The sequence below is a fragment of the Vigna unguiculata genome, chromosome 10, assembly GCF_004118075.2.
Source record: "Vigna unguiculata cultivar IT97K-499-35 chromosome 10, ASM411807v1, whole genome shotgun sequence".
NCBI lineage: Eukaryota > Viridiplantae > Streptophyta > Magnoliopsida > Fabales > Fabaceae > Vigna > Vigna unguiculata.
In genome coordinates this window covers 36,949,949-37,022,037 of record NC_040288.1, presented here as the reverse complement: position 1 = coordinate 37,022,037, position 72,089 = coordinate 36,949,949, and the positions used below count along the sequence as shown (strand labels likewise).

Genomic DNA, 72,089 nt, shown 5'->3' with positions numbered 1-72,089 from the left:
ATGGAAAATAGTAATAAGTTCAAAATGTCATAATCAACATGGTGCTAAGCATCTCAGGCCCTCTATTATACGTACACGGATAAGGATACAGAATTTTCTTTTTCCACCCCTATAATTTCTTTTCCCACCCTATATGGTTATAAGAAATTTATTTGTTTATTATTTGAATAAAAAATATTACTTCCTGTAAAGTATGTGAAATATCTTCTAAATTATATGTTCTGAAATATTTTATCGAAGAATACTTCCATTTTCTGTTTATGGAAATTTATAATTGTTCTTTTAAGAATGATTGACGAATTATTTAAAATAGACAGTTTTTTTAACTGTATTTTTTATACAGTTTGAAATGTATTTCGTTATGTATTCTATAATTGCATTTTAAATTCTAAATTATATAATCTGGTATTGTATTTCCATACCTTATCTGACCTTAGCCCAACCCCAAAACTTCTGTGACCAAAAATAAAGTCCAAAACTGGTTGTTGTTTAACTTTTTTATAAACAAAAAGGTTGACAAAAACTAATTTTATGGAACCCTAATCCTTTTCCAAGTTCATTCAATTAATCGTACTTTTTATATTTTGATATGAATTATCAATATATTATTATAATAAATAGTAAAAAAATGTATTCTGTGTTGTTATATGGTCTCAAAGTATAATTTTTGTTGATAATAATATCAAGTCTTACGCTTTGTCCAATGAACTTGGCCGATGAAACAAAGTTTTTCTCTATAATTTTTCTGTAAATATTTTCTTTTTTCTAAAAATGGAACTAATTAACAAGCATAAGTTATTTTATTTTTTTACATTAAATTTCTAATTTACGTATAAGTTAGCTTTGATTAGTCAAAAAAATTAGTTCAAAATTTTTATTTTCTTCTAATTGCATCCATAAAAAACAGTTATGCAGATATGTTGGTATAATATTTGTAAAAGTTAAGATCAATTTATTCAGATATTCCGTTATGTACTTGTGGTTGTATTCAATTCTTTGAACCGGTTTTTTTTTAAAAAAAAAAGAAAAAAAAATAGTTGTTCAAAACATAAGTCTCTCTTTAGATGACAATTTATTTTTATATAAAATTTAAAATATTTATAACCAAATATTCTCACTGGCCACCGTCTTTCGTTTCTTTTCATTCTCTTCCTTTTTTTCTTCTTTTTTTTCTCATTAAAAATATGTCTCTCTTTTTTCTAACTATCATATTTTTATTCATCTCTCTAAGTTTCTTACTTTTATTTCTTTTTAAATTCACATCCTATCTTATAATAGTAATATGTAAGAAATCAAAATTTTCTGAACAAATTAGATCTAAGAATTGATGAGTTGAATCTGAACTTGGATGATTAAATTTATGGATGTTTGAAATTATAAAGTTGATGACCCTTTTTTTTTTAGTTATGACTTTGGAATGTTAGCCATGATTAGTTTGGCGGAAACTTGGTACAGGTTGGAATGAGAAGTCAATTTATTTTTAATTCAGTTTTGAAATTTGGTTGATTAATTAGATTGTAGTTTTATTGAATTTAGATTGTAATAACTTGATAAATCAATGAAATAGAAAATTATCTTTGAATGATCATTTTGAATTGAAATTATTGAAAAATGACGCATGAGAAATAAACGGTTGTATTTGAACATTTTGAACTACATGAATTTTATGTTTAAGCAATACCTTTATGATATTTTTTATAAAGAATAGTATTATAATTTTGTTTATGTAAGACTTTTTTTCTCAAAGGAATATGAGATCAAGAGTTTCCAAATGAAGTTAAGTTAGACATTATTATGAACTTTGACATTTCAGTTATGCTGACACCTCAAAAAATACATCAATCATTTGTTATCACATGAAAATTTATTAAATAAGATAATAAAAAAAATTCAAACTAGAATCTTACTATAAATACCAATGAAAATATAAGAATGAATGATGCTGATTAAAAATCAAACTATAAGTATGACTTTGGCTATCCATATGTTTGTTGAGAATGGACAAACAAACTATCTCTTGTGAATATATTTCTAAACTTGCATTTTTGTTCATAAGTTGGTTTGGAATGGACAAACAGATTCATATGTAGCTCTTTTAAAATTTGGTTCAAACTAAAAAAGTTACTTTGAATATCCGAAATATTTGACAACAAACTAAAAGTTATCAAACATAGGTTTATTGAATGCCAACCTTGTGTTTTTTTTATCATCCTTTTTTCATTCCATTGTTGATGTTATTCTTCCTTGATAAACAAATTTTCCTTAAACAACAAATCAATACAAGGTCAATAATATTTTCTTTCAATAACAATTCATAATGCTTTATGTTTTTCATTTTTGGCATGCATTTGGCTCTAAAGAAAAAATGTGACTCGCGCAAAACTATTTTATATTATAAATCTTTACTTTGGTTAATGATTTATTATTATACTTATTGATGAAGTTTATATGAATAGAAATTACTTGAAGCTCTAAAATGAGATAAAATATGAATACTTGGTATGCAAAAAGAGATCGATGTTTTTTTTATGTTAATATATCGATGGTTTGATTTATGAGTAAAATGGAAAGATTATTATGCAAGTTCTCAATAGCTTAACATGTATTTGTTATCCATGTGAAACCTTATATGATTGTACTTGTTATATGAATAAATGTTTAGTGTTTCCACTCAAAAATTTGACTTGAAAGAATGAAAGAATAGAAGTGCTACTTTATTTTTTAATCGATGAATGTATATATTAATATATATTTTTAAATATTTTTAACTTTGTTAACCTTTTGTTCAATATTAGTATGAAATATTGTATATGTAAGAGTTTTATAAGTGTGGTGTAATATTATGAGATTTTACAAAATTTATCATAAAATTTGTAGAAAAATATTTGTTTTTTGCGAATTTATATAAAAATTGTAAAAGTATTTTAAAATAAATCATAGTAACACAAATAATGCAGTATAATAGTTGTATCACATATGTCTAAGAAAAAAAAAATCTTTAAAACTTAAAAAACAATAAGTTAAAATTCCTAACCCATAAATATGCAAAATTCATATATAGTGTCCACCGACAAAGTCATTATGGATGTGTCATGAAAATATAATTACTTGAAATATTATTTGTGGAGGAGAGTGTGTTGGATTCAATTATGAGTAAGTGGTCTAAGTGCTATAATCATTTCCTGACCTTAGTACCATGTATTCTTAGAAAATTATTGTCACATTTAGCGTGATGAAAGGTAATTTATTATATAATAAAATAATTTCAAAATTGAAATTATTTTCTTGCATGTTATTCCAGATAAATTCATACTTTCATTGACTTTAATTATTTTATTTTTTGTATTTCAATAAAAGATCCTAATTAGCTTATAAATAACACTTGTATTATTTAGGATTTTAATAAAGTCATATTTCCCTGTTTTATTTTATTAAAAATAATATATTAGCTAAAGTTTAATAAAAAAGTTAAATATACACATTAGGAAATTGTTTATATACAGAGTGAATTATTATATATTAATAATATATGAAATTATACTTTTACTCAATTATACACGATCTTATAAAAATATAAAATATATTTTTAAGAAGATACTGTTTTAATATGAAATAAATAAATAAAGAAGGGTTACTTTGTTAATAACATAAAGAAACAAATATTTATTTTAAAATTAAAAAATGTGAATGTCATCAATAAGAACTTTGGGGAAATAAATATATATTTTTTATAATTAAATCATTATTTTAATTTTATTTAATTTATTTTTTAAGTTTTACTCAGTATGTATTTTTCAAATATATAACACAGGTGCATGTTGTTTAATATATATATATATATATATATATATATATATATATATATATATATATAAATTTATTAAAATATTTAATTATAAGAAATTATTTTTTTTATTTAATCAGGGGTGAACATGTTATCTTACTAAAAAAGGAGAGTTATTGTAAAACCAATAGATGTATGAATATGTTTTGAGAGATTTCTTTTGAAAAATGAAAAAAATGTTAAAAACAATAAAAAATTGTGAGTGTATAAACATAATTAATGTATTTTATGACCCTTGAGTTCAAAGGCAACACTTATTATAATTTCACTTTTCTTATTTTCATTCTCAAGTTTAGGATAGGCGTATTAATGCTGCTAGGTTCCAAGTCAATCCGCCAAAACATCATCATTTCAATATACTGATTCATTCTTAATTAGTCAAAAAAAGGAAACTATCTAATTAATAAATACAATATTACTTTATTTCTGTTTTGAGTAATAAATAAATAATTTGTGAATAGTTTTAGCTATGAAAGCAAAAATCATAAAATGCTTGAATTTTTAATTAAATTTAATCTTTTAATAATTTTGTATATTATTATTATTATTTATTTCTCTTCGTTATCCCATTTATTCAAACACGAAAATAAAATGGCAATAAACTTCAGACGCATCAAATATAACACATGTATTCTTTTTCTGTTCCACCAAATCACCAAATTGAGTTTGCAGGAAGAAATAATCAATTAAAGTTGTGCTTGTCAAGTTTCCTTTTTTTCCACATCTTTCTTGATACGCTTACTTCATTCCCAAAACTGAATGGAAAATGTTAACATTGACTTTTTTTTTTCTTTCTCTGTATTTTTCTTATTCTCCTTTTTGCTTCTCTTTTTCACATTATTCATTGAATTTATATTTTTACATTTTTGTTTTATTTGAGTAATGATACACCAACATTATTATGAACACATATTTAATGTTTTACTTTACTGTAAATTTCCTGTTTCTTTTATGTTATCTAATAAATTTTGTTCTGAAATATTTATATCTTATTATTCTTTTTTATTTTTTAGGGAATTAATTAAATAATTCATTAAGATTAAAAGAATTAGTTAAGATTTAGTAAAATTAAATTTACATCCTTCACAAAAATAATTTTTTTATTTAAATATTTTTTAAACTATCCCTAAGATTAATGAGGTACATTTTATATTTCATAGCTTAATAATTTTAATCTCTTTATTAAAATTATATTTATTGTATTAATTTTTACTTGCTATAAATATAAATAATCATTATCAAAGTCTTAAGAAAAAAAAATATATTATAAACATCATGTATTCCAATTCTTATTTATTGAATTCGAAAAATAAAAACAATTAGAGGTATTTTAGTCAAATAAAAAAATATATTAGATTTTATAATTTGTCACAGTCATCTATCTATTTATATGAATCATAAAAGGATCAGAATTTGTTTCTTAAAGTCATAAATAAATATAGAAAACGATAATCATAAATAATTTGTCACAGTCATCTATCTACTTATATGATTTCTTAAAAGGATAAATTTTATCATACTTATTAGATACTATATTTGCTATTCTTAGATAATTAAAGTTTTACCTGAATATTATTATTATGTACATTAACTACAAGAAACGGCATTCTTAATTGAAAAAACAAAACAGCAACGTTTACGATATTGTATTTAACGTTTACTTTTTTAAAAGTGTTAAATACTTTTTGTTCCTCGTTTTCGTAATGTTTGCTGCAGATGGTTCTCATCTTGACAGGATGTTTAAAATAATCCTCATTTTGTTACCGAATGTTTAAAATGGTCCTCATTTTCGCAATTCATGTTTTATTTGATCATTTTCTGTAACGCCGTTTAAATCATTAATGGAGCATTGTACAGTACACATAACAAACACACCCTAGTACAAACTATGTCATTTGTACAATGCTCTGTTAATGATTTAAGCGACGTTACATACAAGGATCAAATAAATCACGAATTGCGAAGATGATGACCATTTTAAACATTCGCTAAAAATGAGGACCATTTTACACATTCTGTCATCCGCAACAAACACTACGGAAATGAGGACCAAAAAGGTATTTAAGCCTTTAATATTTTTTTTTTGCTATATAATATTTTTTCTTTTGAGATTTATTCTTTTTTTTTTCCTCATTGAACACGCCTTTACGAATTATTACCGCAATTTCAGGAATATGTTTGATTAGATGAAAAGAATAATTTTTACTCTGGTGAATATTTTTTTCTACTCTCGAGTATAAACCAAAAGTAAAAATTGATACCAAATACCAAATTAGAAATTAGCTAATAACATTTAACTATATTTAAAAATAACGATTAAAATAGTTATTTTTTTTTCAACTTGCTGAAGTTTTAAATGCCATTAAATACAATCACAATTTTTTTTTCTTCCGGTTTATCTTTCTGGATGATGAGTAACATTATGTAAAAGTCCACAAGACATTGCTGTTTCTCTCGGTCCTTCTATCATTGCACCTCATTTTTGGATCTCGGGTGTGTGTGTATGTTTATCTCAGAGTTGAACCTATAAATATGGTAACACAACATAGAATGTTAACAAATTTCACTAACAATGAGGATGTTTCACAAAGCCTTGGCTTCAACTCAAGTCTTTCTTTTCTTCTGTGTTGCAGTGTTCTCTACTCCACCAGAGGATCCAATCAAGTGTTCTTCAGGGAACACAACCTGCACCATCACAAACTCCTATGGCATGTTTCCCGATCGAAGCATCTGCCATGTCTCTCAGGTGCTGTACCCCACAACAGAGCAAGAGCTTCTGTCGATGGTTGCATCCGCAGCCAGAAGCAAAACGAAGATGAAAGTGGCGACCCGTTTTTCGCACAGCATCCCGAAGCTGGTGTGCCCAGAAGGCGAAAATGGGGTGCTGATAAGCACAAGATACCTGAACAAGATAGTGAAGGTTGATGTGGAAGCAAGAACAATGGTTGTGGAGAGTGGTGTGACATTGAAGGATCTTATCAGTGAGGCTGCAAAAGCAGGGTTAGCCTTGCCATATGCACCATACTGGTGGGGTTTGACCATTGGAGGGCTCATGGGAAGTGGTGCACATGGAAGCACTTTGTGGGGGAAGGGAAGTTCTGTTCATGATTATGTGCTGAACCTTAGGATTGTTAGGCCTGCTTCTCCTCAAGAAGGTTATGCTAAGGTTGAGAACCTCGATCAACAACATGAAGATCTCAATGCAGCCAAAGTCTCACTCGGGGTGCTTGGAGTTATCTCACAGGTAATCACCATTTTCTCTCTGAATTCTTACTTCGTTCTTATAATCTATGTTTACGGAGTTTTGTTACAATCTAACATCTTAGGTTGTTACTGGTGTTGTTATTGTTGATGATGTTTCTCAAACTGTAATGAAATCTGGTCTTTTGAATGTTGCCATAAAACACAAGGAGAGAAAAAAGAAGAAGAAGAAAAACTACATTTTCATCCAAAACACTTTAGTTCTGGTGTGAAACAGAGTAGAGAAATTAAGTGTTGAATGCAGATCATTTGTCATTCATCAATAGTCATAATGGAGGAAATTCATTAGATAATTATTATGACATCGACTAACATACCACTATGAATAAATGCAACATAAAATAAGAATTAGTGTGCCACTATTATAAATAAGATCATTACACTCCATAGTGATTATACACAAACAACATATTTTCAACAACAATACAAAATTTTTGTTATTTTAAAATATTAAATAAATTAAAATGAATTAAGAAGGAAAGTTAAATTATTAGTATTTTATTAGAGAGGAATACATGTTTATGACTTTTCCATAAATAAATGTGATCAATAAAAGTCAATATAATATATATATATATATATATATATATATAATTCGATTGAGTTAATATTATTAGAATTAATTATCAGTTAGAAATATCGTCTCTTTTAAAATTGGAACATTAATACTATACGTGAGAACCTCAATCTAAAAAAGAAATACTCATTCTCCTCAAATTTTCAACTAAGGAACTTATTTGGATATACTCAATAATTCTACTGCATTTAAGATCAACAATTTAAGTATATTTTTTCCCAAATCTCTAACATGAAATAGTTTTTAAATCATAAAACAATATATCCAGCTCATCAAGAATCTGAAATCGATTTCTTCTTCATCAATAACGTTCACCAACCACTAGAAGACAAATGAGGATCTACATAAACTGATAAAATAGAAAAAATATTTTTTAACTACTAAATTTTGACACTTTTTTTTATATCTTTAGGTGATATTTTCTAAGTGATTTTTTATTTTTTTATTTTTTTATTTTCAATATTTTGAAACCAATAAAAAATTGACATCTTATATTATAAGAAAAAGTTGTCAAAATTTAGTAATCAAAATATGTGTGTCGATAAAATATTATGATTCACTTTTGTGCCACTGATTCATTGGTTCCATTAGGTAGCAAACAAATAAAAGTTTGAAGCATATTCTAAGGTTACATATAGTGGACAAATGTCTGAGATCATCCTTTCTAAATTAGCCACCCATAGTGGACAAATGCTGTAGTCAGCTATCACCAAATTCCATGGCGCAACAAAAAGATAGCAACAAAAATACAATAACACATCACTGAAAAACAAAGATAAACAATGAATGTATTCAGTAATTTTTTAATTGTTTGTTCAAATTTAAATTCAAATCTTTCACATTGGTTTGGTGGGAACCTGTCCCTATTTCTAATTATTGGAACTCCTTTACGATGTTTGAATAATATCTTCATATTATGGATCTCTCTAGAAAATTTCATTTTTGTATCTTTCGGATTAATATTTTAAAACATTTTATGCTTTTATATTGAAAAAAAAAATGTTTTGAATATTATCTTTTTATGTGACCTCTTTGTTAAAAATCGATAACATCGTCGCTTTGCTTTCACATGATTTCTTTGTTTTCTGTGTATCTGGTGGCTTCACATGCTTTATAGTAAGATAAGATTTAAATATTTTTAACTCTCAAAAGCATACAAAAGACTATAAATATATAAAACGCGAGAAAGGTAAATTAGTTGTCAGCAAAAAACGCGTAACCTATATTTTATGGTAAGAGACAAATGCGTTGTCATAGAATCTAGCTTATATATAATTCAAAATTTTAACCCGATAAAGAAAAAAAAAAAAAAAGACTTCAAAATGTTGACCACTAAACTCTTTATCTCTAATTCAACAATGGTGGAAAGGGACTTCCTATTACGCACTTCGTTTGCAAGACTTGGGTAACGTGGCAACCGTTTGCATGAAAAGTTTAAAAGCTTTTCATCAAACACCTATACTACGAAGAAAAAATATAATTTTTTGCTACAAACTTGCAAGCTTCTATTACTGTTTTCACAATGAATTAAATTAAATATTCATTGGTGATTGAGAAAAGTAGCTGTGCAATAAAGTTTGTGATGTGGGTACGTTCATATCCGCCATTATTATGCGAGAGGAATGCAATGATGATTGCTCATTTGGATGGATTTTTTTTTGCAGATTACTCTAAAACTAGAAGGTATCTTCAAGCGATCCATCACGTATGTCGCAAAAAATGATTCAGATTTGGGAGAACAAGTTGCTTCTTTTGGTTATGCTCATGAGTTTGGTGATATAACGTGGTACCCAAGTCAACGTAGGGCTGTGTATCGTGTTGATGATCGTGTGCCAATTAATGCATCGGGCAATGGTCTTTACGACTTTATCCCCTTCCGTCCCACTCCTTCTCTTGCATTGGCAATCCTAAGAACCACAGGTTTCCCTTCCTTTTATTCAATACATAGATAAAGTTCTTATTTTTAAGCATGCATGTAGTTAAAAAGCAAACCAACTTTCATGTCGATAACATGTTTGTTTTTTTGCTTGATGGGGTAGCAGAAGATGTTCAAGAATCTGCTGGTGATGCCGATGGGAAGTGCATAAATGCTAAGACCACAACGAATACACTCATCACCTCTGCATATGGACTTACTAACAATGGTACTGTCTAAGTCAAAATATGATAGTAAAACTAGTTTATGATTTGACGGAGAATTCAAGTTATGAAGCTGAAGTTTTTGTTTTACATTTGGTGCTTGCAGGTATAATCTTCACCAAATACCCTGTAATTGGATTTCAGAACCGACTTCAGGCATCTGGGACATGCTTGGATAGTCTTAAAGATGCAAAGATCACAGCATGTGCCTGGGATTCCACGGTGAAGGGAGAGTTTTTTCACCAAACCACATTCAGCATTGGCTTGTCAGTTGTGAAAGATTTCATTGAAGATGTGCAGAAGCTGGTTGAATTGGAGCCAAAGGGGTTGTGTGGCTTAGAGCTTTACAATGGAATTCTGATGCGTTATGTGAAGGCTTCAAATGCCTACTTGGGGAAGCAAGAGGATGCTTTAGACATTGATATCACCTACTATCGTAGCAAGGACCCTATGAGTCCTAGGCTCTATGAAGACATTGTTGAAGAGATTGAGCAACTTGGGATTTTCAAATATGGAGGGTTACCTCATTGGGGTAAGAATAGGAATTTGGCGTTTGAAGGAGCCATCAAGAAGTACAAAAATGCAGAGAAATTTTTGAGGGTTAAAGAGAAGTATGATTCAGAAGGGCTTTTCTCAAGTACGTGGACAGATCAAATGCTTGGGCTAAAAGATGGGGTGACAATAGTGAAGGATGGATGTGCTTTAGAAGGCTTGTGCATTTGCTCACAGGATAGTCATTGCAATCCAAGCAGAGGGTACTATTGCAGAGCAGGAAAAGTTTACAAGGAAGCAAGGGTTTGTACTCATTTGAAATCCAAATGAGACCAAAGTTTACAGAAAATGATCCATTTATACTGTGTGATAAGTGATGATATTTATAGCTGTAATTTACATATACCAAATGATTAATAAACACACTGTGATGCATACAAAGTTGAAAGGTTAAGTTATTTATTGGTGTACTAGCTAGGACTAGTTATGTGAAAGGTCATGTAGTAACTATTTAGTGAAGGTGAACTATAATTTGTGACAGCAAATACAAGGTTTCATTTCTTTCCTATACCACCCTTTGAATTTTGGTGAGGCTTTGTGTTACTATGTCCATTCTCCAAAACAGAGTTGAGTTCAATAACTTTCCCTTGTATAATATACACTAGAGACCAGGTTCTACGTGACACTTTGACACTTTCATTAATTTTAGGCGGGACAAACAATTTTCCAGTTCAGAAAATGAAAAAAAAAAATAAATTCAGATCTTTCATTCAGAACTAAATCATATAAACGTGTCCAAGAATCTATGTAGTTGAGGTCCTCTCTTTTAGATTAAAAAGGTCTGTGATGGTGCAGTTTCTGGATTTTTTCATTAAGACAAATAAACAAAAGATTGTGTGTGGATATTATTAACGTTGAAATATGATTAAGATAAAAAAATAATTTATAATAATACTAATAATAATAATTTGACATTTATATATATATATATATATATATATATATATATATATATATATAAATTGTGATTAACTGAAATTATATTAGTTTATTCATGGTTAAATCATTTCATTGGTTTTTATTTTTGTATAAAAATCTAAAAGTGGTCTTATTTTTTTTATTTGTTTCAATTTCGTATTTATTTTGGTAAATTTGTCGCAATCATGTCTTTTCATTAGTAATATATTGATAACGTTATAGAGGTATCACATATTGGTTAATATTTTTTTTAATTTTTTTATGTTTTTTTTTAAATAAAAAATTTTGTTATATATCAAGCTGACATTGTGTCACATAGTGATAATAGTATGATATGGCACTTATAATGCCACGTGTCACTGTTCAATACAAAAAAATCTCAATTTAATTTTTATATTTGTTATTTTGTCTAAATATAGTCTCATTATTTTTTTAAACTCAAACAATTTCATCCCTATCTAAATAGAGGCCAAATTTACCTTTTATATAAATGTTATAAGGATATTTTTAACAAGATTAAATTTATTTAAATTTATACTTTACATTGAACTTTATTTAAATTTTGTTTCAAATATTTATATATCAACAATTTCTAGAAAAATGTTAGAGTTGGTTTAAAAATAACAACTCTATAAATTGAAATGTAAAATTTTAAAACAGTTTTATAACAATTTAAAATGTTATAAATTGTTAAATAAATGTATTTTAAAACAATTTTATAACAATTTAAAACGTTATAAATTGTAAAATAAAATTATAAATAAATGTATTTATTTAAAATTGTTATAAACTGTTTTAAAATTTTATATTTGTATTTGTAAAGTTTTATTTTTAAACAAATTCTAATATTTGTCTAGAAATTATTTATATATAAATATTTACAATAAAATTTAAAAATATCAATTATATATCATAAAAATATAAATGTAACATTTATATAAAAGTTAAATTTAGTCTCAATTTGAAAGAGATGAAAATTATTCTAGTTTAAGAAGAAATAGGAACTAAATTGATACAACATAATAATAAGGGAGACTAAATTGAGATTTTTTCAAATCAAGAGCGACACATACACATACACTTTCATTACCATATGACATTATCATTGTCACGTGACAATTTTTTTATTTTTTAAAAGATTTAAGAAAAATTAAAATAGATTAAATAAATCAAAAAGAAAAAAAAAATTATAAGTTGACACATAGTTCACAATTTAATGTGTTATCGCTTTTAAGTATATTATTGACGGAAAAAACTTGAAACAAATGAAAAAAAATCAATTTAAAATTTCTCTAAAACACGAGGACCAATAATAATTTTCTTTTAATTATATGTGTTATTTTATTTTTTTGGGATAGTGACTATGATCGTACTTTTATGAAAACGTTATATGGTTATAAAAATATTCATAAATTATATGAAAAATAAAATAAAAGTATTTTATCTAAAAAATCCATCGCATTATTATGTTCTGTAAAATTTAATATATTTTAGTACTTTTAAAGTTTTAAAATATATGTACATGAATATATGTTATTAATGAGATGATTTTATTATATGTATTATTTATTTATTTATTTATTTAAGTAAGAGAGAAGAGCGGGGCTTATTGATGGAACAACTTTGGTGGTTAAAAAGAGTTATATAATAAAGCTGGAATGATATACTTAATTTTATCTAATAATATTATCCAGTGAGATATGTGTAATTAACTCGAAAATATAATATTTTATTAAACAAAATTTTAATTATTTAAAAAATTAAAAATTAAAAAAAAGGTTTTCCTTTGAAAAAAAATTTGCAATAAAATTCACAGAAAATATTTTCAGCAGATTTCCTGTTATTTGTTACAATATTATTAAACCGATTCTATGGATCTATATTTATGAAAAAAATCCGAGGAAATAATTTACGTTTCTTACGTTTTTTTTTTAATCTAAATATAAGGAATATATAATTAACACGGACGCATTAAAATTCACAGGATCTTTTATTGATAACTTTTTATAAGAAAATCGCAACAATTTTTTCTTTTCAAAAAAAATAAAATAATAATCAATGTTTTTTTTTTTGTAAGGGTGCATAATTAACTAAAGATGTAAGTAAAATTAGGCATAAGCGATTAGGAATTTTCTTTATAATTATTATATATAATAACATACATAATTTCCAAAAAATATTATTACATAACTAGTTGCATATTTACGTAATTAGTAACTAAAACTATCATTACATGATTACCTGGTATATATATTCCCCTAATATCAGCACTATCATTGACTATCATTGTGTACAATTTTACATTGTACGTTATGTAGGAGTTAAAGTGAAATTAATAATGTTGATGTAAATATTTCTCGAATTAACTAACAGTAATTAGGTGAATAATTTGTCATTACCCTCTCGTCCTATATAAAGCTACAAACCCGTGTTAACCTGTGAATTAAAATTTTAAATCGTTTGAAAAAAAGTATAGTATTCAAGTATTGAAGTTATTGGAGATGGTGGCTAAGATGTCTTTCACACAATATTTCTGCTTATTCCTCATCATCTCATGTTTGTAAATTCTAGCTAGAAAACAGTATTTTCTTTCTCCATTATTTTTTAAATTGAAGTATAAAACACTTAAGAAGGGTGAAAAGAAGAGTGAATATTAGATAAGAATATCGGTATTTTGACATCATTCTTTTTTTTACTATTATTTGACACTATCTTTTACTATTATTTAATTTCTCTTACTTTTAAACATATAAAAGTTAATTTTTGTTAATACTATTCTATTCTTATACAAATTGTCAAATAGTCATCGAATGTTGTCAAATTACCTTTTTTTATTAAATAAATTGTTAAATTATTGTGTAATGTTGCAGGTATTTCAATGAGAAGAGTGGTGGTTGGAGAGATACTGTGTGTGAGAAACCAGAACTAACAGACCGGTGTGGGTTTGTGGAGTGTCCACAGGTTTGCATGGATTTGTATAAAGAAAAGTATGCTGCAGGAGAATGCATTGCTGGTCTCTCTAACCATCTTGAATGTGTTTGTTTCTATCACTGTTCTCCTACTCAGTCTAACACCACTCTAACCAACATTCCCAATTAGTTAGTTAACCTTTTTTTTTTTCTTTTTCCTTTTCTTTCATCCATGTTTAACACTTCTCTTCCAATAAACTTTTCTCTCATTTTCTCCACTACATCATCCTACAATATCATTCGTTTATTATATATATATTTTTTAATTTTAAAAATAAAACACAAAAATCCGAGTGATTTAAAATTGAAATATGTGCCGTAATCGCGAAAAAACAAATTTTACAAAAACTAATATAATAAATTATGACCCTTGCTATTTTGGGAGTTTTATTTGATGATTAATTATCAAACTGAAATTAAATGCATTGGATTATTAAGAAAATGCCAGCTAATCGTGTGTGGTAACGGATATTTTGAAGGAATTCAGAAAGCAATTCACATAATTTTTTTAGGGGAAGAAGCTATCACCATGGGATATATACTTGTATGTAATTACTATAGCTACATGATTAAATAATTTGTTGATAATAGTTATATGTTTACCTGATATAAGTTGTAACAGATTTTGTAACTATAATATAATGTTTTAAAGTACAACAAAACAATCCAATGACGGCATTATTATCCTTAGTTTACGATTAATATTCTATCCAAAGATGTCCGAAATTAGAGAAATATTAATAATTACAAAATAACAATAATTATTATTATTATTATCAATGTTATATATATATATATATATATATATATCGAAATTCAATTAATTAATTTCTTTAATTGAATTTCACATCCGATGTCTTTATTTTTATGGGTACAGTAAGTGGATTCAAGTTAAAAGGTTGTTTTAAAAGTTTTTGAAAAATTTTGAGGGGGTTGAAAAATTATTAGAGGTGTAAGAAACTGATGAATCTAAAGTATGAATGATGCTGGTTCACTATTTCCACCAAAAAAGAGTTATTATTTTTTGTTAATAGCTGGGTCTGTAAAATTATTTTTTTTCTTCAATCCCTATATGACCCTTGTGCAAAGTTTACTAATATTCAAATGGTTTTTCATCTTCTAATTATCTAAATAAATTTTTGAATTTTGTGACTGTCCAGTCTCTAATTAGTTAATATTTGCGACATGGCTCCGATTTAATTTTTGCCCACTTCACTTTGTAAAAAGAATTGTGTTCCAATCATTTTCTACTTCACGCAAGCATGACCTAGATGTTGGAGTCTGCCCATAAATTTATTCCGCAAAAATAAAATCTTTTGTGCACAAACATGCAATGCATATGATTTTCTTTTTTTGAATATTTAAAGGAAATTCTACGAGGTTTATCTGATTACAATAAAATTTAGATATAAACGCAATTCCAATAGCAACCGTAGAATAAAATCCTTAATTTTTTTATTTGCTTTTATTATTATTCTTTATTGATGAAAAAATTGATTTTTATTGTGACATTGGATAAAAACAGTGGGGAGTTGTATTGAATTGGAGTGACACAGAGAGACTAGGTCCAAAAGGTCAAAGAGGCCCAAAAAGAATGTTGGCAAAACCTGATCCACACAGAGATTAGAGAGGGGGCTTCTTCCTGCATTCCCAAAGAATCTTCAGTACCCCTAAAAATGACATAATTGATCTTAATTAATTTTTCACATGTCTCGGTGGTTGAGATAATTAAATCAAATTTACTGCGCTTGGATGGTATTTACGGTGCTGCACCCCCAATTCTTGTATATCTCCTTCCTCCGTTCTCTTTCTTCTTCCTCCGTTTTCTTTCCTCCGTTGTTATTATTATTCTCAGAGCAGTGGTCCAACTTTCTCTCTTTCATTTTCATTTGAAAGTGCTTTTGCACTGGTAGTGGTCCCTGCTTTCGTTCTGTGTGAACTGGGTCGCTTTAGGTGGTCCAAACTTTGCAAGGTCATCCACACATGCTTCAAATTTCTTATAGCTTTCTTCGTTCTTTGCATATTCCAAGTTAGTATTGTCGTTGATGTTTTTATTAATGGTTCTTTGAAATCTTTCTCTGCTGCAGTTATATTTCATTAGTTATATTTCATTTTGTGATGATAACTGATGTTCGATGAAATCCGAAACGGATCTGGTGGGTTTTTCACTGAATCGGATGTTGAAATCCATTTCGGAGAAGTGTGAAACGATTCTCGATATTTGTTTCATTAAATTATTAAATTAATTAAAATAAAAAGCATTTAAAAAAAAACATGAAACGGATGTAGAGATCCGTTTCGCAAAAATCTGAAACGGATTTCGCAATCCGTTTCGGTGAAAAATAAAATAAAAAACTGAAACGAATGTCGAGTTTCGTTTCAGTCTTCTGCGAAATGGATTTCGAAATCCGTTTCGGTGAAAAATGAATACAAAGATGACGAGATCCGTTTCTGATTTTTATGAAATGAATCTGTAAATCCGTATTGCTCATTTGCAGTGAAATTTTTTTTTTGCCATAAACCTATCGAGCAGATAATAACCATCGATCTATTGCACAACCATTCCTAAAATCAATTAAAATATAGATAGATGGTATATGATGACTTAACTGGATTATACTCCTTGGCAACGACAGAGGAGAGGTGCGCGAAAGGAGATAATGGGAGGCTGCGGAGAAGAATAGTGTGTGGAGGGAGAAGAGGAGAGTGTGCCCAAGGAGAAGAGTGTGCAAGAATGTGGATGCTGGACGACAAGGAGAAAAATTGTCACACTGCTGCTACGTCAAATACGAAAAAAAGTTGTTGCCGCTGCTAGGTCAAAGATTCCTTCCTTTGGGGTGCAAGGAATCTGATTCCCTTTATTGGGGTGCATTTTGGGGGTGCAAAGGGGTATGCGGTGACAGAAAGAGAGAGAGTGAGTAACTTTTATTTTTTACCATGGGCAAACATAGAAATATATTTGTTTTTGGGGTACAGGAGAGATAATTGGAGGTGTAGGGAGAAGCCCCCATTATGCATTTCCTATTTGCAATTTGCCAATTTTTGAAGGCTGTCTCTCCACGCTCCTCCAATAATTTCTTCAGCATCCCCAAATTCTTCAAAATTATCCAAAATACCTTTCTAACTTTGTCCCGCTCAAAAATATGCGCCCTTAAAAATGGAGGAACTAGATGTCAAAATTCAATTAAGGAAATTATATAACCAGATGTCAACGTCCGAAATATATATAGATACCGAATTTCACCATTATATATATATATATATATTAATGTTGACATCCGGAATATATATATCATTTTTGTGGATAAATTTCTAACTAGAAAATATATTATTCTTTTACTATATGTTGATTGTTGGTCATGACAAGAATGAGATTCAAAATCTCAAAAGAGAGTTTAGTAAGTCCTTTCAACGAAGAATTTGGGTCCTGCAAAAACAAATCTTTGGTATGAGAATTATTCGTGACAACAAGAAGAATGGAAAATTATAGCTATGCCAGCAAAAATATATTGAAAAGGTATTTAAGAGATTTAATATGAAAAATTCTATGCATGTTAGCACTCCACTTACATGTCACTTCAAATTGAAGTCAAAGGATTGTCGAATAAATGAGAATGAGAAATAAACAAGACATAATATTCCATATTCATCTATAGTTGGTAGATATGAAATGCATCACTAGAAAAAATTGATATTGATAAGAATTAACATACCACTTTATGTCATTATTATAAATTTAAAATCAACATTCCACTTTATGTCATTATTATAAATTTAAAATTAACATACCACTTTATATTAATTATAAACTTAAAATTAACACATTACTTTATAATTTTAACTAATAAATAGATTATAACTCGTAATTTTAACTAATAACTAGATGATAACTCTAACCGGATAATGGGATTAAATGGTCTTGTTGTACTGTCGTACTTTTACAAGTATGTGCTCTAATCCAAGAAAAATAAAACGAAAAAAGAAAAACTCTGAAATTTAAAATATTTTATATAAATGAATAATATTTTTTATATTGTATATAATTCATATAACGTTTAAAATACAAAATATTAATTATTTATATAACTTAAATTCCCTCCTTTAAACTTATAAAAAAAAAGTTTACAGAATAAGCCGGAGGAAAACTCCGGTAGAAAAAAGAGAACGTCCAACTCTAATTTTTAAATATTAAAAATAGAACTGTTTTAAACATTTAATTTTAAAAATACGTTAATCTTAGAAATAATATATTATACATGACATGGTTAATACATTGAACTTGTTATCATTTAACACAATAACCGTTAAATTTATATATATTCATTGTCATTTAATGTTATTTATTGATAATCAATCAATGCGAATTACTTTTGAACACATTATACAATTATTTTTTCGAATATCTTTGTTTGAAGGTTCTAGTCATTGGAGATGGTGGCCAAGATGTCTTTCATACAATTTTTTGCCTTGTTCCTTGTCATCTCAGGTTTGCAAATCCTCATCATTTAACGACATTTTTCAATAAAATTATATTTGTGTGTTTATTTATTTGTTGGAGAATTGATATCGGCTAAATAATTCTAAGATATTTCTCATTTTTTATCCTTTAGAGTATGTTTGATTATAAATTTTCAACATAACTACGTATGTTTGGTTTTAAAATCAATTTAAAACTACAAAATTTACTTTCAAAAGAAGCCACAGATATCATTTTCTACGTCCATGAAATCTATTCGAAACAAAAATAATTTTAACGCAACTCTAAACATGTACTTAATTGATTTTTGAAAAATCAAACATGTACTTAATTGATTTTTGAAAAATCAAACACATATTAATTCTGCGTTAGAAAATTAATTATATATCAATTTAATATAGAACCAAAAACAAACTAAGATTGGAATTTCAAAATAAAAAAATTAAACAATGTATAAATATGAAAATTCATAAACTTACTATTTGAAGATTTTGGGTTAGAAGTGATTTTAATTTAAACGGACTCATTTTATATTTTATTGGAGTTGTATTTCTCTGATAATCTTTACATGAAGCAGTTATTATATAAAAAGAGATATGGTATATGATGTATTTATGATGTATCTATTGAATAACTATAAAAGAAGAGAAGATAGAGATTGTGAATGCATTTTAACTAAATTGTGTTTCTTGTGTGTGCATGTTGTTATTTAAGGTGTTTCAATGACAAGGGAAGTGGTGGGAGAGAAAGAGTGTTTGTGTGAGAAGGTGGTGCAATACGGTGATTGTGACTTCAATGCCTGTGCGATGTTATGTGAATATATGATCAAGAGCAAGTTGATCTCCTCACAGTGCGTTATTGCGGAGACTCCACAATGTGTTTGTTTCTATACCTGCTAATTAACTCAAATAATTTTAATATATTACTCATGTTTACAAATTTCTCATTATATAAATAAGATGTCACTTCACTTTTAGTCAAGCTCTTTGGTAACATTTTTTTTTTTAGTGTTTTAGAACATTTCCAATGGAAGTGTTTTATGAAAGGGTTGATTAATTGGTCTTTGAAATACTTTTAGCATGGAAACATGTGAATTGGCGATGCTTACACAAGTATGGTACAATTTCAAGTAGATTTAGTAAAACATATTTGGATCGGGAAATGATGAAAATTAATATTTAGTTTTGTATAGTTAATTATTCATAATTTATTACCTTTAAAAGCTTTGTGTGAACCATGAATGAGTTAATTAATGATAAATATCTTAATGTAAAGAGAAATTTTATTATTGAACTTTAATTTCATTCGTGTTGTATTAATTTACTTATTTTTTTCATAATGAGTATTTTTTTATTTATGTGTGCAACGCATTTTTATTATAAGTTTGGTGTGATCTTTCGTGTGTTTTTATTTTTCTTTTAATAAAAATACTTATGTTATGGTAGTGAGTGATAACTAACATGAACCTATTTGGAATTGTTCATAATTTATGAATATTGGTGGGTGATATGATAACGAGTGATACAATGAATTTGGATTCTCTCTTTTTGTGTTGTCTTTTTGTTATGTCTTTAAAATATATTGATTGACACCGGTTTTGATATTCTAAAATATATTAAAAAGGACTATAATATATCAATATCGGTGTATTTTATTATTCAATAGAAAACATAAAAAAAATCTCAACAAAGAATTTGGACTTGTGATATAATATGTTTAACAAACAATAAAATTCGTTTAAATAGGTTTTGAGTGATTTAAAACCATCTCAAAAAGTAAAATTTAAACCTTATTCAACTCTTTATAAAGGTTTGCATTTACTATAAATTGGTTTTATTTATTTTTTTATGTGAAATCTCTATGCGTTACTATTTAATTTTAACGTTTTTTTCATAAATAAAATAAATTTATTGTATTTTTAAATTTCAAAATTTTTATATATTATTATTTTAAAATTTCGATGCAAGTAAAATAATATTCTCAAATTTAAATAAAAAACAGAGATTCACTTATTTCAAGAATACTTATGATTTATATATATATATATATATATATATATATATATATATATTACATGTAATCAAAATATAGTACTTTATTTGAAATTAAGATTTCTTTTAAATAATGACTGTTTTATAATCGATAATTTTTAATTTTATAAATTAATTATTATAATAACAAATTATTTTTACTTTTTAACATTAATTTTTAATTAAATTTTTTTTAATTCACCTTGATTATCCGACTAACCATTTTCCCTCCTTTCTTCTTAATTTCTCTTCCTATTTTCATCTATTTCAAGAATCTGATCGTACTTGACAGAAGTTGAAAAGTTAATAAGTGTTTTAAATTGATCAGATTTTTAAATAAAGTAAATATTTTTTTCATCTCTTATTTTTGTATTATTTTAATTATTCAATTGAGAGAATTGTTCTTTTTGACTTATTTGACCATATACTGAATTTCTATTCTATTTATATTAATTTGCTTTATATATTTAGTTGTTAGTAACAGAAGTTGTGAGTAACAACAGTATTAATACATATGTATACATATTATGCATTCTTCATGTAATCCTCATATACATACACATTAAAATAGCATTTATATTTTTACAGGTCAACTCAGTCCATCTTTTCAAATGAATTGATTTAAAATTGATTGTGAGTTTTGCCGTTTTCACAAATTCAAAATAATTAGTTAGGTTGTTTTAAATCACGTGAAAGTGAAGTGGTAAGAAAAGAGAAAGAAAATAAGGAAAAATGATTAGATTTGATTGGAAATATCAAATATCAAATGGAGAAAAAGGAATGTCCAAGTAGAGAAAAGAATGTGCAGAGTGAGAAACTTATTTTCCGCACAAACGGTTAATTGAAAGAATAATAATAATATATAAATAATTAAATAACATGATTATTTATAAAAACATTTTTTTCGTGAAATAAATCATCATTAATTTTATTTATTTTTTTCTTCAACTATATAATCATTATTTTTATTTATTTTAAATTTTTTATACGGCACAAAAGGAACGTTAATTTGTTGACAGAGAGGATTATCATTATGATAGTGATTTTTTTAAGACATTTGCGAAACTGTCTAATACAAAATTTCTGATGGAAAATTTATTTAATAGCTTAAAGATGTTGTCTTTTTCTTTTATTGTTGTTTTGATGAACTTTTTGATCAAAGAAAAAAAAATGAGTGAAAAGATAAATACAGAGGAAGTGAGAAATGGATGCAGATGAAAATGTCTTAAAAGTGATTCAGAGATATTCATTTTTTTTTTCTGGATCTATTTAGAATATTTGAAGGACTTAACTAATGAAACCGAAAACCCAGAAAGCCAAAAATTACACGATTACAATAATACATTCTCGTCAACAAAAAGAAAAATTTAACTTATGCTTGGAAACCCATTAACCACCCTCTACAATGAATCCAAAAGATATCAAAGAACTCTTTCTGCAAACACCGTTCAAAGAGTTCGAAACCGAGAAATGAACATGGCCTTGATTATACTCATTTCTCTTTCTGCAACTATAAGTTACTTGTGCCGTTGAATTAAGGTCATGAACAAAAATAAATGCATGATGTACACCTGCAGCATAATTAACTAATGAATAAGTGAGAAATTCAGTGAATGAATTTGATAAGACTACCATGATTACAGGTCTATGTTTTGTATAGATTATACCTTGATTCTTCATATTTTTGCTTCAGAATGCCACACTACGTCTTGCAACCCTGATGAAAAGGTTTTGTAGAACTGCAAATGAGGTTAGCATAAATCAGCATCGTAACATAACTCAGACATTGACCATTTAACATGATGTCTCTGTTCCCTCCTTAACATATGAAATGGAACAGACATTATAAAAGAAAATGTTACATGCCTTATGAAACTCCAGTGTGTCACCCCCAGTCTTTCGAAGCTCCACCATGTGCAATGAGGGAGCCACTTCAAAAACCTGTTACCATATATATTCAGTGAATCTTACTATCTCAGCAATTAGATGAATATCACAGAAAAAGGCTACAACAATGAAAAAATGGCTCAGTACCTCTGTAGCTACTGAAAGGTGACCCTTCCTTCCGCTCTTATCACCTTGCAGCTTCATCTGCATAATTTAAATCTGATTAAGTTAGAACATTGTTTTCTTCTTGAGTAAACCATTTAATCAAATTATCACCTTATAATTTCGCTTGTGAACATTAAATCCCAGAGGCTTGGCAGCTTCCTCAATTTTTGACATGATTTCATTTGCAGGACGTTGTGACGTGAAATGTGTTTCTCTCTTAACAATCCCATTCTGTATTGAGTTTAAACAAAATGAAGAAACAAACATCATTAGCCTGAAAGAATAATTTTATCTCCTTATCAATAACCTATAGAGATAACTGAACTCAGATCAGGCTCTTAAGTAAACATAAATCCACCAAAAGTTGATCCAGAAACCAAGTAGTTCACAGTTTTGAAAGTGACTTGTAAGTTGTAATTTGAATAAAACCTTTTGCAATGCATTACACTTTAGCATCATGAAAGAATACTAATTTTTACTTACTGTCTGCTTCTCAAACAAATTTTCAAGATTAAAGCTTTGAGACCTAGATATGAGCTCAAAAGCATTCATTGACACTGGCTTCTCTTTTGTCTCCGTCACAAAACTTTCCTACATATCAAAGAGAACAAATATATAACTTGAGAACAGCTTCAACAGTCTCTTTCTTGCACTTCCAAATAATAGTAACAATGTAAGTGAAAATTGGATAGAAGTATTGTCATAAACAAAGCACCTTAGAATCATTGAAAGCAGCAGCAACATCATCTACGTTGACATCTTCTTCCTCTGTAAAAATTGCTGGTTTGTATCCTTTTCTGAACCATTCATCTTCCAAGATTTCAGGAATTTTTATCCTCTGCAAAAAGCAACTCAAGGTTAACAAAAGTATATACCAAAATTACTATTAACAAAATGAACTAATTTTTAATTCCTCTGAATTGATTATAAATTTATATATTATAAGCAGGTAGAACATGTGAAAATAAGAAAGCTTTTGAGTTCAGAACTCACAGTTAAAGGGTTTGGATCAAGAATACGCTTCAATAGCTTCTTTGCCTCAGAGGAAAACCATGATGGACATGTAAACTGAGCCTTGCCAATCTGGAAAACATGTTCAGGTTTTGACATAAGCAACTTTTCTTTCATTCATTCTTCTCATGGATTATATTCTGATATTACTTACCTTTCTGTACAACGCCATTTGACTTGGCTCATCAAAGGGCAAGTAACCAGCCATCAGCACAAAGAGAATGACTCCACAGGACCAGATATCAGATGTAGAACCAACATAGCCTCTATCATTAAGCACCTAACATAAACGGTTCACCGTATAATTTCCAATGCAGGTTGAGTTACAAATCAAGTCTTGCATCTGATACTTAAAATTATAAAGTAGGTACCTCAGGAGCAACATAATTTGGAGTTCCACAAGCAGTGCGAAGAAGTTCATCCTCCTGTAATCAATACATTCAGTTAAGAGTTAAAACAAGTTCCTAATTTCATGCAATCATGTAATCACTCTTCAACACAATGAAAGTTATAACAACTAATAGGGTATGCTTTCAAGTTTAAGCACTTATATTTCTTATGGACAAACCAGAAATGCATAACATACACATAAGGTATTTGAATATGGCAAGGCAAAAATGTATATTCATATCTTACCTTCTGTGCGTAGGTACTTAATCCAAAATCTGTAATTTTCAGAACACCATTTGAGTCCAGAAGAAGATTCTCTGGCTGCAAAATACATTGAGTATTAAATATGAGTCTCACTCGAGAAGAAAAATAATTGATTTCTGCTCACACTCATATGAGTTATGAATCTGTTAATTAAATTAGTGGAGAGGATTGTGGTAGATAATATAGACCTTCAAATCTCTGTGGTACACCCCTCTACTATGGCAGTAATCAACTGCATTGATTAGTTGGTGGAAATAACTTCTTGCTTCATCCTCTTTAAGTCTCCCACTTTGAGCCTACAAATCAAATTATGCAAGATCCGAGGAAAATCTCAATGTACTGAAAGTTATTATTCTAATAATATCACCTCCAAGAGAAGAAAAAAAATTGTGAAACAGTAGAAATATATAATATGAAATGAATGAGCAACTTACTATTTTGTCAAATAGTTCTCCTCCATTAATCAACTCTAGCACAATGTAGATCTTTGTTTTACTTGCCATCACCTATGCTTAAACAGAGAACAGTTAATGACTTTGAGTACGCACAGTTTTCACATTATACAATTTTAGTCAAGACTTTATTTATCTCTAAACTAAGTAAGATTAACCCGAACCGAAATCTTAAAACACAGAAGAACCGAGTTCATTGAAAAAAGGAATATTGGGCCCACAGCATCAGAAGCTGAGTACAGTTAACCTCAATTTATTTCTTTACGCACTCCAACAAAATCTGCTACATTATCACGTGCTCCACCAGATATGATACTTCAGTTTCATTCATTGTTTTTATTTATAAGAAAAAAAAGAATTTCGTTTTTGTAGATAAAGAATCCTCTCTCATAAAAACAGAGACCTTGCCATTTCCACAATCTACCACGAAAAAAAATAAAGACAGTGATAATATTAACAGTAACATTAGCAATAATATTTTATGAAAAAGTTTAATTTTCTAAATTCTGACCGCAATGTTGAAAGAGTTTTCGCTGTTGTTCACTATTCAGATGAAGAAAAAAAGGAGAAAAGTGTGTCATACCTCATAAATTTTGACAACGTTTGGATGATTGATCATCTTCATCGCTGAAATTTCTTTCTTCAGCTGCGAAAATAAAAGGCAGAAAAAGCACAAAACCTCCATAACTTAAATTATCGGCACAAGAAACACAAATTACAAAGGCTGCATTAGTAATGAGCAACCTTAAAAAAGTCGAAACTAACGGTTACTTTAAGTAAACTATAATAAAGTGATCAGAAGGTTAAGTAGTATATGATGTCTGGTTGAATTGGAGCGTGACTGTTACCTGTTCCGTCATCTTGTGGCTGAGTACGTGGTTACGGTCGAGGATTTTGATGGCTACATGGTTTCCGTTCTCAACGTCCTTTGCGAACTTGACCTTGGCAAAGCTTCCCTCGCCAATGGTTTTTCCGAGCTCGTACTTTCCCAAACGTGTACGAGGTCTCACCGGCTTCCCGCTCATTTTTCGCTTCCTACGATATTTGTCTGTGTGGTCTTACGAAACAGGTTCGATAAATGAGTATGAATCTCTCACTTGCTTCAAATATGTTTCTGTTTGAGATGATGATGAAGATAATGATGAGAAGAGTGGCGAGAGATTTGTGAATGGATTGAGAAAAAAAGAAAAACGAATGTGCTTGAAGATTGCGTGTTCGAAGCGTGTGGGAAAACGTGGCCCCTCACTTGGTGTAGTTGTTTGTTTTGGGAAGAGAAGAACACAACAGAATAGAATACAAGAATACTCAATCAACCATCTCTTTCTTTGCTTTAGTGGTTTTGCTTGCATTGCTCATGCACCTTCCTGGAAATTGCTCAGTTCATTCCTTTCCCAAAATACCCCCTCTTTCCACATTCTACATAATATAATTTCAGCTAAATATTTAAACACACAACTTAAATCTTTTCCTTTTTCTGTATGCATAAACAGAATTGTTTGCGCCTATAATACAAATAAAAACAGTATGTTAGTTTTTATTTACTACTTCTCGGACATTACCAATAAAAATCAATTTAGTTAAATAATATAATTATATTTATAAAAAATACTTAAGAAAAATATAAAAATAAATAAGTAATTAAGATATAAGAATATATTTAAAAAAACTACATTCATATATATATATATATATATATATATATACACACACTTTTATTTTTCATATTTTATTCTTAATAATATAATTTTTAACTTATTTATTAAGAACAGATGCATAAAATTATCACCAATTTGAATTTTATTTTCTTTTTTATATATTTATTGAACTGATTTTTATTTTTTTAAATTTGGATTAAATTTTTTACAAAAAGATTTATATTTTATTTTATGGTTAAATATGTTTTTGTCCTTCAAATTTTAGTGAAATTTGAAATTAGTCTCTCTTCAAACTTTTTGATCAATTTAGTCTTTCATCTTTAAAAATGTATGAATTTAGTTCTTTTAATCAAATGTTGTAAAATTTATCTGACATTTTCAGCGTATTTCATGATAGTATTTGAATTTTTTATATTGTTTGACATATTTTCGCTTCAATGTTAACTCATATATTATCATAAAATGCGTTTAAAATGTCAAATAAACTTAACAAAATTTGGTAAGAAAGACTAATATTCACGCATCTCTAAAGATAAATGACTAAATTAATGTAAAATTTCGAAGAGAGACAAATTCCAAAATTCACTGAAACTTGAGGGACCAAAAACATATATAACCATTTATTTTATAATACTTTGTAAGTTGTTGTACTTTCAGATTTAGATTTAGATTAAAATGTTTATTAAAAATTATTTATATTTTATTTGGTAATATATCTGTAACTTACAATTTTTTTTCACCTTTATATTTTATTTATTTTTACTAGTTTGAATCTTTTAACCTATATTTTTTATTTTATGTAATCATAATTTTATAACTCTAAAAAGTTATATTTTTTTCTAATAATTTTATTAATTATTCATTATTTTTAAATATTTGTATCGTCTCATTATACCGTTTATAAACTAAACTAATTGAATTTGATAAATTACAATAACAAATATTTAAATATACGTACTCACGACGAATGTATTTAAAGTAATTAAATATAATGCAAATAAACAATTGAAGAACTATTATATTTTTAATATAAGTGTGTTATATAAAAGAAGAAAGACATAACAGCTAATAAGCAAATAAAAAGGTTGAATGTGAAACAATGTCAAACAAAACACTCTTTTTTAAAATTATTGAAATGGTACAAATTTTTAAAACAAATATAAAAATAGGTAAGTTTTGTTAGTTTGGTACGATCTCATTATTATGAAAAAGTTATACCAGATTAATACCCTCTCGATTCACTAAAGTGAAGTTTGGTAAGTTGTATTTTTTTTATTATTTTAATTAAAATCGTACAAGTGCATCATGATATAAACTTAAATTACGCCAGTTTTGCATAACTTCAATGCATTATAATTTTTGTTTTTTAAATGGAGTTAGATACATTTTTTTCTCTCTTAATTTTCGGTGAACATTATAATTAATTTATCCATCAAACTTTGTTCTAATTTAGTTTCATGTTAGATATTCATAAATTTAATTATTTTAATTAAATTTTATTAAATTTATTTAATATTAAAGTAAAAATGTATAAAAAATATTAAATTTTTAAATTTTTAAAATTGTAAGATTAGATTGGACCAAAAATTCTAAAAAGATTAATTATAAATTTAATAAAAATTAAGTGATTAAAAATTAAAAACATATATAATTTTTTTAAAATTTTAATAACACTCATGTCAACCGGACACAATTCCATTTTAGTTAATCAAAATTGTGTCAAGTTAGCACAATTTCTCATAATGAAGTCATCACAAATTTATCTGACTTGTTTATCTTTTGTATATTTTTTTTTTTTGGAAATTACACGATTGGTAATTTTGAAAAAAAATTGCATAATTAATGCTTTTGCCGAAATAATATTTAATATAAGGAGTTAAAATATGAAGAAGTTCTGAGGACTCTTTTGTAACTACGTTCAGGATTATAACATGCAAAACAAAGGCTTATCTTTTCAAATTAATATAATATGACGTAAGAAACGTAGTATATTTGCTTTCATAATAAGAATCAAGAAATTAAAACATGAGGATGCAGTGTATATCTTATCTTTTGTGCATATTTTTGTCCTCGTCATTGTGATCCACCTTTGACTCTGAAAGTATATATGGACATTTTTCTTTTCTAAATTATTAAATGTCGGTTTAATGATTGAAAAATACATTAAAAATATAATGGTCTTATTATTCTATTTTCAAATATGAATAAACGAACGAGACAATAATAGAAGTTTAAAAATTGAAGAAAAAAGTCATGATAATAAACTCTTCAGTCAAGATACACACGAAGCGTTACAAATTAAAAATTAAGCTTGATTAAGATAATATGTGGTCTAAATATATGTTCAAAGTTATTTAGTTTGCTAAATATGGACTTATAAGTGAAATTTAATAAATAAAATTTGAATATTTTATTATTACAATATAAAACTCATAAATAGAAAAATTCATTATTTATATTTAATTTTAAAATATTTACTATTTTTTCAAAATTATTTATTCTTTTTCTTTATAGCTTCTCTCTAAGTTTTTAAATGATTTGTTCATCTTTAAAAAAATATAGGATTTGTCGTAAATATCATGGTGTGAGTACAATAATCTTATTAATAAAAAAAATTTATTTGAGTAAGTTAATCTTTACTTAGATTTTGAAAGTTTTGCATGTATGAGTAGGGTAATACTTACATGTGACTTATGTAAGTTCAAGATGAATTTCTGATTATCTAGAATTGTTATGATATGTTTAAATTGTTTATTTGAATTTTGTGTGTGCAGGTATTATATCACGTGAAAAATGTAAGTTTTTGAATTTTTTTTAGAGTTAAGAAACTTAATTTAACTAAAGGAAGTTAGTTTCATCCCTGGCGTACCACGCCCAGAGCATGTCAGGTTACTATAGTCCGATGCACCCCAACCCCTCACCCTTCTCCGTCCATTCATACTGGGTGGGTTGTTGCCAGTGGGAATCGAACCCCCAACCTGACCTTTAACACCTCTGGGCTATAGTAACCTGACATGCTCTGGGCGTGGTACGCCAGGGATGTTACAACCATAATACTATTGGTTAGAGAATATGAATTTGGAAATGGAATGATCTTGTTGAATTTTTTTATTTAATTTGATATGTTTTGACTTGAGTGACAAATGTATCTTTGATAGTCTAATTTTTGTTATTCTGTCAAATTGATTTAGTTTGATGTTATTTGAATTAATTATATAAATTTTGATAAGAAAAACGAAAAAAAAAAGTCAATTTGAATACTTAATCTACTATTCGAGTTTTTCGAGAGATATAAAAACTCATTAGAAGAACCAAATTTTCATTGAACAAAATTAATTTTGTGAAAACTCTAAGAATTTAAAGAAGATTGGGCATTAAACAAATTATGTCTTATGGAAGTCATATTCTCTCGCTCGGTAAAATAGTTTTTGTAAAATCTTTCAATGTTCATTTACTCTAGTACTAAACTAGGTAAATTGAGGGTTCAATTTGATGTAATAAGTTTGACGATAACCTCATATTAATTCCTAAAATATGCTTCTTCTTTTTTTCATTCAAAAAATATTTTTTTAAGGAACATTGTTTACATAAACCGTCATATTTATATAAATAAACATACTTTATTTTATGGAGTTAAATATCCTAGGATACTTTTGTTGTAAAAATATCTTAGGATACAACAAATTTGTACCATAAATAGGTACCAAAAAGAACTTGTACTATAAATGGCTCTTTCCCGTATACCATAAATGGTGTACTTTGAAGAGGTAAAATATCTTGCTATTGGTAATGAAGATTAATAAATTTGATGAATGCTTCTCTTTACATTCTCTATTGTGATTTAAGAAGTTTTGTAAGAGACGTGTTTATTTCTAATTTAACCATGTGATTCTAATCGGAAGAAGTATATACCAAATGTGCAAATGTCCAGATTATGTTCATAGTTACTAATCAAGACACGTGTGTGAGTAAAACTAATAATTAAGAAAGTCCAAAAACAACATTATTGAGTAATGGATGAAGATGGAGAAGAAGACAACATAGTTTGGACCACATATTTGATATTTGTTTGGGTCATGGTCCCACCCATGTGGTTATCCTTCACCGTACCATTTGTACCATTCGTATCATTGCATATTTTGTGGAGTTAGTGATCTTTTTGGTGTGAGCTTCACAAAAACACGATTTTCAATTATACATATTAATTTTATAAAATTGTTTCTGATTAAAACTAAATTTAAAAATAAATAAAATATCATTTTCTTATAAAACTCATATTTAAAATTTTAACCATCCTACTAATACTGTAAATTGTTAACTTTTGTCAAAAGCTTTATTAAACACTTTTAATGAAAACAAACCTAAAACCTTAGTTAAGAAAATTGAGTTTAGTATCACCTAATTGGCATGTTAATAATTATTTTAATTTATTTTAATGTAAATTTATTTATAGGAAACTGAATGTATGAATATTTATTTAAAATCTTATTAATTATATTTCAAACTAATTTTATATATTCTGAGATAAATCCGAAAAGGCATTTTCGTCGATCAATTGATTCACAGACACATTTACACCCACACACTATACCAGTTGGACAAGTGTATTCAATTTTATATTTGATTCATTTTATTAAATTCATTAAAAACTTAAAAATTATTATCGTCTTTTTAAAATTGATTAAAATGGATTGGTTAACGGTTTATTTAATTTATTTTTTGTAAGTTAAAAATTTAGGTTTGAGATTCCAGCTAAGCGTTTGGGCTAATTGTTGGGCTGCTAGGGCGGGCCGTATTCAGTTCTGGATAAGAATTCATATTGTTGTCTTTTCAAGTTTATTTCTTTTAATCAAGTTTTACCTCTTTTGGTAAGAAATGCAAGAAAAAGAATGAAATTAGGAGCAAGTGACTCAATAATAGATGCCTAACAATATTGGGTGAATTAGAGGGAGCAAATCCCAATTTCGTGAAGTTAAGTTAAATTTAAAATTTTAAAATTTATTTCTTAACATGGTATCACAATTATGAGTTAGAGAGTCTGACTATTGTTTGTTAGGTCATGTTAGGTCTTTATCAAGGGAAAAATTCATTTCTTATAAACCAATTTTGTGAAGTTGAGCCAAGTTTAAAATTTTAAAATGTATTATAGTTTTGAGTTAGGGTCTGTTTGTTGTTGAGTTAGGTTTAAAATTTTCAAATTCATTTCTTAACATGGTATCATAGTTATGAGTTAGAGTCGGTTTATTGTTTTCTAAGTCATGTTAGGTTTTTATCAAGGAGAGAATCATCGGGAAGACACAACACTAATGAGACATAAGTTCAACCACATAAGGTATTAACAACACTGTTAACCAAAAACTTTAAGACAATGATTTTATAGGTCTTCATCGTTATATGGTGCTAACAGATCAATTGTTTCACCCGCTATCGAGTCGCTATTAGATCACCCATCGATGTCTAATTCCACCATGTATATGTCTTGTGTGAGGTAAGTATGTTCGAGATATCACATTGACTATAGATATAAGTGTGTGCAAACCTTACTTTATGAGTCAGTTTTGTGAGGTGTGTTAGACTTAAAGTTCAACATTAAATTGAAATTACTTTATTCTTTTATCTATTTTTACTTATTTTTCTTACTATAATATAAAAAGACCTTTAATAAAATGTACGCTTCTTAAAGCAAAAGTTAAACACTTTATGGTTTTGATTAAGTATTGAAAAACAATATAGTATAAAATATTATTGTGTTTCATTTGTAAAACTATAGTTTAATTCACCAATAGATAATGTAAGACACATGTATTCCATTCTCACAAACGACACAACATTATCTAGTCTTATTTCATGTTTGACAATATATGAATATGTCCAAATGATAATTAGATCCACTTCTCATTCTACATGAAACCATATGCATGCTTATTTTATGTTACAAGAAATGTCTATTACTTTTGTCTGCCAATAAAATATGTCAAAAGCACAAGTCACATCCTATGATCTTTGGATAAAGAGTTAAAGTTGATTTTCTTCAATAATACCTTGGTACTTGCATTGTTCACTTTGAAAAAGTTATTTGCTTCCTACTATGCACTTTAGTCAAACTCAAGTAAGAGCACCCCATGAAAGAGATAAGAACATTTAACTATTGAAAGGTTATGAAAATAAGAAAAATAACATTTAATTTTGCATGAAGTGCATTCAATATGTCTTTCACAATTAAGCTCATTGGCAAAAATAACATTAAGAAAAGTTGAAGTTGTTCAATGACCAACATATTTACAACAATTATTTTTTCTAGAGTCTATATAAAGCAATTTAAAAAGAAGAGAAAAGGATAGACTACTTTGTATAAACAGTTTCATGAAAAACAATGTTTGTGTTTAATTAGTCAACTAGAAAAGAGACCACACATTTATATATGTCAATAGATGATATTTTTCTTTGGAAAAAAACATTTTATTAACTCATAAATAACTTATAGAAATAATACTTGAATAATCACCTAGAAGTGATTAAGATCAGGAAGAATATTTGATTGAATTAAAAATGACTTATGAAAATAAACTTTGTTGACCTAATTGTGGAAATAATACCTTGTTTAGCAATGATTATATAAAGAGTATTCTAAGATGTTAGTGAGGAGTGTCTAATAACTCAAATAATATTCAAGAAGTTAGTTACAAGTGATTAAGAGTTCAAAAATTATTCATATTATACTTTGCAACATATTCTATTAAATATAACTAAATTTCTTTAGATTAAAAATTTTATGAAGTATCCCTAATCAGATAAACCAATTTTATGATGTATCTTTATCTCTTTTTATTACTTTATTTTTTTACTTTTTGTTTGTACTAACTTCAAAAGGATAGTGGATATGAAAATACGTGTTTAAAATGTCTTAAAAAAAACTGTTATAAAGTTGCATTCGGTGTACTAAGATACAAGAATCACTGCCGATCACTTTTAATTCAAAACTAATTATAGATTGAGTATACATCATCGTAGGTACCTACAAAAAGTTTTGAAAAAAGAAATAAAATATAATTCAACTATCTATTATGTTTTTCCTTGTTTTTGGAAAAAAAAATTTGTATATTAGTGATGTTTAATATTCCTAACTCATAATAAAGTATTTTCTAATTTAATATTTTAAATCATATTATTAGATAATTTAAATATTTTATTATTTTGAAACTCAATGTACACTCAATAAAAGAAGAAAACATTTATTGTTTTTGTACTTGGTTATTTACTTTATAATATTTTGTTCTTTAATTATTTTATGTTCTTTATAATTATATTTATTTGGAAAAATTATATTTGTTTGGAAGTATTTTTAATCTCATTTTATTTAATTATCTAATGTTTTTTATAATTATTGGGGTAAATCTTATTTAATTGTTTTATATTATTCATAATTATCTTACTATGGTATCTTTAATCTTGTATTATTTAACTAGTTTATATGTTTTATAACTATCACGAGTTAGTGAGATGTTTCTAATATCATTGTGAAGTTATTTTATATTAATTACAATTATCATTGCTTTGTGTGTCTCTAATACAATTTTTTTTAATTATTCTATGTTATTTAATTAATAGTATATATATATATATATTATTTTAATGTTTTATATTTTTAGTAAATATTAGAAAATAAATATGCAGAAGAAAAAACTTAGAATATTAGTTTTAATTATTAAAATATAATCAAATTTGTACTTTTTTAAAAATGTGTTATTTATACAGATAAAGACTTACATCAATAGAATGAAACAAAAGATGAAGTTGACTCATAAATTGAACTTGTATCATATTCAATTATCCTGTAAGTTAATCCATCACGTGAGCTTCTAAAATCATACTAAGCCATTGTGCAGTGTTATGGAACCTCCAATTATATTTTTGTCACCAAAGTTTTTCACTCTTCAGATCCAACAACATTGGACCACCATCACACTTTCAAAATTGACTCTCAATTCATTATTTCGTTCCATAATCAATTAAAGGATTCTTATGTTCTCCATTTGTTTCTTCTTTACTTGTATTTTCTGTATTTTAATAGAGTGAATTGTGACTACACTTTACAGGACATAAAATTGTCTAATATTTAGATGTGAATTAAGTTCGGAATGAGGATTTAGTAGCTGTAACCGAAACAAAACCTTGAATACACTTTTTATTTGATACCAACAACAATCAGAAAATAAAAACCAAACACAACATCTACTATATACCTACTTACTATAGTTATCACATAATGTCTCACCAACATACAACACGTGTGCATCAAAGGAAGTAGTATTTAATCTTAGTTTAAACCATATGCAGAGCTGGTTGCCGATATTGTTTGATCGGACGTTTATTATTAGACCAAAAAAGCTATAGTACAAAAATAATTGTCTACTCGTGATTTTGGCTCTAATACCAATTATTAGAGAGTGCTTACTACTAGACTAAAAGCTATAACTTTTAATCAGAGTGTAGCTCTTTTTACTTAAGAGTGTAACATAAATTCAAACGTCATAATTTATTCGATTGTAACCCGGTTCACTTGGTCTCTGCCACGGGACAACAACAATAAATATACCACTTAACATATTTATGAGAAAATTTAAAACGTAGAAACTAAATGCACTTTTTAGAGTGTCTGTGTATGCATTAATCTAACAAATGAAGAAAAAAATGAGAAAAAAAAGGTGAAAGTAAAATGAAAATGTTCTGATATCATATAATCGTTTTCTTTGTTTACATATGATGATGTTATCAATGTAGCTGTCCAAAACTTTGTGCCACCTTTTGATCATGTTTTATACGTAAATTCCAATCCAATGGTATTTCGTTGCAACAGGGGAACCTAAAAGAAAGCAGGCGCAGGCAGAAAGAAAAAACAGAGGTGTGATTCATTCCATAATCCAACCATTTTAATGCACTCTCTGATCCTTTCCACTGTCAAGAGAAAATATTATTTTATTTCTAAGTAGTTGCCAAGTATCAGTTCATTGTTTATGCAACTTGCAAGGTTCAAAATTAGGGTAATTTTTCCTTCCAATCACATCGTTTTTTAATCTGAATCACTCTCTCTAATTCAAAACCTTACGTTGTTGTTGTTACCAATTCCTAATGTCTTTTACCTCAAGAGAGAGTGTTTTTGGACCCAAAATCAGAATGGTGAGCAACCACTGCAGAATGCAGAAGACCTGTGCCACTGTAGTATCCCAACAAACAAAACAGTTGTCAATTCCATTTTGAAAACCAATACGATTTATTAAATAGAGATAAAAAATGTCAATTCCTTTCAACCCTCCTTGAACGCCACCTCATTGAATAAGCCTTAAAACCTGTGAGATGCATGCAATGAGAGGCCCTCATTTTCATAGTATTTAAGACACAACATTAACCATGTCCAAAAGCAAAAAGACTCCAATAACCCCCATTACTACACCTCACCACTAATTTACTTCTATAACTTCCACTCACAAAAACCTCTCACCACCTATTTTTCTCTCCTCAACAAATCAAATCCACCACCTCCTTCCTCACAATTCATCTTCTTCTTCTTCCTTCCCACTCCAAGAGGTAAGTTTTTTCTTTATGTCTGTGTCTTTAAAATATACTGATGTTAGATACTTTTAAAGATTTTTTAGTATGTTTTAAGATATCGAAATGAATGTCATCGGTATATTTTGAAAGTACAACAGAAAAACAATACAGAAAATCCAAATTCCTCGTAACACTTTTTGTTATTCAATTTCAGGAGAAGGGTGTTGTTGTTTGAGGATGAGAACACTTGAAGAAGTGGGAAATGAAGAGTGTGAGAACAAGGAGAAAGAAGGGATGACAAAATCACATTACTTGATGATTTTCATCTCATCTTTGCTGATAAGCATAACAGGAGGATCTTTGCTAGGGTGGTGGCTACACAAATACCATCCAACAAATGCGCAACTTTGGATGGTGCCCTTTGCCCTCATTCTTCTCTTTACCCCTGCCATTGTTTCTCTCTCTGTCATCATGTCTGGCCCTAGTATTCACAAAAACGATGAAGAGGATGTTCTCAACACGAATCAACGAATTCATCCATTCGCTAACTCCCTCTGTGACCCAAAGAGATGATTCTAAATTTGGTGTTCAAGATGATAGTTAGTTACTATGTGCAGGTTGAATGAAGTTACTTAATTGTCTGATTTGACTTGTTCTGGAAATAATTTATCAGTAGAAAACTGAATCAGCTGTGGCATTTTGCTTGAAACAATTGAAAATGTTCATGTGGGTGCTTTACTTTATACCTGATTCTGCAGGCTTCGACTGTCATGTGCTTCTTCTGTACGTTTCTGGTTTATGGTTTAGGCGTGCACGATTATTAATCAAACTGAAAAAGTTTCTTCGGATAACAAATCCCTCTTTCTTTCTTTCTTTTCTCAGTATTCATTCGTTTTATTTCTTTTTCTCGTCCATGATTCAAAAACAATAGATATCTCAAGTCTCAACACGAGGAGTTCTTATCTGGGACCAAATTTTCCGGTTTAATGTGACATCGTTTGTCATTGAAATATCGGTAACAGGAAAAAACTTAGAATCTAGGCAACGTGTGACGTGGGAAGATATTTGTAAATTGAAAAAAGAAAGATCAAAATGAAAGGGATTTGTAAGAGTTTGTGGTTGTATATATGAATTTAGAAATTGTTGGCTTAGAAGGAGAGAAAGGAAGATTAGGCAAGTTAGAAGTGAGAGTTGTTGTATTGCCCCGGATTATATGAGCCAATTGGAATTGACTAAGCACTTTTGCAAGTCCACTTCTAAATAGTAGCTTTTTTAAAGTAAACTATTTTTCTGTCTATTTATTCGCAAGACATCATTCCAACCATCAAAATGCATATGACCGACACAAGACAAGAATTTCTGTGCTACACTTCGCGGACTTACTTTGCCTCAATTCTTGTAAGCTAATAAAAATGGTTAAATATATTTTTAGTTTTAAATTTTATCTTGAAATGAGAATTTGTTTATGTTGATATATTTTGACTCTTAAACGTTAAAAATAAATGAATATATTTTTTTTACTCTAATTATGTCACTCTTTTTTGCATGTTAAACATGTTTTACGCTGATATTTGAATTATTTACACTATTCAACACATTCTCACTTTAATATCAAATTACGAAATATGTTTTACACGTTAAAAAAAATGATGTAATTCAGTTAAAAATCATTATATCTATTCATTTTTAAAGTTTAGAAATCGAAATATATCAAAGTTTTGAACAGAGACAAATTTCAATCTTTTGTCAAACTTTAAGACTAAAAACATATTTAACTCTTAATAAAAGTATATGACATGTTTTATTTAGTTTCTATATATGTTAAAATTAAAATTCGATAACATTTATTATTCATGTTAGTCATTGGGATGAATGAAGTCGGTTAATATTATTAATTTTAATGACATGTTATATGATATATTCCTTTTAAGATCAAATATACTTTGCAAAGACCATCACAATTATTCCAATTTTTAAACCAAAATATCTAGGTTTTTCTCTCCTTACAACAAAAGGGTATGTCAAGAGTAGACATGTAATTAATGATTTAATAATAGAATGTAATAAATTTATTTGGTGTACTATATTTATATTATGTTTATAGATTTTTAACTGGATGAATCTAGTAATGTATTTAATCACCTTGATTAATTTTATCTTAATTTAATTATAATTTATCAATTTTGTTCTCTTTTGATTGACATGACGTGATTTTGATAAAGTATGTATAGGTTAGAAATATTTCAAGTTTAGGTAGTTAATATAGGTGCTTTTCGTTGTTATTATTAAACGGATTGAATTGAAATATAATTAAAATTAATATTTCACATTAGAAATTCTTTTTTTTCTTTATTACAATTGTTTGAACATAACGTCGAAATGACATTCATTAAAGTGATGCTATTGGATTCGGGAAATGAAAGTGAAAATTAGTGTTGTAAAATTTGTCTATGTATCAATCCCATGCAACAAATTAAAAATCTTTGTTAGTTTGTACTCGTTGATATTTAGTTTGGTCCTTATACATTACTATTTTTGCCGCCAATTGCTTTAATTTTCAAATCATAGATGAGTTTATAATATTCGTGTTAAGTAAGATGCACTAGCTAGAAACTAACACTAACTCATTGATTCACAGTTTAATATTTGGCCAAGTAAAGGTATTTGATTGCACTTACTCTCTACACAACTTAATGTGATAATCGCCTTCACATTCTCAACAAAATCACATATTAAAACTTTAAAGGCTATTCATATTTAAAATATTAGCCACAATTGTTAATATTAGTCCACATAATAAAGAGGAAAATCTATTCATGCAAAAGAAATTGAAAAAAATAAATAAAAACTCGAGAGAAAAAAATTATTCAAGATTAAAAATTGATTAATTTATATTATTACAAACCTTTGTCCTCCCTAAGCATTGTCTTTCATATAAAAAAAAATAACCTACCAAACTTATAGAGAAGCGAGAAATTTATAAAGTTAATGATTCTGCCTTTTAAGATTTTTTATTTCATATCTATCTCATTGATAACACGGTTTCTCTAGATATTTACAGGGATAGTTGTGATATGTTTTCAATTTTTATTTAAACTTGTATTCCATGAAGTTATTTAAACTTTTATTTAAGGCTCGTTTGAGAAGTTGTTTTTTAAAATAACCACATATTTATACATTTATATAGCATGATTATTTACTAATTATATTCAAATTCTATTTTCTAAATCTTATGATGTGTGGTAGAGTAGAGATTTAGTGCGAGAGGATTGGCCAAGAGAACAATATGCAAATGTATGTGCGTGCTTTCACACAACACTTGTGTGAGTAATTCACAAAATGGTCATAGGTAGAGGAGACCTCAAGAAAGAAAATATGTTTTTAAAGTAATACTTCATTCACGTGATGAATCTCAATGTGTTAGAACAAACAAAAAGAAAAGGAGTTTTTTGTTTTTAATTTAATGAATTTACAATTTAGGTTATTCAAGAAAATAAATAAATTTGATTTCAGCACTTTTAAGGTGGTTAAACCTCCTTCTACCCCCCCTTCTCTCTCACATTTGCCCTTAATTTCGATTTTCTTATTTTTATTTTGGGAAAAAAATATATCATTAATTAAAATATTATCTATCTCTATTGTAGGAATTATCCAGTTAACAGATAAATGAGATAGAAATAAGGAACACAAAAATATAACGTGAAAATTCTAAAATCGGAGAAAAATCACACTAGCTGTCTAATGACAACTAGAGAATAACACTGTGAAAATTTGTATAACATTTTGACCCCAAGTACACTCACATTCTCTAAAGTAAGAATTTAACGAAACCTCATAACACTCTACCACAAGAGTATAAAAAAAGTCAAGTACAGCACAAGTTTAAAATGTCTCTAACTGAGACAATGAACATCATAGACTTATAACCCATTGTATAGTCACTAACACCCACTTTCTAACTTATCCTAGGCGATGTAGAACTTTTCAAGACATTATTTTTATCAACCTAACATCCTCCACCCTGATTAAAATAAATACATCTTTATTGCTTATACCAGCAATCATACTCCACCATAAAGAGTATACTGAATTTGAATTAAATCATCCCAAGAATTTTCACTAAGAATTAAACCATTTCAAGAATTTTCAATTTGAATTAAACCATTCCAAGAATTTTCAGTTGGAATTAAACCATCCTAAGAATTTTCATGCACCATGCATCAATACTAACCAATGCTCGTGTATAATCACCACACACCGTACATTAATATTAGCCATTGTCCGTGCATAAACACCACACACCCTACATCAATGCTAACCAATGTCCATGCATAATTCTCATGCACCTTGCATCAATATTAGCCAACGCCCGTGTATAAAATACCATACACCCTACATCAATGTTAACCACTGCTTGTGTATAAACACAGCATGCCTTGCATCAATATTAGCCTATTCTCATGTATAAAATTACTGTTAGAAAACTCATCATTGCACTAATAGTCTGCCCAACTAAGAGTTGTCACATGTTACTCCTCCACTTCCAAATCTGACCAACCAAGAGATGTCACATGTCACAATCATTCACTATCGGATCCGACCAACCAGAAGCTACCACGTAATCTCATTCTTCCCCAAACAGATCTACAACACAACCAATATTCTTCATCACACAACCACCATCGGCCCTCTAGCATTCACCGTAGCAACCAGACTAGCACCCTTCGGGAAACCACGTCGCCACAGCACTACCACAATAGCATGATGCAACACCTACTATCGCCGAAGCATCACGCGAGCCATGCAAAATGTCGCCACTGGAGATCTCGAGCTCCACCCCCACCATGAAAATCCAATGTTCCCAAACACCATAGTCCATTGTACGCAACAACCTAAATCCATGAGCTACTCCATGCATATGTCACAAATCGCGACTCACAGAGATCAAATATCCATCACATCATTCACTAGCAAAATGTCTACTTTAATTTAGTAGTAAATATGTGATGGGGAAAACAATAACAAACAATATACCAGAGAATGCAGCGGATATAATTTCCCCTAACTTGCAAGAATCTATGAGGAGCAATAATCAAAGAGCAGCAATAATAAATCACCAAAAGCACAAATAAAGGCACCAAGATTTTTAACGTGGAAAACCCCTCAAATCAAGGGTAAAAACCACGAGTCGTCCAGACCAAAGAAATAGCTTCACTATGATCAACAAGAGTACAAAAAAGTCTCAATCAATAGCACAAATTAGTGCCAACACCCAACCAAATAACAAAGCAACAAAGCTTTCAAAATAGAGAAGAACAAGAGAGGAAAACCTCTAAAAATCACTGCTGCAGTGCGAGATTAATATCTCCCAACTTAGACCGCTTATCAACGATCCGACCGGTCAGAATGAAGAGAAATGAGTTCCAAACCTGCTGTAAAATTTGAGCCCGATCCAACGGTAAACGAATCCACAGCGTCGATTCTACTATGACAGCTCTGTGAAAAACGTGAACAGAATTTTCCCTCTACCTCTCCCTCTATGTGTTAGGGCTTTCAGTGTGTTCTGACTCTATTGTTCTGCCTCTCTCTTTATTTTATAGCCCCCTCTCCACTAGGTTAAATGAGACATGAACTTCTCAAGTTTTGGGCCTTTTCTTCACATAGGAAGGGAGCCCAATACCCAACAAATCTCCCCCTCATAACTACGTGGAGATAACCGCCAAACCGGCGATCTCACAACAAACTTCAAACTTTCATCTTGGCAATGCTTTAGTCATCATATCAGCACCATTATCATCTGTATGAACCTTTTCCAACTCCAACAACTTAGCATCCAAAGCATCACGTATCCAATGATACCTCACATCAATATGTTTGGATCTAGAATGAAAAGTTGGATTCTTACCAAGATGGATAACACTTTTGCTATTAACAAACAATGAATAGTTATCTTGCCTAAAACCAAGCTCATGCAAGAATTTCTTCAACCATAACAGCTCCTTGCATGCTTCAGTAATAGCAATGAACTTTGCCTCTTCAAAACACTCAGGTTCTCCACCGTCAGTCAAGGTTATGTACTCATCACAAGAATACCTTGCAGAAGGTTGTTTCTGTCTATTAAACCTCCTGAGTTGGACTTGAGATGGTTCAGGTACATCACCAAGATCATCATCATCATGTTCCTCTTGAGCATCACCAATTGGAACCTCTACTCCACTTCCAAACTGTTGATCATTAACATTACCATGTTGCTCATTGTCTTGAGCTTCCGTTTCAACATTTTCCAAATTGTGAGCGGGCAACCTCATCGGATTACCATTAGTAAGATTACTATCTTTCTTGGGTGTGGTCTTCTCCACCTTATCAATGTCTTCAATGGTTTGGTCTTCCATGAATTGTACATCACGGCTTCTAACAAGCTTCTTCTCAACAGGATCATAAAACCTGTAGTCAAATTCATCCTCACCATAGCCAATAAAGATACATTGCCTTGTCTTTTTATCTAACTTGGTTTTTTCATCCTTAGGAACATGAACAAATGCCATGCAACCAAAGACACGCAAATGATCATATCTAACATTCTTACCAAACCAAATTTTGTCTGGCATCTTAGTATTCAAAGCAACTGCGGGACTGAGATTAATAACATGCACAGTTGCAAGCAATGCCTCTCCCCAAAAGTGCTTAGGCAACTTTGCTTCTGAAAGCATACATGTAACCCTTCCAACCAAGGTCCTATTCATCCTCTCCGCTAGACCATTCAACTGAGGAGTTTTAGGAGGACTTTTCTCGTGTCTAATACCATGGTGCCTGCAATAAACATCAAAAGGTTCACGGTACTTACCACCATTATCACTACGGATGCATTCCAGCTTCTTGCCTGATTGCCTCTCAACCATAGCATGAAATTCCTTGAACTTTTCAAGTACTTGACCTTTCTGCTGAAGAGCATAGACCCATAGCTTCCTGGAACAATCATCAATAAAAGTAACAAAGTAAAGTGCACCACTAAATGACTTTACCTTTAATGGGCCACAAATGTCAGAATGCACCAATTCAAGCAATTCTAACTTCCTTGAGGGTGGATGCTTCTTAAAAGATACTCTGGTTTGTTTACCAGCCATGCAATGAGAACATTTCTCCAATTCTGCATTTCTCAATCCCATAAGCACATCCTTTTTAACTAAGCAGTTAAGCCCTTTTTAACTTATATGACCAAGCCTCTGGTGCCACAAAGATGCCTCCATATACATAGCATTCACACTGTCTTTAGCAACCAAAGCTTTAGTCCAGTACAATTTAGATTGTTTCTCCCCTCTGGCCATAACCAAGTTACCTTTAGTGAGCTTCCATTTACTAGAACCAAAGTGATTGTCATAACCACAATCATCAAGCAATTGCACAGAGATTAAATTAAAACGAACATCCGGAGCATGTTTGACTCCTTTAAGCAACAACTGCATTCCCATGTTGGTTTGCAGGCAAACATCACCAACACCAATCACTTTAGACTCACCATAATTACCCATCTTCAACACTCCAAAATCACCATAAGTGTAAGATGTGAAGAACTCCTTCCTAGGTGTAACATGCAGTGTAGCACCACTATCAATAATCCACATGCTCTCATCAGATACAAGATTAACGGACTCAAAGTCACGAAGAAAAACAAGATCACCATCTGTAGCAGTAGTGACACGATCATCATCATCATGGTCATTCTCTCTATGTTTGTCCTTCTTGTCTTTGTTCTCCTTTTTCCACTTAAAACAGTATTTCTGAATGTGCCCAGTTTTATGACAAAAATGGCACTCTAAATTCTTGTATCTTGACTTGGACTTGCTCCTACTCTTCTCTCTACCACCTTTATATTCCTTTTTCTGACTTCTCCCCCTAGCTTCTGTAACAAGTATCTCAGACTGAGATGAAGAACCATGTGCATTCCTTCTCATCTCTTCATTAAGAGCACCGCTTTTTGCCATCTGAAAAGAAACAACACCATTTGAGGCAGAGTTCGTAATTGAAACCCGAAATACCTCCCAAGACTCTGGTAGAGTATTAAGCAACCATAATCCCATAACTTCGTCATCAAACTTTATGTTCATTCTTGACAATTGATCTAGGAGCCCTTGAAACTCATTTAAGTGATCAAAAATAAAAGAATTCTCCCTGTACCTCAAATTCATCAAGCAATTTAACAAATACAATTTATTATTGCCCGACTTAGAAGCATACAAAAACCCAATCTTCTCCCACAAAGATCTGGCATGTGTCTCATTAGCAATATGATTATAAACATTATCTTCAACATATTGCCGAATAAAACCACATACTTGTTGGTGCTCAAAGTCTCATTTTTCTTCAGACATAGAATCTAGCTTCTGTGTAGTAAAGACCGGAAGATGCAATTTCTTGACAAATAATAAATCTTTCATCTTGCCCTTCCACAAATGATAATTTGTACCATTCAAAGCAACCATCTTTGCATTTGCCTCCATCATTCAAGCAAGTAAATATAGCCCAACCAAGAGCTCTGATGCCACTCTGATGGGGAAAACAATAACAAACAATATACCAGAGAATGCAGCGGATATAATTTCCCTTAACTTGCAAGAATCTATGAGGAGAAATAATCAAAGAGCGGCAATAATAAATCACCAAAAGCACAAATAAAGGCACCAAGATTTTTAACGTGGAAAACCCCTCAAATCAAGGATAAAAACCACGAGTCGTCCAGACCAAAGAAATAGCTTCACTATGATCAACAAGAGTACAAAAAAGTCTCAATCAATAACACAAATTAGTGCCAACACCCAAACAAATAACAAAGCAACAAAGCTTTCAAAATAGAGAAGAACAAGAGAGGAAAACATCTAAAAATCACTGCTGCAGTGCGAAATTAATATCTCCCAACTCAGACCTCGTATCAACAATCCGACTGGTTAGAATGAAGAGCAATGAGTTCCGAACCTGCTGTAAAAATTTGAGCCCGATCCAACGGTGAACGAATCCGCAGCGCCAATTCTACTATGACAGCTGTGAAAAACGTGAACAAAATTTTCCTTCTAACTCTCCCTCTATGTGTTAGGGCTTTCAGTGTGTTCTGACTCTATTGTTCTGCCTCTCTCTTTATTTTATAGCCCCATTTCCACTAGATTAAATGAGACATGAGCTTCTCAAGTTCTCCACATAGGAAGGGAGCCCAATACCCAACAATATGTTATCAATAATTAGTTGAAATATATGTGGCAAATGTCTACTTTAATTTATTCTAACAAAATTTTACATAACTATAAAATTATTTTATTAAAAATAAATTATTTGTATAATTTTTTATTGTAAATGAATATTTAAATTTTAAAAAATAGTTAATAAAAATAAAAATGGTAAAATAAAAATTTTAATTTATAAAATATTTAAATTTGTTTTAACAGTCATTTAAAGAATAAAAATAAAATATCATTATGTCAATTTAAAATAATAGTTAATTCAAAAGTAAAATTAGAAAAAAAAAATCATCTTTATATGATTCACTTCTTTAGCATAATACATTATACTTCCTTTTTTATGTAATTATTATACTTTTTATTTTTTAAAAAATATAATGACACAAGTTTCTTGTTTTTTCCTATCAGTATTCATAAAATGGTTGAATTTAAGAAATAGTATTTAATGGAGTAGGTGAAATAGAAAAAAAAAAAATGGGTGAGCGAAGCTTTCTTTTCAAATATGATAAGTGTCAGCAACTTTCATACACGAAAAATAGGCATAGCTAAGGACGGCTTTTTCTTAATAACTTTTTATGACTTTTGATTTTTGATATTTTAAAATGTTTTTTGATTTTGAATTATTATTTTTAATACCTGCAAATATTCTCATTTTAGAATCACACATACTTCATTATTTATTCATTATTTTTATTCTTAATGTTTATTTTTAAGTAAATAAATAGTATGCATTTTACATATATCTAGAAGAAGAAAATGTTATATGGTGACTTAATATTGTTACAAGCACTCTAGACGTCAATAATATAATTAAGTTTTTATATGTTACAACGAAGAGTCCTTATTGATATAATTGAATTGATACGTTAAGTCTTAGTGTTGAAATATTTAAAATTTGATTGTTATATTTATTCATATTTTTAGGTTCTGTTTCATGACATACTAAAAAAACAAAAACAAAAATCCTCTAAAAAGAACTTGCATAAAATTAAAATCAATCAATCTGGAATTTATATATATATATATATATATATATATATATATTATCACTTTCAAAATAAAATTTTTAAGTTGAATATTTTTTATTTTTTTTATATAGTATTTAATTTTCTCATTTATATTTATATTTAAGAAAAGGTTTTTAACATATATTAACATGAACATTTTCAACTTCTGTTTAAATTTCTAACATTCATAATCTCAAATGAATAACCACTTCAAAATATATTATCCCAACCCAAACTAAATGGAGGTTATAAATTTGTACACTATAATATTATTATTATATATTATGTATGATTAATTAATAATAAAAATAAGTTATTTTTCGAATTTCATTCTTATACCTTATATTTTTATAACTTATAAACTTTTTTACATATTTTTCTTTAATCATCAATTTTCAACAAAAATGGTGTATATTTATTCATAGTTATCGAGTTTATAATGCAACCATTATAACTTTTATGTAAAATAATACAAAGAAAAAAGTAATAAAAAATATTTGTCAATTATTTCTATTTTACTTTGACAATAAATTCATTGAATAAATTTTTACATTTATTTCTTGAACGGTTCAAAAAACTGGTCTTTATTCTCGAATAAAAATAAAATGAAACTTTTACAGTCATTGAATAAGAATAGTATTTCTTTTCTCTTGTCATGCCAGATTCCCTTATTTATTTCTGTTACTGTGTTATAAAAAATAATATAACATTACTACATAATAATTAATTGCTGAACGAAAGGGAGAGTCATATAATTTTATTAATTTTTATACATTTATAAATTCCTATGAAATATAATTTCATTTTCTAAAACCATTTAACATTAAATTATAAAGTTTTCAAAACAGTCTTTAAAAGAATTAGTACATTTTTCAAAATCTTTTAAAGTTTTAAAAATAATTTATGTAAAAGAAGTGTTTTGAAATCCCAATAGAATACATATTAGGTTACATGCTTCCTACAAGCACAACATAGTTTACAAATGAAAACCCTAACTTCAGCAATTAACTGTTATATTTTTCTAACCTGTAGTAAAATTAACTAAATTATAAGCTAATTAATAACAATAATTAATATTATTTAACTATACCAATCACTTTATTATTTTTTTCTTAAAGTGTTCCTTGTTAAAAAATTAGTAGAAAAATTTAAAATACAATTTTAATTAATTGAAATATATGTTCACAAGAAATACAATTTTTAACAAAAAAATATTACTTGTTATTTGTTATTTTTAAAATTTTAATGCATACTTTACTTTAATTAATAAAGAGAATACATTAGTTATAATAATAAATAAAATATAATGTATAATAACTAGTAGATGAAAATACAAAATGGTGTAATAGACCGCAATCAGTGTAGTGTCCCTGAACACTAAATCCCTGCAAAATTAAAATTGGGCTTTGAAGGAGATAGAGTAATAGTACTTGAATTAACCTAGGACCCGCTTCTCCAAAAAAAAACAAAAACAATAAATAACATGTTGTGGTTATCCCATTCCATTCATGCTATGAGGTGCAACAGTACTACAATACCCGGTTCTAAACGCAGCAGCAACAGTCAAACTCAAACAGGAGAATGCGACCACCTATAAATACCCAACCCTTCATTCTTCTCTTTGTTTGCAATTTCTAACTACCAAGCCGAAACACACACAACCCCAAATCTAACTATTTAGTTCTGTTTCCTTCGGTAATTTCTCTCCTTTATTTTCTTTTTCTTTTTTATTGCGCACAGCTTCTAAACTAACTTTAATCTATTCCTTGTTTTTAAGCTTTGTTGTTTTGTCTTCAAATTCCAGAAACATCGGCTGCACAGTACCCCAAAAGATCGGACAGGATCTTCACACAGACAAACCCCAGTTCTGGACCGCGTGTCCAACACTCACCTCTCGGGCTCTAACCTCTTTTCCGACCATACCCAGGTCCTCTTTCTCACTCTATCTGTCAAAGTTTTCGTCTTTTCCTCTTTTATTTCAGGGTTTGTGTAACATTTTTCATTTGGGGTTTGGTAACTGTTGACTGTGGTGATTTTGGGGGAATTAGGGTTTTTGCCTTTTTTATTTTTATTTTTTGATAGATTCTGTGAGATTGAGGAGTCTAAGAAGATGCAGCAGACACCGCCAATGATTCCTATGATGCCTTCTTTCCCACCAACTAACATAACCACCGAGCAGATTCAAAAGGCATGTCTTTTTTCTGTTTTAATACCATTGCTTACCTCATGGGTTATTGAACTTGGTTGGTTTCCGTAGTTTGTTATGGGTTCATTGTTATTATTATTACCATTATGATTATTAGAGGATTGGTAGCAACACATTCTTTATTATTACTTGGAATTTACTGTAAAGCATGAAATCATGTGTAACTGTAACTGCTCAGACAGGGAGTAGGGTTCACATAATTTTTGTGATGTCTAATAATGTTAGGTAATGGTAAAAAGCGTGTTCAAAAGAGTTTATGATTTCTCAACTTGTTCATATTATTTTGTTGTGGAAGTTGGGAGGTGACACTTGTTCAATACAAAGTGAGAATGAATTGGATTTGTGCTAATCTGCAATGAATTTAATCATGTTGTTTTATCTTTATTATCATCATTAATTCATTATTTATTGTTACCTTCTACTGTCCCTCATGATAGGGATGACATGTATGTTGTTTCAAACAAAAAGCTCACAACTAATGAATAATGAAGACAAATGAGGGACATATATCTTGGATAATTCCTTGCATCAAAAACTGCAAATCCATGTCTTCTTTGAGATGCTAATTTACCTATATAATATCTGGAATCATCAGTAATCAAATTAGTATCTAGTATGGCAACAACATTTGTTTATCTTGGTTCTGATTTAGGTTTTCTTTGATGCCTAGTTGAGCGTGTTGAACATTTTTCACTGGCCCCAAAAGCATATCTTAAAGAACTACACCACTCATTGACAATGTTGTCTTGAAGTGTGCTGGCTAAATCATAGTTTGTAGGGTTGTTAATTAACAGTGACCATATTTAAATATTCAAATGGGCTGATTGGGAATCTGTTATTAATTGGAACCGTTCTATTTCTCTAATTTATGACCGACATCTTCCAAATACATTCAAATTACAAAACCCTTGAAAGGTTTATACTTTGTTATTCTACACAGAAACATGACTAGTTTCCAGTTAACAAAGGATATGCTGGTGGAACTATTTTTCTTTCACCGGTGATGCTTATTTTTCCTCCTTGATTACTACTGTAGATAGGCTCATTTTTCCCCTCTTTGGAAAAGCTCTGTTATTAATGAGTAATTACAAAACAATGAAGTTGTAATTTGTGGCACAGGATCTTTATTTTAATATTTTTTAAAGGGTTAGGAAATTGAAGTTCATAGATTGGGTCGGTTACTACATAGATCTAAAATTGTAAGGTCGGTTACTCCATTTTAATTATTTTACTAGAAGTTTTATTGCAGTCTTCTGAAACTTTATCTTAGCTTTTTGGGATATCTTTAGGTCTGGTTGGTTTGACAAAATATTCTGTGTTTGTTTCTTCTTTTCTATTAGTGTACAATGCCTTTCTGTTTTGATTTTGTTTCATGTTTTTAAATATTTCTGCAGAAAATATTTTTTGGTTCAATGCAGTTTTTAACAGTGTACTGCATGTCAGTTAATTTTGTCCACCCCTATGGAAACCCCATAAGTCCTTGAAAATAGGAAACAAAGTGAAAACAAGGTGTAATTGTTTTAATTATTAGTGAAATCACAAAGTGAAGAAGGAAAACAAAATCTCAAAACAAACTAGGCTCATATGTTTTTTCAAAGTATTTTAAGTTGAACACCTATGAGACTTGTTGATTGATGATCAATGAAGATAACCTCAGTTTAGCATTAAAAAAAATTAATTAGGCATCTCTTGTCATTTTCTTGCAGTGGAGTGATACGGCAGATAAAAAGTAACAAAAATTTGTAGGAGTCATAACCCATGAATCATTTATCAATTAAATTATAGTTTGGTAACATCATATAATTATGAGTTTGAACATACCTGTTCATTTATCACAGTAGGTTTGGGGTCTTAAGAAAACTACTTGAAAATAAGGAGGTCTTTGGTTGGACTATTAGCAACGTACATAGTTTTTTTACCTTGGCTGAATGGGGTTTTAATTGTAGTACCCAAATAAGATGTCATCACAATCAGATGAATAAGCAACAGAATCTGGGATCACAGGAGTCCTACATTATAATGGATTCTTGTAAGATTTAGAAGTTTGAGGGTCTCATCACCAAACTAATGGTTTTGATGCATGTGAGACTTTACTATAGTATCCTGGACCCATGAAGAAATATTTTCTCATAAATGATATTGTTAATTTTATTCCGTGTGTATTAGGCCATTTCCAGGATAGATTTTCAATTCATCTATCTTTTTTGCCTCTTCTAATTTTCACTTCACACTTCAAATGATATAATAAGTTAAAACAAAGTAAGCTAAGCTGCAAATGTCTTCATTATTTAATTATTTAATTTGAAACTCTGTCATTGCACATGATGCAGTACCTTGATGAGAACAAGAAGCTGATTCTGGCCATATTGGACAATCAAAATCTTGGAAAACTTGCAGAATGTGCCCAGTAAGTGGCCTCTAAATTCTTTTTGACTACAATTTTGTTAGTACTGATGGTTGGTTTGCCTAATCCTAACATTTATCTGTGCACAATGGGTGGGGCTATTGATAATTGTTCTTTCACCCTCAGTCATTACTAACTTTATTTGCATCCAAGGATATATAATTTATTGTAGTCTGTTTTCTGAATAATGAGGGATTCTAGATCCTGATCTATTTCCTAGAAATTACCTTCAAAGATGTTAGTGCGTATTTTGCACAAGTTTTATACATGGTTGGTGATGGTTTGCTGCCTTAGGTACCAAGCCCAGCTTCAAAAGAATTTGATGTATTTAGCTGCAATTGCTGATGCCCAGCCTCAAACCCCAGCAATGCCTCCACAGGTAAAAAAAGAGCATAGCTGGTTCCGTTGAAGTCCTGTCAATTTCCCATAACCTTGATTTTATTGCCTTGCAGATGGCTCCACACCCTGCCATGCAACCAGGATTCTATATGCAACATCCTCAGGCGGCGGCAGCAGCAGCAGCAATGGCTCAGCAGCAAGGCATGTTCCCTCAGAAAATGCCATTACAATTTGGTAACCCACATCAAATTCAGGATCAGCAGCAGCAGCTACACCAGCAGGCTATCCAAGGTCAAATGGGACTGAGACCGGGAGGGATAAACAATGGCATGCATCCAATGCACAGTGAGGCTGTTCTGGGGAGCGGCAACAGCGGTGGTCCACCGTCGGCTGCCGGTCCAAACGATGCACGTGGTGGAAACAAGCAAGATGCTTCTGAGGCCGGGACAGCCGGTGGAGACGGGCAAGGTGGCTCTGCTGCTGCACACAACAGCGGAGATGGTGAATCTTCTTATCTGAAGGGGTCAGAAGGGGCCAAGTGACATGCTTTTATGTGGTTTTCATGAGATACATATGACTGTTGATAGTAGGTTTTTCTTAAAGGTAGGTCTAGTGTGATCTGATGACCATGACCTTTGATGGGTCAACCAAAGGACCTCTCTTGTTTACTAGATTAGGTAGTTGTGTTCCTAGAATTTTGGCACGCAGCAAGTTTGCATCAACTGGAACTGCTGCTGCCACCACATATTGTACTAGTTATTGGAAGAGGTGTAAGCATGTGGTATTTTATGATTACCTAAATTGCTTGCTTTTTTTAACAATTGCTTTGCAGCTTGCAGTATTCGTATCTTTAAACAAAATGTATGCTCTTGGTTTAATTATACTTATTGTAGGCATCAGTTGAAGCAGGAAATGGTTGAATTCATGGTCTGCACCTAAAGGATGTGTCTTTATTATGGTTATTTTGAGAGTGTACTTGACTGGTTTTGGGTGTTCTTGTGGTTAATTATCAGATAGTCTTGCCAGTGAAAGCTGGTCTTCTGCAAGGACTTTGTTGGTAGTGGACTTCTAACTGAGATGAATTTTATTGGAGTAATGATACATTTACTTTCTCTAAAATGGCAATCTGGGTAGAGATTTGATCCCTGAAACATTGTAGGTGCACACTTTAATCTTCAAAGATATCATTTTTTACAATCAATTTAGTTTTCAAATCTGGGTTTGCGTTGGAACACAATCAAATGAGTTTGACAGTTTGTGATCTAAAACTTCCACGCATGTATGTTTGGGAGACATGGTTGATTTGATGTTTCTAGGATTGGTTTCCAAATGTTTGTTTAGTGAAAATTATGTTATGTAAATATAGATGAATCTTTGGTAGTTAATTTTGGAATATCACGATGTCTATGTAAAAACCTTTTACAAGCTAATCATCAAATGATAACTGTTGATGTAGTAAGTAAAATAAGACATTATTCACTTGTCTCGATTTAGAGGAAAAAAAAAAGGAATAAAAGTAATGATAAAGAATACCTAAGAAATGGAATGAAAAATGTATAAATAAAAAAGTTACTAATTGAAAACATGATTTTTAATAAATGGAGATGAGATTATTTTCTTAATTCGTTTTAATTTGGAAGAAAACAGTTTTTGTTGGTCAAAAATTTAATATTCTCATCTTTATAATATTTTTCAGTCTTTCTATCTAAACAAATGACGAGATAAAAGTTTTGAAATGTGAAAATGGGAATTGAATAGGCATAATGTGACATGTTTGGTTGAATAAAATAATAGAGAATGTAGAATGTACTCAAAGTAGAGGCAGGAGAAATGGGAAATTAATGGAGTGGTCCATGACATATCATAACATACATAGCACAACCTATCACAATTTTTTCAAATTTGTCATATAACAATATTTTTTATAAGCTGCTTAAACGAAAAGAATATTACTTATAAAGTGTAAAAAATTACTTAATTAACAATTATCTTTAAATTTAACCGACTATAAATTTATACTAAAATATTATTTTAATTTACAACCATTTATTACAAACCATGTTCTTATTCTAACGAAAGGTACGGAGTAATATTCACAATCCGTGTTCTCGGTGGTGCGAGATGTTGACTTAGATTTAAAATAAATTGTGAAATTGAATATTTTGATTTTGAATGACGTAATTTTGTGACCACTCAAAGTTGAATCCTGAAAATAGCTTAGTAAGGGCATGTTCTAAAAAAAAAAACCGTTCTAAAATGATAAACGAAATATAATTTTTCATAAGTTAATATTGATTTGTATATAAATTTTTTCAAATTAAATAAACTATACAAGATAATTTCCAAAAAAAATATAAAAGGACCATTTATAAGTTACGATAATATAAATTAAAATAATGCATGAATTTTTAGAAGAAAAACTACACGACTTAAAAATAATATTAATATATTTAGAGGCTAAGATGATGGCAAGTTATTAAGTTCATAAACTTTGACCACACAGTAAGTAACTTCTGTCATTTTGGGATATGTTGGGTTATGTTTCATATGTTATGGTTATAGTCATTGAGATATTGTGGTTCTATATGGTTATATGATATTAATCTTACGCATATAAGACCTTAGACACCACTTTGACACCAAAACCTTAAGGCATATTGTTATGGGTCTTTATTCTTATATAGTGTTTAACTTTGTTTATTCTATCCAATGTGGGACTTTTTTTACTCACACTTGGACTATTTCCAACAGGATAGTCATAGATGTGAAAACATGGTGGTATTAGGTGTTTTCTTTTTTTCTTCTTCAATTCAGATGTTCATGGCACTTCTTTCTTATCAAGTGCACCGTATTAGTAGGTGCCAAGTTGATTTCAAAATTTCAAAAGTATAAAACTAAATTTTTGTTAATGGTTAAATAATGATTTGGTAATAAGTGACCCAATAGATCTAATAAATTTTATTAAAATAAGTTTTTATAATATCTTAAAATAATTAAATTTAACTTATTTAAAAAAACTAATTTATAAAGTAAAATTTATATTATTTTGTTAAGTTAAATTTAAACTTAATTTAATCTTACAAAGTTAATTTGTAAGATAAATTTTGTATCTACTTATATACATTTAATTATATACATTTAATTAGCATGAGTTTTAGTCTATGTGAAACTTTAAATACACTCTTTCATATATAAGCATAAAAATTTCAAATATGGGAATAAACATTAACAAGTGGTACTACAACGATTCCATGATAAGTAAAATATTAAATTCAATAAACAAGAAACTTTAGTTGGATATTTTCTAATTCAAAAGAATTATACTTCAAAATTAATCTAATTTTACAAAATCAAATTGTAATATATTTATATATATATGCTATAAAAATTGATTAATTATTTTTAGTGAAGCATGATAATTTATCAATTAGAAGATAAGTTGATATATTCATGAAAAAGAAAGTTGGTATAAAATTCCAAATCCTTAGTTTGTATTCTATTTTTGTTGCTATTTGACTTGTTTATACTTATTATATAATATTAATTTGTTTCCCTTTCGTTAGGTACTAAAAGGGATACTATTTGTATTTTACGATTTTGCTTCCTTCATCAATGTCATCAATTTATTCTATCGATAATGAGTTGCGTAAGGAAACAAAAAGTATATACTTCGGAAAAATTATTGTATAAATTAACTTCGGAGTTCGTTCCAAAAAAAAAAATGGAGTTTAATAATAACTACTCATTGCCCAGAGAGGATAATATTTTTTGCTTAAGGGGCTAAGATTTAAAAAAAAAAAAATCAGCTCTCCTTGTTTGTGTAAGAAATGTATGCAAGTAACCCTGACTTTTATGCATTAACTACATAAATTATAGATCTATTTTTTAAATATATTAATTGATAATTATTTTTATATACTCTTGATATTTATTATGATTTTTCTTCAGGAGACAAACTACTCATATAAGTGGGGTGTGTTTGGTTTAAACTAAATTTTAGTGAAATTTTTTAATTTCAAACAATTTTGGAATTTTAATACTTACCATTTTCAATGGGTGAAAGAAATTATTTAAATCTTGAGTAATATTATTAAAAATATATTCATAAATTAAATTGTTTATTTTAATTTATTTTATAATAAAATTAACTCTGCTATTTTTGCTAAGTATGTTTGGGAGTCAAAAGAATTATGCAAATAAAGTTTGATCTACTTTTGCTAAGTATTTATTTAGAAAATTTACTCTATTTTTATACTTATTTTCCTCATATTTTATCTATATACTTTTTTTTTTTAAGTTTATGAAGCTACTTGTCTTCCTTTTTTTATTTTTTTGAAATAAATCTTGCCAATAAGAAAGAGAGAACATCTTTGACGTTTCTATTTAAATTTGAAATTCTATCTTCTTTTTTTCTAGTTCCATTTGTGCATATCATAATCATAGTGTTTCATATTCAGTTAGTTAAGAAATTTGTTATTAGACTTTTTTTGGTTGTTTAGTTGGATTTTTCTTTGTATTTTGGAGACACTATACCAGTTTTAACTTCATCTTTCTATCTTGTGAATTGTTGCTTAGGTTTTAAGCAATTGTCAAGTAAGGAAAACTAAGTTCAACATTACTTGTCCAGTAAGATTGAAATTATGTGTTTTTGGCTTCTCTATTCTAAAACTTAGTAGTTTTTGTATTAAGTTAGGTTACTCAAACATATCTCTCTAATAGAATGTTGAACATTTATTGCTTTTAGATTTTGGTTTATTCGAAATTAAATTCACCATATAGTTCATTGTTTTACCTAAACCCTAATATATATAACCAAGTTCTAATGTCAGATATAAAAAAAAAAAAAGTCAAACAAAATTTTAATATCCCAACATAAAAGGTGGTTAAATAAAAGCTGTACTGAATAATATATTGTTATACTAAGCAATACAAATATTAGTTGTAATCTTGATATATATTGTTAAGAATATAAATAAAAAGGTAAAATCTTAAAATGAAATTCTACTATCAATTAATCAAAAACATTGTATGCACGTAATCCATTGATTTGCAATAAATAGCTTCAAAATATCCTAAAAACAATTTTGTTAACATAAAATGTACATTGAAAAGGCATAAATGTTAAGTTACGAATGGTAGTTATTACTGTAGTACACGGTAAAAAGTAATTAGATTGTTCTTTCAACTGTCGTATCAAACACAATCAAATCTCGCATTATTCATTAATTAACGGATAAGAATGACGTTGACAGTGATATTAAACTGCAAATTTGACTCAGCAAAATACTGAAGAAGAAAAACAAGTGTGATAATTCACACATGGCGGATGCATAATAATTAAAACGTAATGCCCCATTCATTAATTTCTGATATTAACATCTCCATAACAGAATATTCTGCACAATGAATTGAATATGAATGGTGAAAGAACTCAAATCCACGTGGTAGTAGCAATGACGAGGGTAAATTATAATAAATTAAATTAAATTTCGCACGAAATGAAATTCCACAAACGTAACATTCTATGAACTATCTATCTCCTTCTTCTTCTTCTTCTTTTTCTTCACCTCCATTGTTTATGTGGTCAGTAGTTGTTGGCACTCATGTCCAAACCAAAACACATATAAAGGAAAACAAAGAATTCCTATGATAACCCAAAACCAGACAACCAAAGGTTTCTCATAAAACCTAAAATTCTCCGAAAACAAATCTTTACAAACATGAAAACTGAGCAACACTATGCCAGTAGAAAACTTTCACCTTCGTTACAACCTAAGATCATCAAAACGGCAAAACCCGCAGCGTATTTTATTCTTCTTCTGCTAACCTACTCCTTGGGTTACTTATCCCACCACCCTGCTTCCACTTCATTACCACTCGCACCGTCATCACCACCACCACAATTACCAGAACCTGATATTCGTTTCGCAATCAACACCACCGAGTTGAACCCGTTCCGAATCACCACTCGCTGCGCCGATCCAATTCCGCCGGAGACAATCCGACGGACTCTCGTGGACCGCCTCTTCAACGGCACCTCGCCGTTTGACAATTTCCCGCCGCCGCACGCGGCGGAGAAGCTGCGGCGGACGAAGAGGGTGAAGGGTTGGGGCTCCACCGGTGCTGTGTTCGAGAACCTCATCCGCCGCGTGCGGCCGCGGACCGTCGTTGAAGTTGGTACGTTCCTCGGCGCGTCGGCGATTCACATGGCTGAGTTGACTCGCCAACTCGGTCTGCAAACTCAGATCCTCTGCGTGGACGACTTTCGCGGCTGGGCCGGGTTCAGAGAGCGGTTCATGAACATACCCATGGAAAACGGTGACGTTTGGCTCTTTTACCAGTTCCTTCAGAACGTGGTCACTTTTAACCAAACCGGGTCAGTTTTACCTGTTCCGTTTTCAAGCGGGTCGACCCTGATGTTGTTTTGCGAGTGGGGCGTGTACGCGGATTTAGTTGAGATCGATGCGGGTCACGATTTTTTGTCTGCTTGGGCTGATATCAACCGGGGCTTTCGGATCCTCCGACCCGGGGGGGTTATTTTCGGGCACGATTATTTCACTGCAGCAGATAATAGAGGGGTTCGGAGAGCCGTTGATCTGTTTGCTAAAGTTCACAATCTGAAGGTAAATATTGATGGTCAACATTGGGTCATTTATTCTTCCTAATGTTTAAAATTTCCTATGTGGAGTAAATAGGTATAACACGTTGATTCGATTATTGGGGGTGTATAAATTACAATGAAGGTTCAATTTGATTCAGTATTTTGTTTCTCTGCACTTTCATACAATACAATTCATAATTTTCTCTTTCTCTACCATCTAAAAAGGATAGTTTGATTTCTATTTTATGTCCTTTAAACATGTTCTTTAGCTTCTTAAGTCTTAACTTTTTTTTTTCTTCTATTGGTTTCTTTAATTTTTTATGTATTGATTATGCTATTGAGAAGCTTTTATCTTATTCATGCTCTCATCCATTAATAAAAAAATTATTAAGTATTAGTAAACGAGGTTAGGTAAGCTTTAAAGATTAAGGCAAGTGGTCAAAGTCACATCAATAATATTTTAAGGTTGGAATGAAGTTTTTGTATCAAGTGTTTTAATTTATGTAGCATTGTAAGATTAAAATTTAAGATGAAGAACTTGTTTAGATAATAATGTATTTTTTGTTATAGATGTTCTTCAAGCTTCTAAAATGAGGGTTGTTTGAATTACTTAAAATTTAGTATGTTACTTATATAATTGATATTGAAAGCGTTCTTAATTAGTCATATAATTTGTTAAGTTATTTAAATAATTATCATTTTTATTTCTATGATATTTAGAACATGGGTGACTTAGTTATATGGTATAAGTTATTTATATATAAAAACAAAATATGTATTACATGTGATTTGAATTGTTTAAAATTAAAAAAAAAAAATGTTTTACATGTAAGTTGTTATTCTTTATAAGTTTTATACATATTTAACACAAATTCACCTGTCAAAGAGATTTTGGCAATCAAGTCAATTATATTTTATATATAACGTGAAATGAATAATATATTTCTTTTTCTTAATATAATGTCTTACTATATATCCATCATTTTTCCGTATCTCTTCTCTCTTCCAATGTTGAATACAGTGGCAGATGTTATATGTATTTGAGGGAGTTTGCGCCTCACACTTTTTTTCAAACATATATAAATTATATATAAATAAAAATATATCATTTAATTTTAATATATTTTATGTATTTAGAATTCTAAAACTTCTAGTACAAGTATAAGAATTAAAAGTTTGATTTTAAAATAACTGCAAGTACAAGTATAATTTTAAAATAAGGGTACAAGTACGAACTAAAGAAAGACTTAAAGAATTATGATTCATTGTTACCGGGAGAAAAAAAAAAGAAACATAATATAAAAAAAATTAAATATGTTTGTAGTATGTGAAATTGAAATTTTTCCTTCTTCTAAATTTTAATATATTTTTATTCAAAATTTAAAAAATAAATAAATATAATTATTTTAATCCAATTATATTAATTATTTTTAGTGACATTTTAAGCTGATATTTAACATAAATATATCAAACCGCATAAATAATTTAAATATCAATCTAAAATATCATTTGATATAAAAAAAATATATAATACAACTAAATTACAAAAATTATATTCATTTATTTTTAAAGTTTGAGAATTAAGCTGTATTAATATTTTAAACGATGACAAATCTTAATTTCTTATGAAAGTTTGGTATATTTAATCTTATAAAAGATATTAATAACAAATAAAATTTAAATTTTTATGTAGCTATAAAAGCTTACACAAGAAAAAAAAATTAAGCATGCTAAAGGGGCAGACAACACTTAGACCAATCCCGACATTGTAACATCCTAATTAATAATCATAAACTATTAAAGGCAATATTATACGATGATATTACAAAGCGGACAGTGAGAAAGTATATAAGAAAACTGGTGTATAGATACATATACAGTCATCCCTCATATTTCTATTATTTTAGATTAGGAGTGAGATATTCTAAATATTTTATACTTGATATTCTGTTATATTTTACTCTATATATAGGGTATATCAATACAATAACATGTTCCTCCATATAACATATCACATATATCTCTCATATATCTCATATATCTCATATCTCTCATATTTTCAAAAGTCCTAAAAATCCCAACAAGTGGTATCAAGAACCATTTATCTTATTGCCGATATAATGGAAGGAAATATGTCACACGTCGTTATTCCACTATTTGATGGTGAAAACTATGATCTATGGGCGGTAAGGATGCAAACATATCTAGAGGGGCTAGATCTATGGGAAGTCGTGGAGGAAGATGATGTTCCCTTGTCTGAAAATCCCACAGTGGCTCAAATAAAAGCGCATAAAGACAAGAAAACGAGAAAGGCAAAGGCAAAATCATGCTTGTTCGCAGGTGTTTCACAAATGATAATGACCAAGATCATGACTTTAAAGTCTCCCAAAGAAATTTGGGAATACTTGAAAGCAGAATATGAAGGGAACGAGAAGATTCGAGGCATGAAAGTTTTGAACTTGATAAGGGAGTTCGAGATGCAAAGAATGAAAGAGTCGGAGACGATTAAAGAATACTCAAACAAATTGTTGGGTATTGCTAACAAGATAAAATTGTTGGGAAAGGAGTTTCCAGATTCCAGACTCGTTGAGAAAATTCTAGTGACGGTGCCGGAAAGATATGAGGCATCTATTGCTTCCTTAGCAAACACAAAAGATTTGTCTACAATTACCTTTACAGAGGTGATACATGCCTTGCAAATACAAAAACAATGAAGATTGATGAGAAAAGATCATGAGACGGTTGAAGGTAATTTAAATTATACTGAAGAGAATGCTCTCACATTCAAGAAAAATAGAAGGAGCAAATATAACAACACACATGATTTTCCATCTTATCCCCATTGCAAGAAAAAAGGCCATTAATCCAATTAGTGTTGGTGGAGGCCAAATGTCAGATGTCACAAATGCGATCAATTGGGACATGTGGAAAAGGTATGCAAATCCCAATATTCGCAAGAAGATGTTCAAATTCTGGAGGATAAATCAAAGGAGGAACTACTTCTTACAACATCATGTGTCACAACCAACGAATCTACAAAAAATTGGATTATAGATAGTGGTTGCACAAACCACATGACTCATGATAGAGAACTTTTCAAGGAGCTCAATAAATCAAATATTTCCAAGGTAAAAATTGGGAATGGAGAACAACTTGTTGTGAAAGGTATAGGAACACTTTCAATTAAAACTCATTTAGGTATCAAATTAATTTTTGATGTCTTATATGTTATTTAGATTACCCAAAATTTGTTAAGTGTTGCTTAAATGTTAGAGAAAGGTTACATGGTCTCATTTGAAAATAAATTTTGTGTGATAAACAATGCTAACAACATAGAAGTATTCAAAGTCTACATGAAAGACAAAAGATTTGCATTGGATTTCATGAAGGAGGAATGTGCTACCAACAAAGTGAGTATGAAAGAATGATCAAAATCAGAAGATAAATATCTCTGGAAGAAAGTAGATGTCCAAGTGAAGAAAGTAGATGGATGTTCACATTCTAATATTCACAAAAGGTCCAATGTCACTACAATGAAATCCACACCTGACAAAGAAAAAGAAGATGATGTTGATATAAAAAGAAATATGAAGGATGATGCCAAATTGAAGAAAGATGTGATACCATGGAAGAAAGAGAAAAACAAAAATTACAAGCACCAAAAGAGGAGAAAATCAAGCATCAAAAGATGGAAAATCAAATCTGAAAAATTTAAATAAACAAATATTAAGTAAGGAGTAATGTTGAAGAATATTACTTAATATCTTTTTTATTTAAATTAGTTTTTAGAAAATATTTCAGTTTTAGATATATGTTTTAGTTTTAAAAATTAGTTATTATTTTAGATTAGGAGTGAGATATTCTAAATATTTTATACTTGATATTCTGTTATATTTTACTCTATATATATGGTATATCAATACAATACAACAACATGTTCCTTCATATAACATACCACTCCTACTAGATGGACTCGTTGTTGTCCAACAAAGGAGTATCGCCACCTTCACTTCCCTCTGCTCACACATTTAAATGATCATCACAAAAGAACCAACAAAGACACAACACAAAACCAGCAGAAGGGTAAGCTAATGTATATAATAAGTCAAGTATCACATTTTAAACAATTGCATCATAAACAATGACTTTAGACTCAATGATCTGGATCTATGCAAACAACATCATACTCATGGTGATGTGCACTTGTGGTGGTTTCCAAACTCTGCAAAGTTTGGCCTCAAAGGGTTATCACCCAACCACTCACAAGGTAAGCCAATTCACACCTAGGACTTGATCCAATCCAATGGCTAGGACCTCCTGCATCTCATCACGACATAACCTACTCTATTCTATTTGAGTGTGAGTAGTTATTAGAGAAAGGATATCACCATAAAGAATCCTTATGTTATTGCATCTACTAGCTTACCATTACTTAGAATTTCTCCATGAAATTCTATAATACAAGTCTCTTTACATGCTTCCAAACACACAACACATCCCATTCATCATTATAAATTAAATATAGAACACTCACAGCAAAAACATGAGTTGACTGATCTCTGTTTGGATTTTGGAACACTGGCCCAGCACATCCATTCTCTCGTTGGGCGTCCAATTTTGACCAGCGACCAAATGGTCGTCCAGCGAGCACACTCGTCCAGCGAGGTACGAATCAAAGGCATATCTGTTTTAGGAAGTTGTACAGTGAGAACTACTCGCCCAACAACCTCCATATCAGAGTTGCCCTTGATGCATAATTTGCCCAGCAAGTATTTACTCGCCCAACGAGTTTGCATAATTATGCAGAACAATAGTTTTCTGCATAATTCTGCAGTCCTGGCCAGTCCACTTCCTCATAGAGTTCTCACAAACATCAAACAACACATAAAAGCTTAATGCAACAACATTATTAGTGTAATTTGGTATTATCATACATATCAGATACCGATCAAATGCAACACAACACTCATTGCAAATTACCCCAATCCACATGCATTTCAATCACAAATTTCACAATTAAAACTAAACTCAAATCATGAAATCTATAAAGTGTAATTAGCTTCCCTCGTCATAAACTTGAAAGGTTGATTATTGGAACGAATTTGTATTGTCTCTAGTTTTATAAGAGAATTTGTTTTTATTGAGTATGAATTATTTTGAATTTATCAAAATAGTTTCTTCAAGAGTTAGATAACTTCGGTGCCAGTGGTATAAACCAAACATGAGTCATTATTGGTGTTATTTCCAAATCCTCAAATGCCTTTCTTTGGATTAAAGATTATTTTTACTTTTTAATTATAATTTTAATGAGAATATAATTTGGATTTGTGAGTTTTATGAAGTACAAGAAAAAAAAAGGGATAGGTGCACAAAGAAACAGCCATCATCATAGTGCAACTGGAATAAAAATGGCCAAACTCCGAATTATTCCAAGGGTTGTTGTTTCTTTCTGCAGCTTATCAATTTTCTTCCAACATCCCATCAATATGTAAATTTACAGATTTTACTTTCCGGAACATATAAGACCAATTCCAGAAACATTTTTCAGAAGACACTCATCAATTTTGAAAATGTCTTTCTGAAAATACCATCCACACCTATTCCGAATCAACTTTTCTTAAAAGTTTATATTTCCGTGATGGGGGTGCAGCAGGAAGAAATTTCATATTGAAAGAAGTAAAATTATATTTTGAATCTCTTTTTTTTTTTATCATTTATTCTTTGAATTATTAATTTTTTTTAAATATATTAATTAATGATGTATACTAAATCACATAAAAAAAATAAAAAAAATGAAAGTCATAAAGAAAGGATCACTGTTCCGATGAAGTTGCTGAACTATATGAACCGGTCCATTGCAACAATAACGAGTTGGGTGAACTTACGTTAATAGCTTATCTTAGATTTATAATTTAAAGGCTTAAATCTACTTATATATATATATATATATAGTATATTTTGTAGTTAACTTTTTAAAATAATATGTAATCCAGTTACCAGTAAAAATTATATAGGCTTCATGTTAATTAATAATAAACCTCGTTAAACTTTGTTTATTAATATTATTATAGTTGAATGAATAATTGGCGAGGCATTATTGGCAACCCATCAGCATTAGTAGTTGGACGAGGCACTAATATTGATTTTTTTTTTTTAACAAATGAATAACTAAATATATTGTCAATTTGTTTTTGTAAAAGTTGAAATTTTATATTCTCAAAATAAAAAAATTTAAGCCTACCTGAAATGGTTGGCTAAAACATTAAATTGAAATTTTGAATTTCTGAAACTAAATGGTGGAGATTTTCTCGAAAACAATTGCTTTGGTGTATTTAATTTTTTTTCTGTTAATTTAACGTTTTTCATTTCAAACGTAGAGGATTCTCTCTTTTGTGTCCACTTCTTTTAATTCCTATTTCATCCTTTCTAATATAATATTACTGTTCTTCTCCTGAAGTTGTCTTGCTGTGTTTATTGGTTTTGCTTTCATACTTCCTTTGTTGATGTTATTTATCTTCATTAGACAAAACAAAAAGAGTATTTTCCATCGTTCCTTTTCATTTATGATTATCTCTATTGAATGTCCAATTATCCAATTTATGATTACTCGCTTTTCATGTTTTTTTATTGTTTCTTATGTTTCAATTTTTTTTTTCTATCTTTTTTGAATTTATTATGGTGAACAAGTAATCAACCAAGATATTGTCGACAAGTTCGGAAAAATTCCTCTATTACAGTGGGAACGATGAGAAATGAAATTTAAATCTTTTAACAAAAATACTTATAATCTCACTATTAATTTTCTGTGGACATCTTCATGGTTGTTTTATGATAGATTCCGTTAAGAAGGCGGAGACATGTGCAACGGTGAGGGATATTTTTTATTGTTAGGGTTTGTTTATTTTTTTTTATGAATTTAATAAATTTTATAGGAAACCATGAGCGACAGAAAAAAGTATAAGGCTAGATTTGATGTGCAATTTGCATACTGTTCGCACAGTGTTTGTTTAATGGCTTCAAGCCTTTCCACCGGTTCAAGCGTTTAATCTGGAAGAGAAATCCCGCACGTGCACCAAATCTCATTATAAATTTATTTTTATTTTAAATTATTTTATAACTTTACAACAGAAATACTTTTCCTTATCAGTATTTCTAACTGTTTTGCATGTTATAACTGTTTTTAACTTTTTATTATTTAATAACTTTACAACTAGCATATTTTTCATTATAAGGTTAAAAGTTTACGAGATAAATATTTTTTATTTAAAATAATTTTTACTTATGAATTTTACGTCATAAATAAATTTTATAACTTTACGTTATAAATATTTTTCATTATATGTTTTTAAAATTTTTCATTCTTTTTTAAGTTTACAAGATAAATATTTTTCATTATAAATATTTTTAACTTTTAATCACTTTATAGATTTACAAGATTAATATTTATAATTTTTAATTATACATCAATGATTTTAATTTTTAATCATTTTATAGGTTTACCTTATAAGTATTTCAAAATTTTAATAATTTTACAAGTTTACAACATAAATATTCTATAAGTTTTTTAAATTTTACATTATTTTTTAATTTTACAAAATAAATCATTTTCATTATAAGTAGTTTTATTTTTTAATCACTTTATAATTTTACAATATTAATATTAATAATTTTTGGCTTAATTCATCTTTTGATCTTTTAATTATGATATTTGGTTTATTTTGCTCCCTTAATTTTTTTGAGGTTCATTTTTAATCATTTTATAAGTTTACTTGATAAATATTTATATTTTTTAATAATTTTTTAAGTTTATTACATAAATATTTTTTATTATAAGTTTTTTAATTTTTTTAAAATTTTTATGTTTACAGTGTAAATATTTTTCATTATTATTTGTAATTTTTAATCACTTTATAAGTTTACAACATTAATATTTTTAATTTTTAATTACACATCAATATTTTTAATTTTTAATCATTTTATAAGTTTACCCGATAAGTATTTCTAATTTTTTATTAATTTATAAGTTTACAACATAAATATTTTTCACTAGAACTGTTTTTAACTTTAAATTATTTAATAACTTTACGATAAATATATTTTTCATTATAAGTTTCACAATTTATAAGATGAATACTTTTCATTCAAAATATTTTTAATTTTTTATTAATTTATAAGTTTACATGAATTTTTTTCATAAATATTTTTTATTATAACTATTTTTAATTTTTATTGACTTTATAAGTTTCCAAGATTAATATTTTTTATTTTTAATTACACAACAATGTTTTTAATTTTTAATCATTTTATAAGTTTACACAACATCACTTTATTTTATCATTATAATTCAATTTTTTTTATAACTTAGCAATTTTGTATTTAGTGTTTTTTTAGAATTTAGCAATTTTTAAACATGTTGTATTATTTTAAAATTGACAAATTACTTTTTTAATTATAAATATCTTTTTTTTTTCTTCAGTAACTTGCTAACCAGCCTGTCATCATCTGCATTTGTTGTTCTTCATTGTTACATCAAATCAAATTTTATAGTCTTTCTACTTACACATTTAAGTACTTCTTCCTATATCATTATCTTCCTTTAATTTTATTTGTTGTACATATTATGTACTACTTTCATTGTCCTTCTTTTCATTCATTACTTTCTTCCAAGTAATAGATTTTTAAATTTATATTAATTTTGGATTTATTATTTATTGTTTTTGGTTTAAATAAACAACATTCCTAAATGGAAAATATTTTTTCTAACAAATCAAAATCAGAACAACAAAGACAAAGATGGAGAATAAATGCTGCAAATAGAAGATGTGGAATGACTTCCCAACAAAAACTTATTGAACAATCTAAAACAAGGAAAAATAATCCTGAAAACACAACCAACATTGTCCAAATAAAAATAATAAAAATAATAATAAATAAAAGTCACAATAATAGAATGCAATATCTGTGTTGTCGGTCAGTAACTAATGCAGGTAGGGATGTCAAAAAAATCCGTACTTGCGGGTATCTGCGGATAAAACCCGCAACTGGTAGAAAATGGATATTAAAATTGGATACTCGCTACCCGCGAGTACGAGTATTTTTGATACCCGCATGTTAACGGGGCGGATACGAGTATCATAGTATCCGTACCCGTGGATACCCGTACCCGCTAAACTTACACCCATTGACATTCTTCTCTTTCCTTTCTTTGAATTTGGTATTTACATCAAACCTTATATAGACAATGACATTTATGGTATGCTTGTTGTCAAATGATGGAATCAAAATAAGAATACTTGGCATGTGCCAATTGAGGTTTATTATTTGTTTATTTTGTTTATTTTTCAAGAACCAATCAGAGAAAGTGAGTTTGTTGATCAAAGCACTAAAAAGAATTTTCATTGTGTTGAACATCATTTTATATTTACTTTTACAATTATTTGGACTTGTATCAACTTGAATTAATTTGAAATTTATTTAAATTTTATGATAGTGATGTATTTTATTTTATTTTATTTGAATTTATGATTAAATATTTGTTTTTTAAATAATTTTACAAATACCTGCGGGTACCCGTGGATACCCGTGGATATGAAAAAAATAGGCGGATACCCGCATAATGGATACCCGATGGATATGGGTACGGGTATGGGACAGATATTTATCCATCGGGTAGGGTACGGGAGAGCTACAACACGTACCCTACCCGCCCTATTGACATCCCTAAATGTAGATAACATCACATTTTTCCTCATCACTATTGTATGTCATTGGCCGAGAATGTCCTTCCGAGTATCCTCACATTCTTTTTAGCTATTTCCTTTAAACTATATATTTGATTTAAATAAAATTTAACTTATTTTTTAAATATTAGTTATTCTTTTTAGTTATTTAATCAATGTTATTTACTTACCATTTTATGAAATATTTTCATATTTTCATTTATTATGCTCCATGCTTTCACATAACAGGTATTACTCATGCACCGCAAAGGTTTAAAGAATATAATGTATATGAAGCATTGTCAAGTACTTCACCTGTCAGTAACATAGATTGTGGTCAGTACACTATATCTGTAACACCCCCGGATCCTCTTGGGCTTACCAGGCATCCCACCTGCCACCCTCAAACCGGTTGTGTTAGGTCTGCAGCCCAATACACCCCAACCCATCACCCTTCTCCGTCCATTCATACTGGGTGGGTTGTTGCCAGTGGGAATCGAACCCCCAACCTGACCTTTAACACCTCTGGCTCACCAGCAGATGAGGTTCACGTTGTTTCTTGTCTAGGATTTATCAAAGAACTCTCCTAAGGTAGTCCCAACCTTTTATTTCTTATATTCTTTTAATTATTTATTTTTATGAATTTCTTGGATCTCACATTACTCCCAACTCAAAAGAATTTTCGTCCTCGAAAATTTTACTTACCAGGAAATAAATATGGATATGATTCGTTCATGAGTTCCTCCATTTCCCATGTTGCTTCTTGTGTTAAAGGTCAGGTTGGGGGTTCGATTCCCACTGGCAACAACCCACCCAGTATGAATGGACGGAGAAGGGTGATGGGTTGGGGTGTATTGGGCTGCAGACCTAACACAACCGGTTTGAGGGTGGCAGGTGGGATGCCTGGTAAGCCCAAGAGGATCCGGGGGTGTTACAATATCCTTTGTATTATGTATAACAATAAAAAAAACGTATATAAACAATAATGTATTATAACAATCGTAAAAATATTTCATAAATAATTACATTTACTTACGCTTAAAACAAAAAAATTATATCTAACTCTATACGCAAAAGTAGAATACAACTTATTTGTTTAGGTTTAAACCCACCTCATCACTATTGTATGTCATTAGCCGAGAAAATCCTTTCGAGTATGCTTACATTCTTTTTAGTTCTTTCCTGTAAAGTATATATTTGATTTAAATACAATTTATCTTATTTTTTAAATATTAGGTTATGATTTCACCCCGCAAAGGTTTTCATGACATAATGATAACGAAGCAGGACCAAGTAATACGCACATTACTGACACTGAACATGGTTAGTCAACTTTATTCATCAATATTTAATCCATGTTATTTACTTTCCATGTCACAAAATATTTTCATTTTTTTATTTATTATTCTAGGATGCGTAATTATGATTTTGATATAATTTATTACAGTGTTGAATAATAAAACACTTTTAAGTTGTCGTTAATTTTCGCTTTCCTTTTTTTCTTTTTTGTTTGTGTATCAAGATATAATTATACTTTTTTACCATCTATCATGGTTTTTAATTGGCTCTTTATTTAATACGGTGATATTGGTTATTTATTATGCACTTTTTTTCATTGATTTAACACTACTCATGTTATGGTGTTCCTGCACAAAGATTGGAAGGATGTAATGATAATGAAGCAGGACAAAGTAATACACACGTCAGTACCATTCAACATGGCTAGTAAACTATTTCCATCAATAGTTAATCTTCATTTTGGTACCATTGAACTTGATTAGTATCTTTTTCTACCATAATTAATACATGTTGTGCTATAATAATGCATTTTTAATACTTTTGCAATTTATAATACTACATTATTTATTATTCTTCCAATTTATCACAATAATGTAGATATGCTACATAGATTCCCCCGAACACATAATAGTACTAGAAATTTTTCAAATACGGTTCCGTTGCTCAAATTTGAACTGCCTACACCAACTACATGTCCATATTGTCATGCACGATTATTTTATCATGAATCACGCAATATGTGTTGCTCTGGTGGCAAAGTGTTACTTCCACGTGTCCCTCCTCCACATGAGCTGCTTCAAATATTTTTAGATCAAACATCTGAAAGTAGACATTTTAGACAACATATAAGAAGTTACAATCATGTCTTTTCGTTCACTTCTCTTGGTGTTCATATGGATGAAACTATAGTAGCAAATAGTCGTGGTATATATAGTTTTCGTGCTGAAGGTGAAATCTATGATAGGATAAGAGGATTTTATCCAAATGATGGGTCCAGACCCCGATTTTTGCAATTGTACATTTATGACACTGAACATGAATTACAAAATAGAATGTTGAAAAACCCTCAACTTCATCAAATTATTGTTCATAAATTGCAACAAATATTACATCGGTGCAATCCTTTTGTGCATGTATTTCGACAACTTGCTCAAGAACCAAATATTTAGATATGTTCTTAACTCATTAAAGAGCGCCTTGCGAATCAACCACAGTATAATCTTTCAACTGCATCTCAAGTAGCAGTTGTATACGGGTCCTAGACCTCAATCTTTATTTGGCCTCTCAATTAAAGAAATGGTTAAGGATGTAAATGTATGATACTTTCATTTACTAATTTTTTTCTACATCATGTATGTAGTAAATATATATTTCAGTTTTTTAACGAATGTATATTTATAGACACCTACTAAAATAGTTTGTATATTTATAGACAACTACCATTGACTTCATCACATATAGCTCATTAACCCCAAATCTTGATCAAATGTATTAAATATTAGTTGATACACAATCTTACGAATTAGTAATTTACTGCTTTCTTTTTCAATCAATCTACGTAGTATACCCATCATAAATTGTCATTGATTATTCTTAATATTATACATATAGCTACATAAAAAAAGCGAACACCTAGGCGCGGGTTTTCGCTAGTAATATATAAAGGGGATTCCCCTTTTTGTGTCCACTTTTCAAAATACCGATTTTACCCTTTAAATATAATAATTTATTAAATTTTTAAAAATTGACCGTTACTTTTACAAACTTTTTATAAAATCAACTGTCTCTCTTCTTCTCTTCTTCTTTATTTATCAATGGTTATTCTTTTATCTGATATATTTCACTTTATTTTTAATAAATATAATTTTGAATATATATATATATATATATATATATATATATATATATATATATTACCTTAATAACATTATAATAGTATCACCTACTAATATAATATCATACATATTTAAAAAATCATACACATAGACACGATATCGCACCTGTGTTACGCTTTTATTAATAAAACTGTTATGAAATAAAGTGAATAATAAAGAGAATAATAGATAATAGTGAAGAAACAATAGAGAATAGAGAATGAGAGAATAGGGAGCAACTCATCTGTGTATTATTATTCATAGGAAGAGTCCTATTTATAGATACAATATGTAATCCATAAAGGAAACAAATCAACTTAGTTAATACAAATATTTACCATAGAGAGTAATGAATCATATGAGTAAATGTATCAAATCAATGGACACTCATTAATTCATAACACTCCCCCTTGAGTGTCCATTGATAAAGAATGTGCCTCGTTAAAACCTTACTAGGAAAAACCCTTTGGGATAAAAAAAAACCTAGTGAAGGAAAAAGAGTACAACATTCTGTATTCTTTAATACAATATTGTTCATCACATATTCTATTTCTCCCCCTCATGTAAACTTACATCATTAAGGTGACAGAGTCCGAATTTGTGAGTCATTTGCTCAAAAGTTTTTCTTGGAAAAAACTTTACAAATAGACTTGTCATATTTTCAGATGAACGAATTTTTGGATATCTATATCATCCTTTCAATTGAACAATACACTATTGTCTTTATATATGGTTGTTGATTCCATCTTTCTCGGGAATAGTCACAAGTTTCTTGCACATGTTGAATTATAAACCTTAACCAAACATATTCACAACTTTCCTCGTAATTTGTATGATTAGACGATGTTGCTACTATGGTTTGTTTCATATACCTTCATGAAACCATTGTGCTACCACATGTGAACAAACATCTTGTTTGTGATCAACCATTGTGACATTGTAAGAATATGTAAAATAACATGCATATCCATAACCCATTGGTCTGAATCTGAATCATTTGGATGGAATAAGCTCATATTCGTAGTACCCTTAAAGTAACAAAGTATATGTTTTACTCCAAACCATTTTCTTCTTGTAGTTGAAGAATTATATCTTGCTTAACAAATTTATAGCAAATGCAATATTAGATCGAGTATAATTCGCAAGATACATTAGTGTTTCTATGACACTAAGATATGGTGCTTCTAGACCAAGAAGATCTTCATCATTTTCTTGAGGTCTAAGAATAGTCTTTATCAACATCTAACGACCTCACAACTATTGGAGTGCATAA

The 72,089-nt window shown here is 29.1% G+C and overlaps 4 protein-coding genes and 1 long non-coding RNA gene across 10 annotated transcripts; 4 read left to right on the top strand and 1 right to left on the bottom strand.

Moving 5' to 3' along the window:
• The first annotated feature begins 6,260 nt into the window (after positions 1–6,260).
• LOC114166177 (probable L-gulonolactone oxidase 6) lies at positions 6,261–10,881 on the top strand. Of its 4 annotated transcripts, none has more exons than XM_028050859.1 (5): positions 6,261–6,337; positions 6,478–7,088; positions 9,347–9,602; positions 9,725–9,826; positions 9,928–10,881. In XM_028050859.1, the coding sequence occupies exons 2-5, from the start codon at positions 6,555–6,557 to the stop codon at positions 10,641–10,643; spliced, it is 1,608 nt and encodes a 535-aa protein (XP_027906660.1). In that variant the 5' UTR covers positions 6,261–6,337; positions 6,478–6,554; the 3' UTR covers positions 10,644–10,881. The 4 variants fall into 4 exon arrangements, with proteins under 4 accessions (XP_027906660.1, XP_027906659.1, XP_027906658.1 ...); XM_028050858.1 differs by having other exon boundaries at positions 6,289–6,379; XM_028050857.1 differs by lacking the exon at positions 6,261–6,337 and having other exon boundaries at positions 6,388–7,088.
• Positions 10,882–16,094: 5,213 nt separating this feature from the next.
• On the top strand, positions 16,095–19,873 carry LOC114165037. Its single transcript, XR_003599680.1, has 3 exons — positions 16,095–16,232; positions 18,676–18,746; positions 19,452–19,873. It is a non-coding gene; the product is annotated as an uncharacterized LOC114165037 (long non-coding RNA).
• A 2,109-nt stretch (positions 19,874–21,982) lies between these two features.
• Positions 21,983–26,246, bottom strand: LOC114167624 (CBL-interacting serine/threonine-protein kinase 9). 2 transcript variants are annotated; one of them, XM_028052735.1, is made up of 15 exons: positions 25,785–26,246; positions 25,520–25,582; positions 24,919–24,990; positions 24,673–24,780; positions 24,467–24,541; positions 24,202–24,255; positions 23,985–24,110; positions 23,813–23,902; positions 23,535–23,657; positions 23,303–23,410; positions 22,931–23,050; positions 22,802–22,858; positions 22,634–22,708; positions 22,435–22,506; positions 21,983–22,353 (listed from the first exon to the last, which is right to left on the bottom strand). In XM_028052735.1, exons 1-14 carry the CDS (start codon positions 25,959–25,961, stop codon positions 22,444–22,446), a joined length of 1,311 nt encoding a protein of 436 aa, XP_027908536.1. In that variant the 5' UTR covers positions 25,962–26,246; the 3' UTR covers positions 21,983–22,353; positions 22,435–22,443. The 2 variants fall into 2 exon arrangements, with proteins under 2 accessions (XP_027908536.1, XP_027908535.1); XM_028052734.1 differs by having other exon boundaries at positions 21,983–22,338; positions 25,785–26,245.
• Positions 26,247–47,880: 21,634 nt separating this feature from the next.
• LOC114167142 (GRF1-interacting factor 3-like) lies at positions 47,881–52,262 on the top strand. 2 transcript variants are annotated; one of them, XM_028052119.1, is made up of 6 exons: positions 47,881–48,069; positions 48,179–48,301; positions 48,423–48,562; positions 50,911–50,987; positions 51,279–51,363; positions 51,437–52,262. In XM_028052119.1, exons 3-6 carry the CDS (start codon positions 48,485–48,487, stop codon positions 51,863–51,865), a joined length of 669 nt encoding a protein of 222 aa, XP_027907920.1. In that variant the 5' UTR covers positions 47,881–48,069; positions 48,179–48,301; positions 48,423–48,484; the 3' UTR covers positions 51,866–52,262. The 2 variants fall into 2 exon arrangements, with proteins under 2 accessions (XP_027907920.1, XP_027907918.1); XM_028052117.1 differs by having other exon boundaries at positions 48,152–48,301.
• Positions 52,263–56,804: 4,542 nt separating this feature from the next.
• LOC114166080 lies at positions 56,805–58,133 on the top strand. Its single transcript, XM_028050734.1, has one exon. The coding sequence runs from the start codon at positions 57,044–57,046 to the stop codon at positions 57,986–57,988; it is 945 nt and encodes a 314-aa protein (XP_027906535.1). The 5' UTR covers positions 56,805–57,043; the 3' UTR covers positions 57,989–58,133.
• The last annotated feature ends 13,956 nt before the right edge of the window (positions 58,134–72,089 follow it).

Coding starts and splice junctions, on each gene's coding strand:
- LOC114166177 (XM_028050857.1), top strand. CDS start 6,417: ATGAGGATGTTTCACAAAGCCTTGGCTTCAACTCAAGTCTTTCTTTTC. Junction 7,089..9,346: donor TGCTTGGAGTTATCTCACAG/GTAATCACCATT, acceptor TTTTTTTTGCAG/ATTACTCTAAAACTAGAAGG. Junction 9,603..9,724: donor GGCAATCCTAAGAACCACAG/GTTTCCCTTCCT, acceptor ATGGGGTAGCAG/AAGATGTTCAAGAATCTGCT.
- LOC114167624 (XM_028052735.1), bottom strand. CDS start 25,961: ATGAGCGGGAAGCCGGTGAGACCTCGTACACGTTTGGGAAAGTACGAG. Junction 24,781..24,918: donor GAGAACTATTTGACAAAATA/GTAAGTTGCTCA, acceptor TTTGATTTGTAG/GCTCAAAGTGGGAGACTTAA. Junction 23,658..23,812: donor TTGATCCAAACCCTTTAACT/GTGAGTTCTGAA, acceptor TGCTTTTTGCAG/AGGATAAAAATTCCTGAAAT.
- LOC114167142 (XM_028052119.1), top strand. CDS start 48,485: ATGCAGCAGACACCGCCAATGATTCCTATGATGCCTTCTTTCCCACCA. Junction 48,563..50,910: donor CCACCGAGCAGATTCAAAAG/GCATGTCTTTTT, acceptor CACATGATGCAG/TACCTTGATGAGAACAAGAA. Junction 50,988..51,278: donor AAACTTGCAGAATGTGCCCA/GTAAGTGGCCTC, acceptor TTGCTGCCTTAG/GTACCAAGCCCAGCTTCAAA.
- LOC114166080 (XM_028050734.1), top strand. CDS start 57,044: ATGAAAACTGAGCAACACTATGCCAGTAGAAAACTTTCACCTTCGTTA.